General features: G+C 42.5%; 1 protein-coding gene across 1 annotated transcript; it reads left to right on the forward strand.

Moving 5' to 3' along the window:
* The first annotated feature begins 54,221 nt into the window (after positions 1 to 54,221).
* On the forward strand, positions 54,222 to 58,039 carry LOC124799051 (trypsin alpha-3-like). Its single transcript, XM_047262588.1, has 2 exons — positions 54,222 to 54,391; positions 57,439 to 58,039. The coding sequence occupies exons 1-2, from the start codon at positions 54,222 to 54,224 to the stop codon at positions 58,037 to 58,039; spliced, it is 771 nt and encodes a 256-aa protein (XP_047118544.1).
* The last annotated feature ends 14,050 nt before the right edge of the window (positions 58,040 to 72,089 follow it).

Consider the following 72,089-nt stretch of genomic DNA (forward strand, 5'->3'; position numbering starts at 1 on the left):
TCCTGTGCAACATTGTTTTAATATTTGCACCACACTATTTCCACCTTTAATCGTGCCTATTAGCAGCACAGTCCCATCCAGTACAACGGCCTTTCCCCAGTTATGTGCGACACTTCCTTTCGTTCGTGCATGGCGATGACTGGTAGCTTTTACGAAGTACTGCACATGCAATATGTCACGATTCGATTGTCCTGCAACTCGTAACCCAAAGGCGATGAAAGTTGCTTCCCACATATGCACTATTACCGCTCGCATCTATTGTTCCTAATTCTGTTTTTGGTACACTGTCTCTATTTAATGTCTACGATTACCTCTGTACCGAATAGTATTGTCATTTGATGCACAAATGAAAATTCCTTATTTGCAAATCGTTATCACAGTTCAATCTGGCACAGTCCAACCCGCTGAAGTTCTCTTTCGTAACACGTGACACTACCTTTACTTAACGTAGGTGCAGTTAATGTCCACAAGTTTCTATTTTTGTCCTGAAGAGCAGAGTTCTGTCACACAGCAACACAGGCACAGTTTCTTCATCAAAAACAATTTCTTCGCTTTTCCATTACTTTATCCGGAGATTGCATTAATTGAGTCATGAATGTGTCAATATATGCGACCGCCCCCTATTGTTCATTTAATATTTCTCTTGACTGCCGGCGAAATGAGGAAAAGGGGTGGCAGTTACTGAATTACATCCAAAAACAGAGACGCGGACTTAATTCTACAGTGTGCTTGAATAGACATACGCACTAATTCCTATGCTTCCATTTTATGATATATCTGAAATGGCAAAAAGTCACTTAATCGAAATACGATTTATGAATGCTTGAGACAAGTAAAGTATCCCTAGCCTGTTTCACACAGTCTCACATCACTCATTCCGATACTATCGACGGTCACCTTGATAATATTAAACTTCCACGTGGCATTAATAATGGCCAAATCTGTGCAACCACTTCTTCCATTCGCTGCACTCGTCAAAATCTTAATATACGAATACTTCTTGAACAACTTACACTTCCTCCAATACTCAGACGCAGCCATTCCGTTGTCGCCTGCCGACAGTCCATCCCTGAACTGCTTCTGCTTCATCTGCCCTAGCGACAGAAACTAGCAGGGACTCCTCGCCTGCTGTCGCGATCTATTTCTTCTGGAACCTTCCACAAGGCCAGAGATATGCTATTCACCGGAAGTAGTCGGTGGTTATCGACTGTTCTTAAGGGTATCGATAACAGCTCTATTGCGATACATTTCCACATGCGCTCCGTTTATTGCCCGTAGAACGTCTAGGGGATAGTCAGCTTCTATCTGTGTCTCCGCCAACATGTCTCCTGTCACTGCCTCTACAGCACTTCGTGTTCGATATATACATCGGGAACTGGTGCACTGAACACTTTTGTCCTTAATGTAGCCCCCCCCCCCCCAAAAAAAAGATGAATTGTGGGCGTGGTGACCGTGATGTTGGACCATACCGATCCATCTGTCCAGAAAGATTTAATACAAGACACAGCAGTGACAGCATCATTCCAAAATTATGCCACAACAGAGAGTGAAAATAAATCAGACGCTGTCACCTGTATGCATTGATTTATAAGATTACCGGTGAGAGAGCGGTTAAATTTTTCTACATGTGGTCTGACAGCGTCTGATTTGCAAGAAGCTGTATATGCATGTGGTAAACTATCCATAAAATACCTTACGAATCAAGCTACCATTTGCAACAAAATGGCTTGCAGCATCTAGCGTGGATCCTTTAAAATAAATGTTTGTAATCAGGAATAGGCCCGACCGATTGGTCATGCGGTCTAACACACTGCTTTCCGGGCGGGAAGGAGCGCATGGTCCCCGGCACGAATCCGCCCAGAGGATTTGTGTTGAGGTCCGGTGACCCGGCCGGTCTGAGGATAGTTTTTAGGCGGTTTTCCATCTGCCTCGGCGAATGCGGGCTGGTTTCCCTTATTCCGCCTCAGTTACACTATATCGGCGATTGCTGCACAAACAAGTTCTCCACGTACGCGTACACCACCATTACTCTACCACGCAAACATAGTGGTTACACTCGTCTGGTGTGAAACGTTCCCTGGCGGGTCCACCGGGGGCCGAACCGTACAATAACCCTGGGTTCGGTGTGGGGCGGCGGAGGGGTGAAGTGGACTGCGGTGGTCGTCCTGGGGTTGCGGACCGCTACGGCTGCGGCGGGGACGGAGCCTCTCCGTCGTATCTAGGTCCCCGGTTAACATACAATACAATACAGTCAGGAATAGATTTTGTATTCACTGTATATAAGACGTGGTCAGGAAGTATCTGACAGCTTGTGAGAAAGCTGCAGGATAAGTCATGGTAGAAATAATTGTTAAGAAAAAAATTCCTTCCGTTGCTCCTTTTCAGAGTTAATTAACAATGGAGTTAACCAGTCAGGCCGTTGCGTGTGCAAATTTAAGCAGCCTGCCAGATACAATTAGTGTCAGATTTTCTGAAAGCCCTGGTGCTAGCACATGAGACTGCTCATCGTCTGGCTCGGATCCGATCCTTACTGCCGGCCCATGTCCGATTTTTGAATCACTCTAGTGTTCGGTTTTAGGAAACCAAAACAAGAACACGTTTGGAGACACTGTCTCTGGAGGGCCGCTTGAATTTACGCTCACAGCGGCCTCAGGCTAACTTCAATGCTAATTAACTTGGAAACGTCGCACAGTATTGAATTTTATCTTGCCATTTATTTCTCAGTAGAACCTACATACAACACACTTACAAGCATTTCTGCAGACTGTTGCTGACCGCGCTGCATACCAAACTCCTGCTGCTCCGTGCCTGAGTAGTCCGGCCTCTCAGTAATTTGGCCTACATTCGGCTTCCAGTCGCTCAAGCAGGAATGACGCACACAACAGTCAATTATCGTGAGCCACAATGTTGTTAGTTGATTAGAATGTTAGACAATGCTACAAATGTTTGAAACTGGGGCTCTGTGTACAGTTCAGTATCGTTGCTACTGAGGGGAGACATGTTACGCTAACCTCAAGTAGACATTCAATATGTTACATAAAAAGAACTGAGACTGTTCACGTAATGCCATTGCTGCTGAGCACATTGCTCGACGAGCAATGTCTATGGCATCAGACAGAAAGAAGATGTTATTCGACACTAAGCAACCCATAAAGGAAATCAAGTTGTGAAAAGGAAGGTTTTGCGAAAGAATGAGAATGAGGAACTGTTCATAGGAGGTTGATAAACAATTCAGTAAAGCAGTTCCATTTATTGTCTCGATAATAAAGTGTAAAGCAGTAGTATTTAACAAACGGCGGTAATAACTTGTTTGTAGCAAGGCAGGGAGGAATAAGAGACACTACGTGCGGCAGCTGACAATCACAGTGGAAAATCGCTCAGATTACGAAAAAGTTGCAGAAGAGATCGTGAAGAGGAAGTTCACAGACGAAGAAGATTTAACTGCTGATGTCTTGAACAGTGTTGATGAAAGAGACCTCTTTTATAGGATGCTGACTTACTGAACATTAGCTGCCAAGAACGAGAATGAAGTCCATGGGTGACAACAACAGAAAAAGCGTGGAACGAAAGTGGGAGTCATAAGCTACTGCTCGTGGGGATTGTGAAATGCCATTATCCACGTTATTTTCAACACAATGACGAAATACGCTACCAGTGCAATACTGGGCTCAGAAGAAATCTTGAACGGGGAGCGAAATTTTCACTCGATGGTTTCACGAAGTATTTGTACCAGCTGTGAGAAAAGAGTGGAAGAAGCAAAACTTCCACTGAAAGGTAACCTCGTAATTGACGACTCTCCCATTCATTCTTCTGATGTGACTCTCAAGTTGGTTGGTATACAAGCACCCTTCCTTCCATCCAATGTAATAGCGCTGATCCAATCTATGAACCAGGGAATTTTGGAATCAATTAAACGTCCCTATCGAAATGCACTTCCTGTCTCCTTGGTGAACGAACATGAAAACGACTCTAGTGGGGCTATGTTGAAAGTGTGGCAAAAATTCACTTTACGAGATGCTGTTTTCCAAACAGCAAAGGCATAGGATAAAACGAAGATCGCTACCATAATGCAGGACTGGAGAAAAGTGCAGAATTGGAGCCAGTACAGAACGACAGTGGTGAGTTAGTCAATTCACAAACATTGGATACTGACACTTTGTAGATTGACAAGTCCCACAAGCTTCCAGAGAAGCAGAGACTGGTGGTGAAGATGTCGCTAAGCGGTTGAATAAGGAAAACTGTGAGACAAACCAAACTTTAAGAGATGAATAAATAATCTAAAGCAGGGAGGAAAGTGATTATGAAAGTGACGAAGAAGAGGACATGTTTGGAGAAACATGAAGACTTTTCATACTACTGGTCCTGAAACTTCAGACATCTTCCGGGAATGACTTATGCAACAACCAGATAAATGCTGTGCCGATGGAGTGCTTATAAAGTGAAATTAGAATTATATATTAATAGGTTCAGCTGCTGACAGGCGTTGATATATATCAACGGGGACAGGTGAAAATGTGTGCCCCGACTGGGACTCGAACCAGGGATCTCTTGCTTACACGGCAGACCCTATATATATATTGCATTTTGTTCGTTGTTGATCGTTTGTGTTTGGTCGTTGCACACGTCACATGACATCCGTTAAAGTTCGTTTGTTGATCCTTCCACTCAGTTCTTTATTACAGAGGTCAACCAGCACTCTGACCCAACACTCTGAGCTACCTTGCCGGCGCCCATCTGAGCCACCGAGGGCACAGAGGATAATACAACTGCAGGGACTATCTCGGCCACTCCTCCCGCGAGACCCACACTCTCACCTACCCAGCACACTCATTACTCGTGGAAGACATTCTTACCAAGTCCCTTAAGAGTTCGGGTAATATGTGTGCATCCGCACAGAAGAAGAAGGTCATAGCCAGTATTGCCAGAACTATATACACTGCTGGCCATTAAATTTGCTACACCAAGAAGAAATGCAGATGATAAATGGGTATTCATTGGACAAATATATTATACTAGAACTGACATGTGATTACATTTTCACGCAATTAGGGTGCAGAAATCCTGAGAAATCAGTACCCAGAACAACCACCTCTGGCCGTAATAACGGCCTTGATACGCCTAGGCATTGAGTCAAACAGAGCTTGGATGGCGTGTAAAGGTACAGCTGCCCATGAAGCTTGAACACGATACCACAGTATCAAGAGTAGTGACTGGCGTATTGTGACGAGCCAGTTGCTCGGCCACCATTGACCAGACGTTTTCAATTGGTGAGAGATCTGGAAATGCACTGGCCATTGCAGCAGTTGAATATTTTGTATATCCAGAAAGGCCCGTACAGGACCTGCAACATTCGGTTGTGCATTATCCTGCTGAAATGTTGGGTTTCGCAGGGATCGAATGAAGGGTAGAGCCACCGATCGTAACACATCTGAAATGTAACGTCCACTGAACCCACCGATTCAATATTCTGCTACAGTGATTGGGCCTCGACCAACGTGAGCAGCAATGTCGCGATACGATAAACCGCAATCGCGATAGGCTACAATCCAACCTTTATCAAAGTCGGAAACATGATCGTATGCATTTCTCCTCCTTACACGAGGCATCACAACAACGTTACACCAGGCAACGCCGGTCAACTGCTGTTTGTGTATGAGAAATCGGTTGGAAACTTTCCTCATGTCAGCACGTTGTAGGTGTCGCCACCGGCGCCAACCTTGTGTGAATGCTCTGAAAAGCTAATCACTTGCATATCACAGCATCTTCTTCCTGTCGGTTAAATTTCGCGTCTGTGGCACGTCATCTTCGTGGTGTAGCAATTTTAATGGCCAGTAGTGTACTTATATGGATATGCTTATAAAGTGGTTTCATGATGAAGCACGCGCCGTCACGTGTTATCATTGCGATAACTGAAAATTCAGGACATGTTTAACAGTGTGTGAAACTACTGTCTATTTGCACATTCAAGGGCTAAGTTTTCTATGAACGTGAATGTACATTTGGGCTTAAGAATGAGTAGTCCCTATGCGTTAAGCTAAATTTCTAACACTATCAATAATGCGGAACTTCAGCTAATCTGCCAATATATGTGCAAGGAATGGCCGGATTAGCGAGAGTCTAATATATACACCGTCCAGTCACATTAATGCGACCGCTTGTGAAGCGCCCGGACTGCTGCGAGACGTGCACTAAGGATACTGGAAGGTACTGACGGGGATGTTGAGCCATGACGTCTCCAGTGCCATGACCAGCTGCTCCAGGAGCCTCGGATGAGGATCCATGGCGACTACAGCCCGATCGAGGTGGACCTACACATTCTCGATTGGGTTTCACTCTGTGGAATTAGATGGCCAGGGGAGTGCGGTAAACTCATCCTGGTGCTCTGCGACCCACGTACATGCTAGGTGCGAAAATAAAGTAATGAGAATGATTTTATTTGCAAGATGTGGCAATCCTGCAGGCTTGCGAAGGCACAATATATTTGACCTTGGTCTATAAGCTGCTTCTAGTCCCAGTGGCACATCGATGCAACTGCTCAGTAGTGAGTTGTGCTGTAATATGTTAACATGTGTTTGTGTCTCTCGTCACGGAAATGGAAACTTATAATATTGCGCAACGGTATGCAATTTCTTTTTGCGTTAAATTGCGTGAAAACGCTACGACAACTTACGGTAAGCTTCAGAAAGCTTTTGGAGAGGAGGTTATATCAAGACGTCAACTTTTTCGTTGGCATAAAATGTTTAATGAAGGCAGAACGAATGTTGAAGACGAAGACCACAATGGACGACTATGCATGCTTGTGTGCTTCTTTGATTCCAAGTGAGTTGTTCATAAAGAGTGGGCTCCTCCTGGACAAACAGTTAACCAATATTACTACATAGAAATTTTAAAAAGACTTCCTAAAAGAGTTCTTCGTGTCTGTGCCAACATTTCTGATAATTGGATTCTGCATCACGATAATTCGCCATCACATACTGCTCTGTCAGTACAGCAATTTTTGACCTCAACACAAATTTCCGTACTACCACAGCCACTTTATTCACCAGATATCGCACAGTGCGACTTTTTTCTATTTCCGAGAGTCAAAACAGCGGTCGAGGGACACCGCTTTCAAACAACACAAGATGTCCAAAAAGGTATGACGAGGGTCTTGGAGAAAATTACAGAAGATGAGTTCAAAAAATGCTACCATCAATGGCAGAAGTGCTGAAAAAAGTGTGTGCAGTCAGAAGGGAACTACTTCGAAGGAAACAACACTAAACTTGACTAAAACGTTAAGCAACATTTTTTTTCACATCAGTCTCATTACTTTATTGTCGCACCTCGTATGCTGCGAGCAGTGTGACACGTTCATTGTCCTAATGGTAAATGCCAAAGTTCCTAGAAAAAACAAACTGCATGTAAGGATGGACATGGTCTCCAAGCATAATACATACTTGTGCTGATCATTGTGCCCTTCTGAATGACGAGATAACTCAGGGACTTACAAGAAAAGATCCCCCAGGCCATAAAGCTCCCTCTTTCTGCGTGGACCCTTTTGTCGATTGTTGCAGGGTGGTTGTTTTTGGGTGTTCTACGCCGTACACGCGATGGGGCATAAAACGCTATTCACATGAAAAGGCTAGCTGTCGTCACTCAGTGGTCATCCAGTAGCTGCAAATTCCAGAGCTCGTCACCGATGAGCAACAGTCAGCACGCGTTCATGAGCCGGGACCCTGTTGCGGAGGTCTATTCGCAGCGACGTCTGCTGGACGGTTGTCGACACGGTACTGTTGGTAACCCCTTGGTTGATCTAGGCAGTCAGTTGCTCAACAGCTGGACGTCTGTTCGCCTGAACAAGACCCCGCAACCGTCGTTCACACCTGTTATGTACGGCCTGTTGCTTTCGCGCTGATTTTGGGTAGCACCATTTTGTCACGCACACGCCGGCCGAAGTAGCCGTGCGGTTAAAGGCGCTGCAGTCTGGAACCGCAAGACCGCTACGGTCGCAGGTTCGAATCCTGCCTTGGGCATGGATGTTTGTGATGTCGTTAGGTTAGTTAGGTTTAACTAGTTCTACGTTCTAGGGGACTAATGACCTCAGCAGTTGAGTCCCATAGTGCTCAGAGCGATTTGAGCCATTTTGTCACGCACACTATGCTCTAGCCAAGGCGACACACGAAGGGTTTATAAAATGACAAGGGAACATTCCCAATGAGGAAACTTGGCCGGTGTATAGAGGGGGCAAGATAATGCAGTACGTGTTTTCTTTGTTTGTGCCCAGTTTCACTTTTAAGGAGTAAAAATACACCTAGAAAGGAACTCGACCTACAAAAGGGTAAAAATACACTTACAAAGCAATATTAAGTTGAAAAGGAACATCTTCCAAACGACGATTCATTAAAAAAATTTTCATATCAAAGCTGTTATGCAGTTGATGTTCTTAAAAACTGTATAATGATCTTTTGTAATAACTGTAAATTTTGCAAAATATCCCACCACCACTAATTAATTTTGAAAAATGAAAACTTTTGTTACAAAGGAAGTTAAAAAAGATTTGATGCTGCATACAGTCATGTATAATAAAGCGGTTTTCTGAAATACTGTGTTTGGAAAATGGGCTGCTCGTAGTATTTTCAGTATAAAATGTCAAAATATCAAAATATATTACTATTCTACTTATTCATCAACTCATATTTCTTTTACGTTTTAAATTGTTAATTTACGTTTTACATACATTTTTTAGACTACTATTTCTAATACCTGTATGTTCTTAATTGAAAATAATAAGCAACTCATTATTATGAAATCATCACAATAATGATGATCTGTAGAGAAATGCTTAAAACATAAAATTTTTTTACACGTTGCACGTAAAATGAAGTAATTCCTTCACATAATATACACGACTGAGAACTTAGTACGACACAAAGTTCAGCAGGATTTCAAGTTGTTGCAGGTGCTTGTCTGAATATCCTACTTTGTACAAGGCAAATTTTAGCCTAGATGGAGAGACCTGATTATGTAAAACTGGTTGCACCTTGATTTTCAAGTGATGATCAACTTCGTAAGCATTCAATAGAATTATATCTGAAAATCTTCTCACAAAATTCTTCCAACACAGAAAGCAATATACATCCTACGGCTGCACCAGTGCCATCTAGCGGTTTGGGATCAACAGATGAATAAGTTCCTTGTCCTAAGGTACAATGACCTAAACGGTTCTTTCACATGGACCACCCCTAAAGAATCTAACAATAATACGATTTTTCCCTCACTGGGAAAGAAAACATGTTTCAAAAATTTTTTTGACTTGGTCAGATGTTTGTTTACCAGATTAAGCTGCTGTCACAAGTACATTTGGGGTTTCAGAGAGACATCCTCGAATTCTCGGTTCAAACTCACAATTAGTTTCTCTCAAAAGTTTGGAGAGGCGTGCGGTCATTGTGAAAAAACCATTTTGAGTGTCGTACTCGAGGACAAGGAGCGTCTTCATCCTGTGATCCCACAAGTCTCGGCGGCGCAGATAGAGTCGTGGGACGCGTAACGACTTCCGATCTTAGAAGAACTGTGTATGATGATCTGCAGATCTAGCTCAGCACTAATGCAATCTCCAATCGAGAAACAACATAATCAGCTACAGTCTGAAATTCATTATCAAGTCTCTTGGCAAACGGTTGCCAACGAACAGAAATATGCATGATAAAGATCAGGATGTTTAGAGAATCACCTGCGACGTTCTGGAATCCCACTGAATCTCTCATATATCTTGTTCCCGTCGTGTAAATTATGTGAAGAAATATCGTTCATTTTGTAAGAAAACCTTATGTTTGAATTTTTATTGCAGTGATTTTGTGTCATAGTAATTAGTGATTTGTTATTTTCAATTAACAAGATACACCATGAATGAAAAGAGTAAAATAGCACTTTAAACTCATAACAATAATGTAAGTAAAAAGTTAATTAGAATAATAATGAATCTTTGGATATTGTATAGCTCATTTTTCGAGCATGGGATTCCACAAACCATCTTCATTAGACACGGATGTACGTGACCTGGAAGCTTCCTTAACTTATGCTCAGACAAAAGTTTTCGTCTTTTATAATTAACTAATGTTCGTAGGATATTTTGCAAAATTACAGATTATTACAAAAGTTGATGACACAGTTTTCATGAACGTAAATTATATATCAATGTTCATAGGAAAAACATTTTTTCTGCGTCATCTTTTCGAGGATATTTCCTCTAAACCTAATACAGCAAATCACCTTCGGGGCGTCTTTTACCTCTTAAAAGTGAAAATGGGCGCAAACAAAAAAAAATCCGTATTGCGTTATTTTGCCACTTCTACGCATCCGTCAAGTTTCATCGAGATCGTTCACTGACACTTGAGAATGTTCCTTTGTCAGCCGTTTCGGAAATGCTTACACCCTTGGCCTGAAACCCAATGACCATGCCATTTTGGATGTCAGATATATCGCTCTGTTTCCCATTTACGACAGTGACTGCACAGTTTTTTGCATCCCCATCAACCTCTTTAAATACCCTCCACTGCTAATTCTGTCACGTGCTGTCTGTCAGTGGTTATTGCACGTTAACGTCGAAATTATGGTCACACTGATGTTCCTGGAGAGTGTGCATACTGTACATATATTCGCTGGTATACTGAATCTCATCAGTATCTAGCTTTGCGGAAAAGGATAGGATGCGTAAAGTACTCCATGATTAGGGCTAGTGTGTCCACTGGAAATTTCATTCAGAACCAATTGTTAACTCTTGCCAATGGTTCACTGAATCTGGTCCCAATATTCAAACTTTACAGGCAATGGAGCTACACAGAACATTAACTCAATTGTCAGCCATTATCAAGCTGTTTTGTGGACATCAAGCAGCCTATTTATTAGCACCCTAAATAAAATGTTGCTCTCTAAACACAGAATGCTAAACCATTGAAAAACTAAGATTCTCGAGGTATCTTTCTAGTTCACACTAACATGCTATACCACGGTGAACTGAAAACTTTATACAGACACCTTCTATGTATTTCTTTTGTAAATGTTCTTTTTTTAAAAATTCAATTGAAGTAATACATTTTTTTTTGAGTAGATAATACTTCAGTAGGAAAACAAATTCCATGTCTATATTCCGAAAGTCAGCGGAAAGTACTCTTCGTCCCAATGTCATGTGGGTCTTTCCCAGTCGTGAATGGTGTGCGAGAACAACGACTGTTGTTAACCTCTGTGCAGAGTCTAATCTCCCCATTTTTGTTGACAGTGCCCTTCAGAGAGTTATATCTAGGAGGAAACAATGTAATGGTTAAATTTTACGCACCATACATTCTTATATTATTAACAGTAAACCAAATCCCAAGGCACAACATCTCACTTGTAACTTGCGAGCTACTCCTCTCTGTTTTGATTTACAACACTTCACTGGGAGGCAACCATCGAATTTTACCTGAATTTTGGCTCTCGAGATACTGTATAGTATCAAAGACACACCGTTGTAAAATAGATCCCTTTTATGATACAACAAGATTATAATGTTCTAGAAGACTTGCTAGCTGCGTTTGATCAAAATTAATGTAGCAGGAAATGTATTTTACAAATAAACTAGGCGATCCAGAAAATATGTGTGTATACTGGTCTATTCCTAACATCATTTTGTTATTGGCACTAATTATTTCAGTCTCTTCAGCAGCAACTAATTTGCAAGTCAAACTCAAAGTATCCGTTACAATTTGCAACAAACTGTTCCAGCTGATCCTGTGTTGACCACTCTTTCCAGTAAACCTGTAAACCGAAACGTGTGGACTGTCTAGAGTCCCTGAACGAAGTCCTTTCGTGTCTCACATCAGTTCCCAGCTAAACGTTCCATGTCACTCGGTTTGCTATTGACTCTTGCTTCCATGCTTTCCCCACCATTTCATGTCATCGTAGCGCCAAGCAATGAGATATAAATCTGTAGAACAGAGAACCAATTTCCCAAACTTCATAAATATAACAAAATAAAAGTAATCCCCTCAACCGCTTTAAACCAAGATTCTAGTGACACCAAACATTGTATATTTACTATGTCTAATCTCCCATAAAACTTACGTTTTCTGCAATTATTCCATCAACATGCAATAATTGTGTCATTGAGTTAAATACGTTAGGGTCATGCACATTTTACTGATAGGCACTGCAATTCATGTTTCTATTTAATAACACAGCTTACTAAAGCAGAAAAAAGAAACAGCCAGATTAGTGCTATTCGTACTGATATTACTTAGTCTTAAGCGGGCGATTTCCCTCAAGCAGAGACAACATCATAGCTCTGGGAAGCGTCACAAGACAGGCCGCTTTCCTGGTGTTTCTCCTGCTGCATTTAACAAATATGCCACTGTCAGCCTCGCCCTTATAGGTGGCGAAAGTGGGCGACCATCTTGCGTGGTCGAACACAGACAATATTTCTTTGTGGATCCTTTTGACACGCATCTTGGGGGCATTTGGGCAGTCTATGGAATCTAGAAAACGAGCCTGTTTCATAACCCCTTGATTTGGAAAGCGTGTGACCAGCAGCTGTCTATGTAAAGATATAGTTCCTTTGGTAGCGCGCCTTAAGACAGGCGTCCCTTTAGCGACGTGTAGCCTTTATGACACGTGAAGTAAGTAACAGGACAAGGAGTTTAGCTCGGTGTACTCCCAAAGAGTGATCTGCTGTGCCGTAAGAAACGAAAAATGTGTATTTTGTGGTGCGCTTTAAAACTTGGGTATCTTTGGCGCCGGCGACGCCTATAGACTTTCATGAAACAGATAGGTGATTGACAAAACGATTTTCTAATCTGTTGCTGAAACTCATGGGTGACCCGTCCCGAGTGTCGCTCGTAAAAGACACGTCCCTCCGAGGTTCGAGACATCCCTGGGACCGAGCGAGGTGGCGCAGTGGTTAGCACACTGGACTCGCATTCGGGAGGACGACGGTTCAATCCCGTCTCCAGCCATCCTGATTTAGGTTTTCCGTGATTTCCCTAAATCGTTTCAGTCAAATGCCGGGATGGTTCCTTTGAAAGGGCACGGCCGATTTCCTTCCCAATCCTTCCCTAACCCGAGCTTGCGCTCCGTTTCTCATGACCTCGTTGTCGACGGGACGTTAAACACTAACCACCACCACCACCACCACAGCCCTGGGAGAACCACAGAGCTACTGCAAAACAGACAGTACGCCACGTTGAGCACTCAGCCCTGTGGGCCTTTCGTTCTGCCCAAGTGCGTGTCAAACCACCACTGGGCATTCCTTTATTATCTCTCAAATCTCTGCTGCTGGAGTCATCTGAATGTGTCCGTCTCCGCTTAAAAAGCGCATAAGGAAGTATTTTTCAGTTATAAAAAAAAAAACAATTAATGCGTGACTTGAACGTATTAAAAGTTGCAATGAAAGTAGTTGGCGGCTGTTTACCGTGTTGTTTCATACAAACCTTCCGTGGTGCTAATGGCTGTCTTTTATCAATCTTGGATTTGAAGATAATGTGTTCAAATGTGTGAAGTCTTGTGGGACTTAACTGCTAAGGGCATTAGTCCCTAAGCTTACACACTACTTAACCTAAATTATCCTAAGGACAAACACACACACCCATGCCCGAGGGAGGACTCGAACCTCCGCCGGGACCAGCCGCACAGTCCATGACTGCAGCGCCTCAGACCGATTGGCTAACCCCATGCGACTGAAGATAATGACTTTATATTGTTTATCCAACCGCTACGGCTATTGTTCTTATGTTCTTATCGTCAAAAGTTAAAAATGCAACCTTTTACTATCAGGACGTGTATAACGTAAATGTAAAACACCCACATAATTGCTCAGCATAGACCATAATTTCCGGAAGAAATATCTGAGAATGTACGTTTAGAGCACAGCATTGTTGAGTAGTGAAACATGGAGTGTGGGGACATCAGAATGGAAGAGAATCGAAGCGTATGAGATGTGGTGCTATAGAAGAATGTAGACTATTAGGTGGGCTGATAAGACAAGGAATGAGGAGGTTTTCTGCAGAATTGTCAAGGAAATGGATATATAGAATATACTGACAGTAAGACCTACTAGAGGGAGTTTTCAACCTCTGTCTTCGTCTACAGTTTTTGCCCACTACAGCTTCCTCTAGCACCTTGGAAGTCATTCTCTCATGTCTTAAAAGATATGCTATCATCCTGTCCCTTCTTCTTATCAGTGTTTTTCACACATTCCTTTCCTCTCCGATTATGCGCAGAACCTCCACGGCCGGCGGCTGTGGCCGAGCGGTTCTAGGCCCTTCAGTTCAGGTTCGAATCCTGCCTCGGGTATGGATGTTGTGATATCCTTAGGTAAGTTAGGTTTAAGTAGTTCTCAGTTCGAAGGGACTGATGACCTCAGATGTTTAAGTCCCATAGTGCTCAGAGCCATTAGAACCATCAGAACCTCCACGTTCTTTACCTTATCAGTCCACCTAATTTTCGACATTCGACTGTAGCGCCACATCTCAGATGCTTCGATTCTCTCCTGTTTTGTTTCTTTCACATACCATGTTACACTACCATACAATGCTGTTCACTCTTATTATTCCGTCTTGGCCCTTATACGTATTGTATATTACCCGTCTCTCTGTATAGCTTATTCCTATTTTTCTTAGAATTTCGAACATCTTGCACCATTTAACGTTGTCGTACGCTTTTTCCAGGTCAATAAATCTTATGAATGTTTCGTAATTTTTCTTTAGCCCATTATCAACGGCAACTTCAGAATTGCCTCTCTGGTGCCTTCACCTTTATGAAAACCAAACTGTTAGTCATCTAGCACATCCTCAGTTTTCTTTTCCTTTCTTCTGTACATTATTCCTGTCAGCAACTTGGATGTATGAGCTTTTAAGCTGATTGTGCCACAATTCTCGCACTAGTTAGCTCTTGAAATCTTCGGAATTCTGTGGTTGATTTTTTCCCAAGGTCAGATGATATGTCTTCGTCTACAGTTTTTGCCCACTACAGCACCAAAGTGGTCACTTTGTTTCCATTGCCCCCAATGATTTAACAAATTCTGATGGAATTTTATCTATCTATCCCTTCTGCTTTATTTGCTCTCAAGTCCTCCAAAGCTCTCTTAAATTCGGATTCTGATCTGTATCTCTTGTCTCATATAAATCGACTCCTGTTTCCTCTTCAGTCACATCAGATAGATCTTCCCCCCTCAGAGATCCCCTGCTTTACAGATCATTGTCTAGCCTGTACCTAATCATTACCGACTTTTACTCTGAATACCAATTCATTCCACTTCTTGTACATTAGGTAGCTGTATCGTTACTGTTTTACATTTATTGACCATAGATGAAATTAAGAAGTGTGTGGTGTCGAACCATACTTGCTTTCAGTTCTGCTAATATTCTCTTTGCCGATGAACCTAGTAATTGCCCTTACCATCATGGCGTGTTTAACAACTGTATGTCACGTCACAACCATTGAAATGAAAGTGACACTTAGACCCCAAGAACGACTAAAGCTGAACCTGTATAGTGAGTGCAAGAAAGAATCAATTTGTTATAGGCTGTATTAAATTCTGGGGTATCATAATGAAAACAAACAAAAAAAATGGTACAAATGGCTTTGAGCACTATGGGAGTTAACTTCTGAGGTCATCGGTCCCCTAAAACTTAGAACTACTTAAACCTAACTAACCTAAGGACATCACACACATCCATGCCCGAGGCAGGATTCGAACCTGCGATCGTAGCAGTCGCGCGGTTCCAGACTGTACCGCCCAGAACCGCTCGGCCACCCCGGCCGGCACTAAAAACATAGCTATCGCATATTTCAGTCTTCAGTGATGTATATTCTATAATGAGAGAATTTTTACTTGAGAAAGTGTTTAGGGTAGTGTACCTCAGTAAATAATACAACTATATTAATTCAGTTACACCCCTTAGGCAATGGTCAAGCCAAATATCCCGCTACACCCTCTCTAACAGAGATACCCGTCCCATAGGAGAGTTTACATTACGAATTGAAGTTTTGCAATAAGTGCACTATTAGCATAAATGGTAGCGTGCTATCTAAAAAAGGAGAGACAGGTATTGCACTACCACTTCAACTCAGAGCTAAAATGTGTCACAAAAATTTGACATTCTTATTATTTCTGCTCATCTAATGAACATTCAGGTATGCCCTTCTATAATTTTGGGTAACTATTGGACAGTATGGAATCTCAAACATGTATTTAAACGTCCTCAAAATTAATTCTGGTCAATTGCTTGTGAGGTAAGTGGCAATAAATTTTCATCCTACTAAAGGCTTGAAATTAGTGCACACCCACCTCTACTCAATCCGTGCTATCGCTAAGAGTTCATAAAATAATTACTTTTATTATCGCTCAAGAACTTAATTACTTATTTTCTTTGTATTTTTCCAAGCCATATCAGAACAAATCATCTTCCATCCTCGAAGCGATTGACGTAATGTCACAAGGTTTTATCAAGGCCAAACATTTTGCAATATCATCTCCTGTACGAAACAATAATTTCAACAAGAAGACAGATCGACCTGCCAGCAACAGCCGTGTCCAATACGCAGTCAACGTACAACGATTCCAGTTGTTATAGCTATCGTTTTGCCGGTTCAATCACTATCATACGTCAAGGAACTAAAAATATTCACAAGAAATACTTAATTCTCATGAACAGGTTTTTCACTTATCAAATCTGCTGTCCATCTTTCTGTTAAGTGCAAATGAGCTCATTGACACTTAAAAAATTCACTTGAGTGTGGTGTTTACATAGTATTTTGTTGTTTATAATTTTGGCTAACATCGAGAAATTAAATTGCTGTTACCATTCTGTGACCATGCCACTGTCCTTGCTATGGGGAGTATTTCACTTCCATATAAGAAGAGATCACGACTTCTTGTTGGCTCTAAAATTTGTACTGCTATGTACGGTTTAAGGCCCCCTGAACCCAAGGCTTCACCCTTTACTATCTGATGAACTCAGAAAGAAACAGACAGGCTCGACACTTCCACGAAGCCATGGGCTTAGTTTGAGATAAACAGAAAAAGCATTGACGTTTCACTGTTAAGTAAAATCTGTACTAGTTATTACTGTTTTCTGCTACCGCGTAGATGGCTGGCTGTAGTAACTGTTTACCCACTGGTGTTTTTATTTGTAGTAAAAACACGGACTGACAATTATTAAGTACCAGTGTTAGTACAAAACGCTTCTTTTCAATTGTTCTAATGAATACAACGCTGCCGTATGATGTAGATCCTATTAAAGCAGCAAAATGCAGTGCCAGGAAAGATACTATGTACATTCTTTGTCGTGCTAATCTTCAGTGCGGATGGCCACCAGGCTCGAACTCTGAAGGGAATCGGCGAAATGCCGCGAGTAAAGAGCATAATTGGCAACGGGAACTACATGTAGTGTGTGTGTAAGTTGAGAATTTGTGTCTGATTGGAGGCGTGCTATGGTAGTCCTTGCAGCTGTGATGGGCACTGTGTCCGGATGCCTTAGTGCTCAGAGTTGCTGCATAGAGAGCAGGAGGTCCATGTTGTAACCCTAGTCCAGATTTTCAACTTTCGCCATTAACTTGAATCAAAACCCGCTCACAGTGAATGTCTGTATCTTCGAATCTTTGAACATTAGTAGCCTGCATCGTCTCAAAGTCAGAGGAAACACAAACTGTTCGATAAATGGCTTTGTAGTAGGGGTTTATTGCCTGAGACTATGCTCATACCCCAGAATGAAATTTTCACTCTACAGCGGAGTGTGCGCTGATATGCCCATACCCGTTAGAATGAGATCCTTTCACTTCCTATTGAAAGCTGAAGGATCAAAATTGCTCTCGATTCATAACACACATAAATGAAGCTGATCAAGGTTATCGACATCATATCTCATACCGGGCTAATTAATTCCGTCCATCTGACAACGACTTTGTTGTAGTGCGACTCAAAGTCAGGAGATCCGACGATGTGTACGTCACAGAAAACGTAATGTCTGGTAATGCAGTCTTGTAAGATCTTCGACAACTGCTGATATTTCGACAGGTGCACACACAGTCACTTTTACGGAATAACTGCAACAACTAAGCGCTGTGAAAGGGAACTTGTAACCTTCGAACAGAAAAAATAATTATAATATTCACATTTAGTGTAACCTTCCAACAGAAAAATCTCGTTTAAGTTACTAATAGAAAAATTTCTTTCCAATAACAAAATTTCAAGTTCTAATGTGACCTTCCATTAAAGACTGACTGCATATCGAGATCAATAAGTTTTGACGTCAGCAGCGCTGCGTCATGGTCCTGTGAAATCACCCTGAATAAATTGAAAAATTCTTAAAAAATGGTTCAAATGGCTCTGAGCACTATGGGACTTAACTGCTGTGGTCATCAGTTCCCCAGAACTTAGAACTACTTAAACCTAACTAACCTAAGGAGTTCACATACATCCATGCCAGAGGCAGGATTCGAACCTGCGACCGTGGCGGTCGCGCGGTTCCAGAGAGTAGGCCTAGAACAGCGTGACCAGAAAAATTCTTACCTCACAATGATGTCGCCGGATAACTCTATCTATATAACTGCTCCTATAACAATTTTTTGGCACAGCCCAGTGCAGTGCGGGCCACTAGATTTTAATTTGTAGGAAAACAACTGATTTTCTTTTTCTTAATCAACATGAGTATGCACTGGAAAAATTCGTAAAATTTTTAAACTCAGATAAATGACTGACAAAAGTTTTCTTCAGAACAAAAGTTATTATTGAAACATTTCTGCAAGGAATTATATGGAACTTTAACGTTACAATTGTGGTTAAATCAGTTGTGGCAATTAACATCTGCACGGCAACAAAGAGCAATAATATATATATTTTTTACCTTATATTACATCGCTCAGGCACTGCCATCGGTCTGCACGAACGGCCCAACACAAGTCAACCGCTGAACTACCATGTCCGAACTCCAGAACTCAAGTGCTCTGTGGGAGCTACAAAACACGACTGCTGTCTGCGAGCTACTAAACTCGACTTACTACTAACATTGCTCTGACCTGCGATTTTATTGTAGCATAGATATTCCATATCGCAGGCAGCGAGTGAGCAATTCATCGAAATTACATCTGCTCAAGTGCACTAGCGAATAGTAATGAATCCCTAATGAACCCCTTACAAAGTGAAACCCTCGGTTTGCAGATAATATTCGGAAATATAACACACACACAGATGTACATTCCAGCGCCTCTACACAACGAAAGATGAACGACATCAGAAGTTACCAATAGAATTTTAAAACCACCAGGTGAGGCAGCAATAATTGTGTCCTTCTGTTTCTTGACAATGAAAGGAGTAGGATTCCACGCAGAATTTAAGCAAAATCTATTTATAAGGCCATTTATATGATCATTTATATGATAGTGCCATGCAAAAGAAAAGGGGTGCAAAACTCCTGCATGAAAAACAAGATCACACCATAACACCACAGCCTCCGGATTTTACTGTTGGCAATACACACGCTGGCAGATGACAATCACGGGACATTCGCCTTACCTACATCCTGTCATCGGGTCGCCACATTGTATACCGCTATTCGCCACTCAGCACAACATTTTTCCACTGTTCAATCTACAATGTTTAAGCTCCTTGCACCAAGCGAGGCGTCGTTTGGCATTTACCGGCGTGATATGTGGCTTATGAGCAGCTGCTCGACCATGATATCCAAGTTTTCTCACCTCCCGCCAAACTGTCATAGTACTTGCAGTGGATCCAGATGCCGTTTGGAATTCCTTTGTGATGGTCTTGATAGATGTCTGCCTATTACACATTACGATCCTCTTCAACTGCCTGCGGTCTCTGGCAGTCAGCTGACGAGGTCGACGTGTAAGTTTTGTGCTGTACGTGTCTTACACGTTTCCAATTGACGTTCACATCGGAAACAGTGGACTCTGTGTATAAATCTCACGTACAGATATATGACACAAGTGACAACTGATCACCTGACCATGTTCGAAACCCGTGAGCTCCGCAGATCACCCAATTCTGCTGTCTCACGATGTCTAATGACTACTGAGGTCGCTGATATGGAATACCTGGCAGTAGGTGGCAGCACAATGAACCTAAAATGAAAAACGTATGTGTTTTGGGGTGTCCAGATACCTTTGATCACGTAGTGTATTTCCGCAAAACCCTACCACTCCTGTTGGAAATGCTTCTTGTGTAACACGAAATGCCGTTGACCTTCGTGCCACCTCAGTATTATTATCCTTCACCAGGTGAACCGTTAGCTGTTAGTACAACGAACGTCTGATATGTCTTTCAGTGTAACCGTTCTAACTAAAGGTGACTTCAAAATGGGCTGACACAGCCGAAAGACTTTCAGCGTCTGAGACGATGTAGATATTATGAACCAAGGTACCCTTTACACCTTTACTCTATGTCGAGTCTGACAACTGTCAGCCTATAAATAAAAAAAAAAGACACAATGCGATGTGAGATCGCTTTCTATAAACGGCACCTTCCCATCTGCGATCTACCCCCCTTCTCCTCAACACATCAAGGAATGGAAGGCAGCCACCCTTTCCCACCTCCGTCGTGAAATATAGCGATAGAGATTAAATTCACATGTTCTGAAAAGCGGTTTTTAATTCTCAATATCATGAGGCCGCATATCAACGATATCGTCTTCATATCTAAAAACGCCACACAGGCGTCAGTGTCACCAATTCCAAGAAACGTTCCTCGAAGTCATCCACAAACAGATTAGCAAAAATAGATGACAACGGACATCTCATCACTACTCGGTCTTTTTTCTTATGTTACTGGTCATTGAATAAGAAGAAAGCGGAAGTCATACATGTCTAAACAGGTTCGTTAATACGTACCAAGGCTAATCTCAGTTAACCATGACGAATCAGACAGAGGAACGCGAGTGAGGAGAGACACCACATCAAAATTTACCAAAACATCAGACATCGAGATGCAATATTTCTAATCGACTTAAGATGCGAGCCGACTTCTTACTGTCACACTTACAACGTCCGGCTACTGGGCTTAAGGGAGTAGGAAGCTGCTTTGCTACACGATATGTCAGACCACCAGCGTTACTCACAATATTGGCCTAAGAGGAACACTTTCCTTGTGTTTCTTCGGAAGGCCATATGATTTAGGGGAGACTCCATAATTATAAACAAAGTCTTAATAATCTTCTGCAGCAATGTAGAGAGCAGTGACGTTTGTAATCTTTTTTCAGAACATGTCACGGTTAACAAGGTTGTGGTCAGCAAGGACCAATGAGCATAGTTCAAGTAGTACTGTGGCAGATGACTGTGTACTAAGGGATACAGAAAATAATGTAATGGTTCAAATATCTCCAACCACTATGGGACTTAACATCTGAGGTCATCACTTCCCTAGACTTAGAACTACTTAAACCTCACTAACCTAAGGACATCACACACAGCCATGACGAAGACAGGATTCGAACCTGTGACTGTAGCAGCAGCGCGGTTCCGGAGTGAAGTGCCTAGAACCGCTCGGCCACACCGGCCGGCGAAAGTAATACATATCTGAAATTAGGTACGTCTATTACGTCATGAAAGAATGAAGGAAACAAAGGAGCAAAGCAATAAGCATTGTACTCTGACCACATTATTTACCGCATATTGTCTAAAGTTATTAGCAGTGGAAGTCTCCTTGGTGAAGTGGGATTATACAGGCTGAGTAAAGACAGCTTATGGTAGTAGTTGGTTGAACAACAGACTGCCGAAAAGTCGCGATCCGTTTACCTTCTTGGCGATTTAGGATTCATTCCTTTGCTGGCACCAAGGGAAAGTGCATAAAGGTCGTCACATTGTCAACACGCAGTGCACATTCAAGCAGATTGCGCGAATTGGTAACTGGTCAGGTATTTTATGTATGACAGCCAGAAAAATCTACGACTTTTGCGCCAAGTGGATCTCCACGTGTTATCAAAAGGGGGAGAGACTTTCCTAATATTTCGGTCTCTCGAAGGGTGCGGTGTCTGACGGTCTTGTTCTCTCGTGAAGTGTGTATCGAGCAGGTGATTAAAACAGTTTACGACAGTTAAGAGGATTAGGACTCGTGGATATAGTCTAGGCGAGTTTTGGGGGACGGATACGTAGTACAGGCCACAAAATCGTCGACAAGGTTTTTTTGGTGGTATTCAGCAAGGGTCGAAAGAAGTCTATCTTGAACCCGTTGAAGAATGGTCTACGATGTCCTGGTAAGAATAACCAAAGAAAAGATCCTCCGTTGGACAATGATCATTACAGGTACACTACATAGGCAGTACGTGCAGAGAGTGCAGCCTGACGTCAGAGATGCCACCCCGTGACGTATCAGATGGATTGAACACTTTGTGGGTTATCTGGCTGAGTACGTGATCTGTAGAGAATATCACTTGAAGGAAATGTTATTTTACTTTTTTGTTGAGGCGACTAAACTGTCTCCAACCAACTCAACTCTAACTCAAAAATTCCATTGAAGAATGCTGCAAATATCTCTCGGGAAACCGGCGCCTTCACATTCCCCCGCCATTAATAGGTATATGAAATCACGGTATCCGTTGGTACCCGACAGTTTGTATATTACTTTGAGACATTAACAATGCCAGTTTTATTAGTGCTGACTGCTTAATGCTTTTCCGAGTGTTCGTTAAGCGATAGTGTAATGTGATGGGCTGACTACATAATGTACCTTGTGCTCTGATTCTGCACTGTGATTGGCTGAACAAAACAAATCGCGGAGAGGAATCTAGATTTCAGTGTTTCGAAGGTAATGTGCCATACTTGATGGACTTCGTATTGATATACCCCTATTAGGAAAATTTGCAGTTTAAATGATGCACTGCATTAAAGATCTCTCCAAAACGCACCGTTTTTGGTACGGTTTCACTTTATAAAACGGTGGGTATTGCTAAAACGTCACGAAGATCGTTACTAAAAGACGTAACAAAGTTGAATAGCAAATGTGTCAAAACTGCTAACGTGGAGTTCTCCATTATGTGATCGTTGTTGGGAAAACGTATGTGAACAGAAACAAAGTAGAATAAGGGCAATGTACTTAACACAGCAGTAAAATCGAGCAGTCCATGGAGATTCGCAAAGCAGGAACAAATTCACGTGAGTCAAGAAAACATCATCTGGTGATACCTGCTTGTATTTTATACGAACCAAACACAAATACTGGCGTATTTTACACCACTCCAAATTAGAGATTCAGCAAAAATCTAAGAGAATACGAGTTAAAACCTTAGAATTGAATTGAAATAGTGCAATACTCACTGTAAGCAGTAATAAGGAACATTTTTGCGTAAATCTGTAGAATATCAGCTCCTGTTTTGAACATAACGAAACAAATATGCTGGAATTTACATTAACCAATATCAAAACGCTGTGAAAGAACTTTCAGTCACCCAGTGGCTTGGCGGCAAACTAAGATCGGTTACCGGAAGTCCCTATACCGTTTTCACGGCCTTGGGTTGCAGTGACAGATTTAGTGGCCTAAGGCGTGTTCTTGAACAAACATATGATACTGGCGGCCTTAACAACACCGTGTACAGATATCTGGCCATTACTGTGTCTGCCTCCGTCCATAGGTTGAACACATTTTTCTCTGTACTTCACTTTGCGTCAAAACGAAAATGGTGGTGGTAGTATTCTCCTTCGTTTTAACATCTCATCTGCATCTGCTCCCATTCCGAGAACGTTGTCGTCTTTAATTCTGGCATACGAGGCGAAAAAAAAAGTGGAAGAACTTGCCATGGGCAGAGATCGCGTAATACGTAATTCTGCCGCTAGTCGTGTATAGCGCAACTCATTACCAATTCGGTAGCGCCTGTGTCGACCTGGCTTGTTCTGTTCAGCTGCAGTGATTGTTTTTCATAGCGCTGTTTTGTCTCGGTTCATTTTTTATGGTGGAAAGTGTAAGTGATCAACGTGCACCTCTGAAATATTGTTTTCTACTCAGTAAAAACGCTGCTGAAACTGTATAAATGTTGAAAGCGCTTGTCCAGATGACGCTATATGAAAAATTCCGGTGTACTAATGGTTTTATCGATTTTAAAATAGCGACATGTCGACTGATGACAGATATTGTTTTGGACCTCCATCAACTTCTCGAATCGATAAAAATGTTGAAAAAATTCAAGAGCTTGAGCACATTGGCCGTCGACAGATAATTGATTAACTGTCAGAGATTAGTGTGTTATCTTTGAGCTCGGATCAGTGAATTTTAACGGAAGACAGGACACTTCCACCACGACAACGCACCTGCGCACACAGCCATCTCTGTTAGACACTTTTTGGCTAAAGATGGCATGGTTTCGCTGCACCACGCACCTTAGCCAACGTCCTACGTAAGCGGCAGAAGCGACCGACAACACACGACAACTTCAGACGACGAAACACCACCACTGATACGGTTGCGTATGTGTCCTGTGTGGGCGACGTTCGTGGCGCTGCCTGTTCTCTGTTACAACTGGCGACCTTCGGATTCAAACGTGATAGTATCTTGTCGCTGCAGCTTGCGCGACATTGAGAGCGACAGCAACTTGTCTTCTCGGCTAAGCACTGGTGCAGACACGACGACAGCTATGAAATACTTGTCATCTGATTCTAAGAAAACTATTCAGTGAAAAGATTTGGTTCTTCCGCATCCTATAGATTGATATCTTTGCTCGATAAAGGTCTGAATTTACTTCCGTTATTCGTCATAGTTACTGTGTTGCACGAAATGGAGTACATCGCTGCTCGAAATATTTAAAAATTTGCGGACGTAAAATCAAATTGCATTGACTTTCCGTACAGTTCATTTAAGGCCATAAATTATTGCGTGTGAAATGTTGCTAATACATCTAAATTGTATTTAAAGTTGAGACCGGAATGATATCTCGTTTCATTCTTGAGATATTGGTTGTTGTATCCGCGGACATGTTGCTCGCGGCGCGTCCGAATCCTTTCCGGCGTTTCGGGAATCAATTGGTCATAAAAATCGTAGCATCTCATAAACGATTCAAGGTATCGAAACAACGTTTTTTGAAAATGGAAGCACGCAGAAAGGACTAGTTTGTCGTATGATTAACGCTCGATACGTTTTAGTAAACGCGTGACCAGAGCGAAAACAAGACTCCCCTTCAAATTACACCATGAGCTTCTCTCAGAATTTTCATAGCCAAACAAAGAGAAACAAATAGGTAAACGGGTATAAAAGTGATGCCTAGTTTTGCATGAAAATATTAACTGCATGAAAGTAACCAGAGTAATTAAGTAAAACTTAATTACTGAGATTAAGCAAAATTGAAATATTTCACGAAAAGCTGCTGCCAAGCTATGTAGATGGAGTGCTATAAAGTTCATCTGCTCAAAGTCTAGCTATTTTTAGACTTCCTTCTAATGAAGTACCAAAGTTAGGATTTTTGAGAACAGAAGACGTTAGGAAGGCAAACGAGGAGTAAGTAAGAACAACCTTTCCGAATAAAACATGAAAATAAAAAATGAAAGTAATCGGTCAAATATTTATGAAATGATTTGTGTAAAAGAAATAAATAGATCAGGAACATGTTCTACCGTCCTCTGAATGATGCTCGAAATCATGAACAGAAGATATGGTGCATAAAACGTTTAACTGATTTTTTAAATTCATTTTTTTAGGCAAATCATTTCACAAGACGTATGACTTTCTTTTCAAGAATTTTGTATACTTCAATTTTACAGTCTATTTAGATTAACTGAAACGCTTGGCCTTAACACCGACTGCTGATGAATTACTGTCGCAACATCAAATATCTGTAAAATGTCATGTTTGTTCATTGCAATTTATTAGGAATTTAATGTGTGTGATATACTGGGATAGGCTTGTATACATTTAAAGATCAAGCACTTTGGCAAGACCTTAAAAATATACTTAGCGATGAAGTGTAAACAGTATACATAAAACTTAGTAGACAGAACTGTAGCTGAGTCAGTTGCTTCTTTTTGTAATCATATATATTTGTAAAAAATTTCTAACAACGATACATTCTTACCATTTTTGTCTATTAAGCTATTATATTCCTACAGTTGGTAAACATTACCATCGTTTTTATAGTTTTTCGTTTCTATATTCTTTTCCGTCTTTGATTTTCTCTAATTGTTCTTCCTCAAGTCGATTTCCATGGCCATTTGTTTTTTGGTAGATAAAACATTTCAGGACAGGCGTAATACACGTATACCTAGCTCAACACTTCAGTGATTATTGAGTTAAGAATTTGTGTGTGTGGTGCACTTTATGATGCTACAGGCACATTGTGGATACTTGTCGGGTTTTCTTTCTTTTGTCAGCAATGTCAATTGGGATGGTATGAGTGAGACCAGCATGACAGATGTTACACAAGTGGAAAAAAAAATTATACCGCAAAAACTAAAGGGAAAATTGAAAAGCAATGTCACGTTATAAAAGAAGGAGAGAGGGGAATGTGAGTATACAATATATACATTTTGTAAAGCACATAATAAAGGAAAGCATTCAAATTTTATGGTTAAAAGACATTTTTCACTAAGTAAAGCATGTATCCTAACGCAATATAGTACACATAATGAAGTATACCTAGATGCTACGGAACACTGCATGACAAGAAGGAAACGTTGCCTTTTTAACAAACACGCATGTTTGGAAATCAGTGGTTGTACTGTTGGAAATACTTTCGACTATTTGGATTTGTGAGTATGTCAGATGGTGTAGTGCAAAAGCATTATGTACACTGACATTATTGAGAAGAAACAGCTTTAGATCACTATACTTGATTGTTTGAGGCGGGAGGACAGATCGAACCCAGGCCCTTAGCCGCAGTCACATACCGGGAACGCTACCGTTACACCACAGCTGCTTAGTGTGCTGCGCTCGATCTTTATATTTAGGCTAGTCAGTCTTTCTTCCACATTTATCGGCTGTTACAAGTTCTTGATCATGAAAAAGAAACATTCGTCTTTAACTGATTGATGAGATAGTCGAAGGCTCCTCTGCTCATTAACGTGTATTCGAAGAATTTATCTGGCGATCTTCGTAGTTGATGACGTAAATTATGAAATTCTCCATGAAGATTCCTCCCTTTGTAAATTTCATGCACAGCACGCCTTTTCGCTTTATTTTCCTAAGTAAAGCTAATTTTGTAGCCATACTCTCCAGCTACAATATTCTGCAGTTTAGGGGCGTCGTCTTATACAAGGTGTTACAAAAAGGTACGGCCAAACTTTCAGGAAACATTCCTCACACACAAAGAAAGAAAATATGTTATGTGGACATGCGTCCGGAAACGCTTACTTTACGTGTTCGAGCTCATTTTATTACTTCTCTTCAAATCACATTAATCATGGAATGGAAACACACAGCAACAGAACGTACCAGCGTGACTTCAAACACTTTGTTACAGGAAATGTTCAAAATGTCCTCCGTTAGCGAGGATACATGCACCCCACTCTCCGTCGCATGGAATCCCTGATGCCCTGATGCAGCCCTGGAGAATGGCGTATTGTATCACAGCCGTCCACAATACGAGCACGAAGAGTCTCTACATTTGGTACCGGGGTTGCGTAGACAAGAGCTTTCAAATGCCCCCATAAATGAAAGTCAAGAGGGTTGAAGTCAGGAGAGCGTGGATGCCATGGAATTGGTCCTCCTCTACCAATCCATCGGTCACCGAATCTGTTGTTGAGAAGCGTACGAACACTTCGACTGAAATGTGCAGGAGCTCCATCGAGCATGAACCACCTGTTGTGTCGTACTTGTAAAGACACATGTTCTAGCAGCACAGGTAGAGTATCCCGTATGAAATCATGATAACGTGCTCCATTGAGCGCAGGTGGAAGAACATGGGGCCCAATCAAGACATCACCAACAATGCCTGCCCAAACGTTCACAGAAAATCTGTGTTGATGACGTGATTGCACAATTGCGTGCGGATTCTCGTCAGCCCACACATGTTGATTGTGAAAATTTACAATTTGATCACTTTGGAATGAAGCCCCATCCGTAAAGAGAACATTTGCACCGAAATGAGTATTGACACGTTGTTGGACGAACCATTCGCAGAAGTGTACCCGTGGAGGTCAATCAGCTGCTGATAGTGCCTGCACACGCTGTACTTGGTACGGAAACAACTAGTTCTCCCGTAGCACTCTCTATACAGTGACGTGGTCAACGTTACCTTGTACAGCAGCAACTTCTCTGACGCTGACATTAGAGAAGAATTGCCTCGTCCATTGCAGGTGTCCTCGTCGTTCTAGGCCTTCCCCAGTCGCGAGTCATAGGCTGGAATGTTCCGTTCTCCCTAAGACGCCGATCAATTGCTTCGAACGTCTTCCTGTCGGGAGACCTTCGTCCTGGAAATCTGTCTCGATACAAACGTACCTCGCCATGGCTGTTGCCCCGTGCTAATCCATGCATCAAATGGGCATCTGCCAACTCCGCATTTGTAAACATTGCACTGGCTGCAAAACCACGTTCGTTATGAACACTAACCTGTTGATGCTACATACTGATGTGCTTGATACTAGTACTGTAGAGCAATGAGTCGCATGTCAACACAAGCACCGAAGTCAACATTACCTTCCTTCAACTGGGCCAACTGGCGGTGAATCGCGGAAGTACAGTACATACTGACGAAACCAAAATGAGCTCAACATGGAAATTAAGCGTTTCCGGACACGTGTCCACATAACATCTTTTCTTTATTTGTGTGTGAGGAATGTTTCCTGAAAGTTTGGCCGTACCTTTTTGTAACACCCTGTAGAAACAGCTGGTCGGCTCTCAGCAGCCATCTAATAGCGCGAGTTGGTCGCTCGCACGCAGGACATCCGAGCTTTTCGCCTGATCCTGATGCTTGTTGCTGGAGTGTCCCACATCCAGACGTCGCTGGCTGTCGGTCGCTTCTGACGCTTGCTTAGAACACGGCCTTTCTCGTCTGACCTGTCTCCGTGCGACTTGTTCTTATTTCCACACATGAAAAGCAGTGTGACAAGACACCGATATGACAATATTGTAGAGTTGTCAGCCATTTCAAAATATGACTACAAAAACTGCTTCGAACAGAGAAAGTACGGGTGGAACAAATGTATTAGTTGTAATGGAGAGTATTTTTAAGTCACTAAGATTATTTTGGAAACAATTTGAAAATATACAGCTTTTAAAAAGTAATTCCCATTATTTTACGTACCCCTAGTACTTCCAGCTGACTTTCTAATTCCTCCCATTCACCGGCGCAATTCATGTAGTTGTAATGTACAATCTACAGCTGATTACAGCTCAGTTGGTTAGTGGCATACAGGTGTGACGTAGTTTTTCTCCTTTTGAGAAATTAAAAAATTTGTGAAACACTATACAGAAAAAATCTTGAAAACCTAACAGAAGTAAATATAGGGGTATCAAGTCTAGCAAGGGACACTAGCAATAAAGGAGCATAAATTAGGTATAAAATATTCATATTATCTCCATAATTATTACAAAGTCCGTGAATTCCACTCTGGAGTAACAATGCTGAGGACAATTACGTGCTGTAATATGAATATTGTCATAATAATTGAGAACAGATGGCAGGAACTTCAAGTTGAGTAAACACAGAAATACGTCTCGGTTACCCTTGTCTTCAAAAACTTTTTTTTTTTTTTTTTTTTTTTTTTTTTTTTTTTTTTTTTTTTTTTTTTTTTTTTTTTTTTACAGTCATCAGTCTGCTGGACGGTTTGATGCGGAACGTCAGATAACGAATTCCTCTCCGGAGCCACCCTCTTCGCCTCAGAGCAGCACTTGCAACATCTTCAGTTACACTAGTGTCCAAAATTACAGCAAGAAATCGGTATTTCCCCTTCAGGATATAATCATCAACGATCAACAAATGTCCGTACGATCGTGTTCTGAATGGAAGATGGCATTCCAGTCTAGTGACAATTACGCCAGCGATGACGTCAGGGCACCCATCATGATATCCTATTATCCTGTCCCTTCTCCTTATCAGTGTTTTTCACATATTCCTGTCCTCTCCAATTCAGCGCAGGCCCTCCACATTCCTTACCTTATCAGTCCACCTAATTTTCAACATTCGATTGTAGTGCCACATCTCTAATGCTTCGATTCTTTTCTCTTTTGTTTTTTTCACAGACCATTTTACACTACCATACAATGCTGTGCTCCAGACATACATTCTCAGAAATTTCTTCCTCAAATTAAGGCCTACGTTTGATACTAGTAGACTTCTCTTGCGCAGGAATGCCCTTTTTTGCAATTGCTAGTCTGCTTTTCAAGTCCTCCTTGCTCCGTCTATAATTGGTTATTTCACTACCTAGGTTGCAGAATCCCTTAATTTCATCTACTTCGTGACCATCGATCCTGATCTTAAGCTTCCCGATGTCCTCATTTCTGCTACTTCTCATTACTTTCGTCTTTCTTCGATTTACTCCCAGTCCACATTATGTACTCATGAGATTGCTCATTCCATTTAGCAGATCATGTAAATCTTCTTCACTTTTACTCAGGACAGCAGTATCATCAGTGAATCGTATCACTGATATCCTTCCACATTGAATTTTATTTCCGTCATTGCTTCTTCGATGTACAGATCGAACAGTAGGTGCGAAAGACTACATCCTTGTCTTACACATCTTTTAATGCGAGCACTTCGTTCTTGGTCGTCCAGTCTTATTATTCCGTTTTGGCCCTTATACGTACTGTATATTACCCGTCTCTCTCTATGGCTTACTCCTATTTTTCTCAGAATTTCGGACATCTTGCACCATTTAACATTGCCGAACGCTTTTTCCTGGTCGATAAACCTTATGAACATTTCTTAATTTTTCTTTAGTCCATTACCAACAGCAACTTCAGAATTGCCTCTGTCGTGCCTTCATCTTTACGAAAACCAAACTGATCATCTAGCACATCCTCAGGTTTCTTTTCCATTCTTGTGTACATTATTCTTGTCAGCAACTTGGATGCACGAACTGTTAAACTGATTGTGCTACAATTGTCGCACTTGTTAGCTCTTGAAGTCTTCGGAATTCTGAGGTTCATAGTTTTCCTAAAGTCAGATGATATGTCGCCAAACATATACATTCTATAGGGTGGCGCACGAAATGTGTTACCAGTGGTTTCTTTCACAATTTGCGACGCACATTAGATAACCCGCTGGGATCTCTACAGCAGTACCAGCAGAGCTTGGATAAACAAATGAGTTACGAAATTACGTGTAATTCACGATACTGCCGCTTGGAGACTAGTTAGCAGCAATGGCTGACAATGGAAGACTGACGACACAGCAACGATCGGCAATTGTTGTGTCTCAGAGGCGTTTTCGACAACAGTTTAACACACGATGGGTACCTTGCAAGAAGACCATCCACAGGTTGTACGATAAATTTGTCCAGCAAGGAACAGTATTGGAAGCGAAGCGACCTCGGCCTAAGCCTGATTGTTCACTGGAGAAATTACGTGTAATTCACGATACTGCCGCTAGGAGACTAGTTAGCCGCAATGGCTGACAATGGAAGACTGACGACACAGCAACGATCGGCAATTGTTGTGACTCAGAGGCGTTTTCGACAACAGTTTAACACACAATGGGTATCTTGCAAGAAGACCATCCACAGGTTGTACAATAAATTTGTACAGCAAGGAACAGTATTGGAAGCGATGCGACCTCGGCCTAAGCCTGATTGTTCGCCGGAGAAATTACGTGTAATTCACGATACTGCCGCTAGGAGACTAGTTAGCAGCAATGGCTGACAATGGAAGACTGACGACACAGCAACGATCGGCAATTGTTGTGACTCAGAGGCGTTTTCGACAACAGTTTAACACACGATGGGTACCTTGCAAGAAGACCATCCACAGGTTGTACGATAAATTTGTACAGCAAGGAACAGTATTGGAAGCGAAGCGACCTCGGCATAAGCCTGATTGTTCGCTGGAGAATACTGAAGCGGTACGAATTGCTGTACAGAGAAGTCCTAGGAAATCGTGTAGAAAGGCAGCAGTGCAACTGGGAATATACAGACGCTCCGTTCAACGCATTCTTAAAACTTACCTCTGTATGTACCCAATCAAGATGACCTGTGCACAATAGTTCAATGCAGAACACAAGCAGCAGAGACTACTGTTTGCTCAGTGGGTGGAGGATAGGGAAGAAACTCTCAACAACATTTGGTTTTCAGACGAGGCGCATTTTCATTTAGACGGTGTGGTTAACAGACAAAATGTACGCTTTTGGGCCACTGAAAGCCCACAAGTACTTCACGAACGACAACATTATGCTCCGAGGATTACAGCTTGGGCAGCAATTTCCAGTTGCGGACTTATTGGACCCTTTTTCTTTGAAGGAACTGTGAACAGCTAGCGTTATTTGAACATGCTTCGCAATAGCTTCATTCCACAGCTTCTTGCTACTGCCTTGCCCTTCAACATGCAGTGGTTCGTGCAAGATGGAGCAAGGCCACATACTGCAAACACTGTGTTGGAGTTTTTACATGAGCATTTCGACATGCGGATCATTTCACTCGGGTTTCCAGGTCGCTTCAATGACAGACAAAATTGGCCCCCCAATAGTCCAGACCTCAATCCATGTGACTTTTTTCTTTGGGGGTTCCTAAAGGAAAAAAATTTCCCGAAAAGTCCACGTGATTTAATGGAGGTCAGAAGACTTATTCTTCAAGCTTGCAGTGAAATCACGGAAGACATGTGCCGCAGGGTAATCACTAACTTCAGTGTTCGTTTGAAGGAAGTTAAGAAACGAAATGGTGGACATGTTGAGCATGTGCTGAGTTAGAACAAATCTCCATGGACGACTCTTCATTGTAGTATATGTTCCTTTCAGATTGTATTGACAATAAAGTTTATATTCAAAAAGAAAATGGTAACACATTTCGTGTGCCACCCTGTACATACAAAAGTGAAAAGTCTTTTTGTTGTTCACTGCCCCCAGTGATTTTAGAGATTCTGATGGAATTTTATCTATCTATCCCTTCTGCCTTATTTTCTCTTAAGTCCTCTAAAGCTCTCTTCAATTCGGATTCTAATCTGTATCTCCTGTCTCATCTAAATCGACTCCTGTTTCCTCTTCAGTCACATCAGACAAGTCTTCCCCTTCAGAGATCCCTTGCTTTACCGATCATTGTCTATCCTGTACCTAATCATTAGCGACTTTTACTCTGAATACCAATTCGTTCCACTCCTTGTACATTAGGTAACTGTATCGTTACTGTTTTACATTCATCGACCACAGCTGAAATTAAGAAGAGTGTGGTGTCGAACCATACTTGCTTTCAGTTCTGCTAATATAGTGTGTTTGCCGATGAACCTAGTAATTGTGCTTACCATCATGGTGTGATTAACAACTGTATGTCTCGTCACAACCATTTAAATGAAAGTGACACTTAGACCCCAAGAACGACTAAAACTGAACCTGTATAGTGTGTGCAAGAAAGAATTAATTTGTTGTAGTCTACATTGAAGCCTGGGGTAGCATACTGAAGACATAGCTATCGCATATTTCAGTCTTTCGTGCAGTATATTCTGTAATGAGAGAATTTTTACGTGAGAAAGTGTTTAAGGTAGCGTTACTCCATTAAATACTACAACTATATTAATTCAGTTATACCCTTTAGGCAATGGTCAAGCCTAATTTCCCGCTACACTATCTCTAACCGAGATTCTAGTCCCATAGGAGAGTATATATAACTAATTGAAGTTTAGCGATATGTGCACTATTAGGACAAATGCTATTAGCTACCTGAAAAATGTGAGATAGTTACTGCACTACCACTTCAGCTCAGAGCTAATATGTGTCAGAAACATTTGAGATTCTAATTATTGCTGCCCATCTAGCGAAAATTTAGATATGCCCTTCTATAATTTTGGGTAACTATTGGACACTAAGGAATCTCAAACATGTATTTAAACATCTGAAAGATTAATTCTGGTCAATTGCTTGTAAGGTATGTGGCAATAAATTTTTATTCTAATAACTTCTTGAAAATGGTGTAGTAACCTCTACTCAATCCGTGGTATCGCTAAGATCTCATAAAATAATTACTTTTCTTATCGCTCAAAAACTTAATTGCTTACTTCATCTGTATATCCCAAGCCATATCAGAACAAAACATCTTCCATCCTCGAAAAGAGACACGATATGTCACAACCTTATATCCAGGCCAAACATTTTGCCATCTCATCTCCTGTACGAAACAATAATTTCAACAAGAAGACAAATCGACCTGCAAGCAACAGCTTCACCCCGTGTCCTATACGCGGTCAACGTACAACGATTTGGCGTTTCAAACACTATCATACCTCAAGGAACTAAAAATATTCACAAGAATTATTCTCATTAACAGGTTTTTCGCTCATTAAATCTGCTGTTCATCTCTCTGTTAAGGGCAAATGAGCTCATTGCCACTTAAGAAATTCACGTGAGTGTGTTGTTTACATAGTATTTTGTTGTTTTTAATTTTGGCTCCCTATGAGAAATTTAAATGCTGTTACCATTCCCATGTTTCCGTCTGTGACCACGCTACTGTTCTTGCTATGCGGACTACAAGTTCCATATAAGAAGAGATCACGACTACTCATTGGCTCTATAATTTGTACTGCAATGTACGGTTTAAGGCCCCTTAACCCAAGGCTTCAGCCTTTACTATCTGATGAACTCAGAAAGGAACAGACAGGTTCGACACTTCCACGAAGCCATGGGCTTAGGTTGCGATAAACAGAAACAACAATGACGTTTCACTATCAAGTAAAATCTATACTTGTTATTACAGTTTTCTGCTACCGCGTAGATGGCTGGCTGTAGTAACTGTTTACCCACTGGCGTTTTTATTTGTAGTAAAAACATGGACTGAAAGTTACTAAGTACCAGCGTTAGTACAAAACCTTTTTTTTCAGCTGTTCTCATGAATACAACGCTGTGTTACGATGTAGATCCCATTACTCCAGCAAAATTCAGTGCCAGGAAAGATACTGTGTGCATTCTTTGTCGTGCTAATCTAACTTCGTAAATAGCAGACGCGATTCTGACCAATATTATGCCTCGTAATTAGCTTCAACACAGTTTGTACACTGCAAGCCACCCATAATATGCGTACAGCAATGAATGTCTGGTGTTGCTGCCATGTGTTCTGCATAATAATTGCTTTTTCGCATTGCTTCGTTTTTCTTCACTCTACGACCTCACAGCTGCGCCACAGAGTTATCGTACACCTTTCAATAAAGAAAGAGCCTGGATGTGGTGTCGGTGAAAACGTGTTCGTAGCGACGGAGTAGTTCAAATCGGTCGCAGAGGCAACTCGAGTTGTTGCCATCTCCACACTGGGCCTTTCCACACAAGTAAGACTTCTTCTTCAGCGAATTTGTTTGGTTGTGCTGTCGGTTTGTCTGCACTCACCAGTTTTGAAGAAAGCCTCCTGTTTCATAGTAAGACAACAGTCGATAAAGGTATTCACTCTTTTGGTTAAGAAGCTCAAAATGTCAATCGCCTATTTAATTTTTTCATCTTTCCAGTTTTTACACATATCGCAGGGAGGAACAGTTAGTGTGGTCAAGTAGGTTATCATCAAATTTGTCCACTTTTCGACTAGACGTGACTATACTTTTAGTGTACTTATGCCTCTAGAATCTTTACTTTATTGAATATAATTAACATATTTTCATCAAAGATGTGTTTGCCTGAAATGTTCAAGAGCATGCAGTCGTGCCAATACAGGAAACAATAACCGATAAGTGGAATGGAATTTTTCTTTCGTCAAATAAAGTCAAGGGTTTTGTTAGGTGGGTGGTTATGAGGTTGCGACTAATACGTGTACACTGGGTTACACTTCCACAGAAAGTTTCTAAAGCAAATAGATCCTAGGTTAGATTCGTTAGATTTCTAAAATGTAGATCCGTATGCAATATTTCAAGTGGTACTAAGAAATACGGATGAAACTTCGTTACAATAGTTGACGAAATTGTGTCAGAGTTTGAGGGTTAATTTTATAAGTGTTGAAGAGAAAGTCCTGGAAGGCAATACTAACTCAGTAGAGCGATAGCTGACGTACGGTATCCCTTCGGAGGTAGTTGAGCAGTCGTGATATGAATCAACCTATTATTTTTTCATAAATCTGAGTATGTAGCGGCTGAAGACAGAATGAAACACATCAACAAAATAATATAAAATGTAAGTAGTTCACGAAGATAACCTAAAGGGAAAGCATGAAATATATTTCCGAAGAAACGTGAGATTCGAATGAGCTGTGACGTGACTATAAAGTACGTGATCACCACTGTTTTCTCAGGTCTTACAGGACTTTATATAATGTCACGGCCATTCATTGTGCAGTGCTAATATCTGTGTAATATATCTGAAATTGCAACTGTTGAGTTATATTTCCTGAACATCTTTATATCCGACTTCCACGATACAGAACGTCTTTTGTAGAATGTGTAATATTATTCTAATGTCTGTGTTTTCGGACCTCATATAAGTAAATGAGGCGAGAATGGTCAATGATCTCTTCAGTGCGGATGGGCACCAGGCTCAAACTCTCAAGGGAATCGGCGAAATGCTGCGAGTAAAGAGCATAATGAGCAACGGGAACTACGTTCGTATTGTGTGGATAAGTTGAGAATTGGGGTCTGATAGGTGGTGTGCTAGGGTAGTCCTTGCAGCTTTGATGGCCACTGTGTCCGGATGGCTTAGTGGTCGGAGTGTCTGCCTAGAGAGCAGGAGACCCGTGTTCTAATCCGGGTACATATATTCAACTTTCCCCACTGATTTGAATCACAGTCCGCTCACAGCGAATGTCTGTATCTTCGATTCTTTGAACAGTAGTAGTAGCCTGCATCGTTTCAAAATCAGAGGAAAACCAAACTGTTCGATAAATCGCTTTGTAGTAGGGGATTATTGTCTGAGACTATGCTCATACCCCAGAATGAAATTTTCACACTATAGCGGAGTATGCGCTGATATGCCCATACCCGTTAGAGTGAGATAATTTCACTGATAGGGCAAAATTGCTCTCGACCTACACATTTAAGTAAAACATACATTCATGACACACATAGATGAAGCTGATCAAGGTGATTCACATCACATCTCACAACCACGTAATTTCTTACATCTGACAACGACTTTGTTGTAGTGAGACTCAAAGTCAGGAGATCCTACGGAGTGTACGCCCCAGAAAACATAATGTCTGATAGTACAGCCAGGTAACATCTTCGACAACTGCTGATATTTCGACAGGTGCACACACAGTCACTTTTAAGGCACAATCGCAACAAGTAAGCGCTGTGAGGGAACTGAAACCCTCGGTTTGCAGATAAGATTTGGAAATATAACACACACACAGATGTACATCCCACAGCCAGTACACAACCAAAGATGAACGACATCAGAAGTTGTCAATAGGATTTGAAAAACCACCCAGGTGAGGCAGCAATAATTGTGTCCCTCTGTTTCTTGACAATGAAAGGAGCAGGATTCCACGCAGAATTTAAGCGAAGTCTATTTATAAGACCATTTATATGATCATTTATATGATAGTGCCATGCAAAATAAAAGTGGTGCAAGCCTCCTCCACGAAAAACAAGACCACACCAAAACACCATCGCCTCCGAATTTTACTGTTGGCAGATGACGTTCACCGGGCATTCGCCTTATCCACATCCTGCCATCGGATCGCCACATTGTGTACCGTGATTCGTCACTCAGCACAACGTTTTTCCACTGTTCAATCGTCCTATGTTTACGCTCGTTACACCAAGCGAGGCGTCGTTTGGCATTTACCGGCGTGATATGTGAGTTATGAGCAGCCGCTCGACCTTCAAATCCAAGTTTTCTCACCTCCCCCCTTACTGTCATAGCTCTAGCAGTGGATCCTGATGCAGTTCGGAATTCCTGTGAGATGATCTTTATAGATGTCTGCCTATTACACATTACGACCTTCTTCAACTGCCGGTGATCTCTGTCAGTCAACAAACGAGGTCGGCATGGACGTTTTGTGCAGTTTGTGTCCTATACGTTTCCACTTCACTTTCAAATGGGAAACAGTGGGCTAGGGATGTTTAGGAGTGTGGAAATTTCACGTATAGACAAATGACACAAGTGACAACCAGTTACCTCACAATGTTTGAAATCCGTGAATTCCGCGGAGATCCCCCGTTCTGCTCTCTCACGATGTCTAATAACTGCTGAGGTCGCTGACATGGAACACCTGGCAGTAGTTGGAAGCACAATGAACCTAATATGAAAAACGTATGTGTTTGGGGGTGTCCGGATACCTTTGATCACGTAGTGTATTTCCGCAAAACGCTACCACTCCTGTTGGAAATGCTTCTTGTGTAACACAAAATGTCGTTGGCCTTCGTGCAACCTCAGTAGTATTATCCTTCACCAGGTGAACCGTTACCTATGTATAACGAACGTCAGTCTTTCAGTATAGCCGTTCTGACTAAAGGTGACTTCAAAATTGGTTGACACAGCTAACAGACATTCAGCGTCTGAGACGATGTCGGTCTTATGAACAAAAATATGCTGTACCTCTTCACTCTCTGCCGAGTCGTGACAACTGTGAGCCTAAAGATACAACGAAAAAAAAAGTATAGATACGATTCGGTGTGAGTTCGCCCTCTATAACGGCACCTTCCCATTTGCTATCTACCCTCCTTCTCCTCAACACATCAAGGAATGGAAGGCAGCCACCCTTTCCCACCTCCGTCGTGAAATGTAGCGATATAGATTCAATTCAGAAATTCTGAAAAACGGTTTAAATTCTCAGTACCATGAGGCCGCATATCAACGATATCGTCTTCATATCTAAAAACGCTACACAGGTTTTAATGTCACCGACTCCAAGCAACGTTCCTCGAAGTCTTCCACAAACAGATTAGCAAAAATAGATGACAACGGACTTCTCATCGCAACGCCGTCTTTTTGCTTATGGTACTGGTCATTCAATAAAAAGTAAGCGGGAGTCATACATGTCTAAACAGGTTCGTTAAATCAGCACCAAGCCTAATCTCAGTTAACCGTAACGAACCAGAGGAACGCGAGTGAGGAGAGACACCACATCCGTCATATAGATGCAATATTTCTGATCGACGAAATACATCAGCCGACTTCTAACAGTGATGCTTACAACGACCTGCCACTGGGCTTCAGGGAGTAGGAAGTTGCTTTGCTACACTATATGTCAGAGCACCAACGTTACTCACAATATTGGCCTAAGAGGAACACCTTCCTTGTGTTTCTTCGGAAGGCCATATGATTTAGGGGAGACTCCACAATAAGAAACAAAATCTTTATAATCTTCTGCAACAATGTACGAGCAGTGACATTTGTAATCTTTTTTCCGAACATGTCGCGATTATCAAGGTTGTGGTTGGCGAGGACAAAACAGCATAGTTCAAGAATTACTGTGGCTAATACTGTGTACTAAGCGATACAGAAAATAATATATATATATGAGAATTATGTACGGCTATTACGTCATGAATGAATAAAGGAAACAAAGGCACAAAGCAATAAGCATTGTGCTCTGACCACAGTATTTACCGCATATTGTCCAGAATGGTTTGCAGTGAAGTCTCCTTGGTGAAGTGGGATAATACAGACTGAGTAAAGTCAACTTATGGTAGTAGTTGGTTGATCAACAGACTGCCCTAAATATCGCGATCCATTCAAGCAGATTGTGCGAATTGGTAATTGGTCAGGTATTTCATGTTGGCAGCCAGAAAAAATGTACAACTTCTTAGCCAAGTTCATCTCCACGCGTTATCCAAAGAGGGAGATACTTATCTCAAATTTCGGCCTTTCGAAGAGTGCGGTGTCTGACAGGTCTTCTTCTCTCGTGAAGTGTGTATGGATTAGGTGATTAAAACACTTTACGACAGTTAAGAGGATCAGGACTGGTGGATATAGACGAGAAGAATTTTGGGGGACGGATACGTAGCACAGGCCACAAAATCGTCGGACAAGGGTTTTTTGGTGGTATTCAGTAAGGTTCGAAAGAAGTCTACCTTGAACCCGTTGAAGAATGGTTTACGATGTCCTGATAAGAACAACCAAAGAAAAGATCCTCCTTGGGACAATGATCATTAGCGACTATTGGAAGTAACACGAAACTCTCGGTGCTGAAGGTTTTCAGCACCTTAGAGTGAACCGTATTGTGGACTTGGTAGATCCGAAAGAAAATTCTCTACATAGGCAGTACGTGCAGAGAGTGTAGCGAGGCGTCAGAGATGCCACCCCGCGAAGTGGCAGAAGGATCGAACATTTTGTGGCTTGCCTGGCTGAGTACGTGTTCCGTAGAGTATATCACTCGACGGAAATATTATTTTACTTTTTCGCTGAAGCGTATAAACTTTCTCCAACCAACTCAACTCTAACTCAAAAATTCCATTGAAGAAATTTGCAAACATTACTAGTCTTTCGGGGAAACCAGCGCCTTCACTTCCCCCGCCATTATAGGTATATGAATGCACAGTATCACTTGTAACCTACAGTTTGTATATTACTTTGAGACGTTAACAATGCCCATTTTATTCGTGCTGTCTGCTTAATGCTTTTCCGAATGTTCATTCAACGACAGTGTAATGTGATGGGCTGTCTAGATTATGTATCTTGTGCTCGGGTTCTGCGCTGTGATTGGCTGAAAAAACAAAATTGCACAGAGGAATCTAGATTTTAGTGTTTCCGAAGGCAATGTGCCGAACTTGGTGGACTTCGTATTTATATTTCCGTATTAGGAAAATTTGCACTTTAAATGATGCACCTCATTAAATATCTCTCCAAAACGCATCGTTTTTGGTACGGTTTCATTTTATAAAACGGCGGGTATTGTGATAACGTCACGAAAATCGTTACTACAAGACGTAACAAAGTTGAATAGCAAATGTGCCAAAACTGCTAACGTGGAGTTCTCCATTATGTGGTCGTTGCTGGAAAAACGTATGTGAACAAAAACGAAGTAGAATAAGAGCAATGAACTCAACAATTCAGTTAAATCGAGCAGTCCATGAAGATTCGTAAGCAGGAACAAATTCACGTGAGTCCACAAAACACCATCTGGTGATACCTGCTTGTATTTTATACGAACCAAACACAAATAGTGGCGTTTTTTACACCACTCAAAATTATAGATTTAGCAAAAATCTAAGAGAATACGAGTTAAACTCTTAGAATTCAATTTAAATTGTGCAATACTCATTCTAAGCAGTAATGAGGAACAGATATGCGTAAATCTGTAGAATATCAGCTCCTGTTTTGGACGTAACAAAAACAAATATTCAGGAATTTACTTTACCCAATAATAAAAAGGCTCTGAAAGAACTTTCAGTCACCCAGTGGCTTGGCGGCAAAGTAAGATCGGTTACCGGAAGTCCCTATACAGTTTTCACGGCTTTGGGTTGCAGTGAGCTATTTGGTCGCGTTAAGGCGTGTTCTTCAACAAACATATGATACTGGCGGCCTTAACAACACCCTGTACTGATATCTGGCCATTACTGTGTCTGCCTCCGTCCATAGGCTGAACACATTTTTCTCTGTACTTCACTTTACCTCAAAACGAAAATGGTGGTAGTAGTAGTATCCTTTGTTTTAACATTTTGTCTGCATCTGCTCCCATTCCGAGAACGTTGTCGTCTTTAAATCCGGCATATGAGGCAAAAAAAAAAAAAAAAAAAAAAAAACTGAAGAACTTGCCATGCCCGGAGCTCGCGTAATACGTATTTCTGCCGCTAGGCATTACAAAGACTCCTTTCTTACTAGGCTAATTACTGTTTAGCTCTACAGGGTCTTTATACTGAAATGTTTCCCCACACCACCTAGTATTGTCTTTCTATGTGTGCGTAATTGTATGTTCACTGTTGTGGGTAAATACATACAGCGTACACAGGGCGGTGTATGAAACTGATAGCGATTACGCGCTTCCGCTGTTGTAGAAATCTGCTCCAGATGCTGCAGATACGGTGTTGAGCTGAAAGTGGTAACCAAAGTACGGAGAAATATTCTTCGGGGCTCTGTTGCATAGCAATCAGATTGCTTTCAGTTCTGAGAAATGTCCAGTTACTATTGTGGATTTGAATGATCCATGAAGTGACTTCTTTTCCGAAGAAAACATCGAACTATTTCACTAGAACTGAACGCTCCCGTCGGAACTGTTCTCAAGCTGGTGTTTATTAGTAAATCACAATAGCAGTATATCGCTGGGTGTATAATAAGACGTACCTTCTTGAAATGAACAATATTTTATTGTTCTATTAACCGATTTCCTTCCATATACACTTATATTTTACAATGTGAATCAAAAACTCGCAATGGCGTCGATTTTTTACATCACAAGAATGGCTCTCCTCTCCTAAAATTACTCTTAACAAGAACAACAAACTCTATATCCTAAGAATAATTATGTGAACGCTGACCGCCACAGAGTAATAAATAATATCTTTATCTCTCTCTCGCACTGTCACAGCAAGTTACGCTGCATGATACATCATAGCATGTATAGCGCAACTCATTGCCAATTCAGTGTCGCCTGTGTTGTCAACCTGGCTTGTTCTGTTCAGCTGCAGTAATTGTTTTTCATAGCGCTGTCTTGCCCTCGCTTAATTTTTTATGATGTCAAGTGTAAGTGATCGACGTGCACCTCTGAAATATTGTTTTCTACTCGGTAAAAACGCTGCTGAATGTGTTTAACTCTTGAAAGCGCTTATCCAGATGACGCCATATGAAGAACTCAAGTGTACTAATGATTTTCTCGATTTAAAAATGGCGACATGTCGATTGATGACAGATATTGTTTTTGACGTCCATCAACTGTTCGAATCGATGAAAATGTTGAAAAAATTCAAGAGCTCGAGTTCACAGACCGTCGGCACATAATTGATTAACTGTCAGAGATTAGTGTGTTATCTTTGAGCTCGGATCAGCGAATTTTAACGGAAGACAGGAGACTCGTTCTCCCGAACTTCCACCACGACAACGCACCTGCGCACACAGCCATCTCTGTTAGACACTTTTTGGCTAAAGATGGCATGGTTTCGCTGTCCCACGCACCTTATTCCACGTCCTACGTGAGCGACAGAAGCGACCGACAACACGCGACAGCTTTAGACGACGAAACACCACCATAAATATGATTGCGGATGTGTCCTGTGTGGGCGACGTTCGTGGCGCTGCCTGTTCTCTGTTACAACTGGCGACCTTTGGATTCAAACGTGATAATATCTTGTCGCTGCAGCTTGCGCGTCAGTAAGAGCGACACCAACTTGTCTTCTCGGCTAAGCACTGGAGCGGACACGACGGCAGCTATAAAATACTTGTCATCTGATTTTACGAAAACTATTCGGTGAAAAGATTTGGTTCTTCCGCATCCTATAGATTGCTATATCTGCTCGAAAAAACTCTGAATTTATTTTCGTTATTCGCCATAGTTACTGCGTTGCACGAAATTGAATACATGGCTGCTCGAAATATTTAAGAATTTGAAGTGGTAAAATAAAATTGCGTAGATTTCTGTATAGTTCTTTCAAGGCATAAGTTATTGCATATGAAATTTAACGAATACATCTAAACTGTATTTAAAGTTGAGACCAGAATGATATCTCTTTTCATTCTTGAGATATTGGTTGTTATATCCGCGGACGGGTTGCTCGCGGCGCATCCGAATCCTTTCCTGCGCTTCGGGAATCAAGTGGTCATAAAACTCGTCGTATCTCATAAACGATTCAAGGTATCGAAACAACGTTTTTGAAAACGAAAGCACGCAGAAAGGACTAGATTGTCGTATGATTAACGCTCGATACTTTTTAGTAAACGCGTGACCAGAGATAAAACAAGATTCCCCTACAAATTACACCATGAGGTTTTGTCCGAATTTTCATAGCTAAAGAAAGAGAGACAGACAGGTAAACGGGTATAAAAGTGACCAGCGTGAGGTCTACTTTTGCATGAAAATATTAAATACATGAAAGAAAACACGGTAATTAAGTAAAACTTATTTACTGAGTTAAAAGTTCTTGATCATGTAAAAAAAACATTCGTCTCTAATTGATTGATGAGATACTCCAATGCTCCTCTGCTCATTCAAGTGTATTCGAAGAAATTTTCTGGTGATCTTCGTAGGTGATGACGTAAATTACGAAATGCTCCATGAAGATTCCTCCCTTTGTAAATTTCATGCACAGTACGCCTTTTCGCTTTATTTTCCTAAGTAAAGCTAATTTTGTAGCCATACAGTGGAATGCACCTTGCAGGTACCTGGGCAAATAAACCATGTCTGTTCAGTCGTCTGTAGACTTTGTGTCTGGAGACAATTGTTTTAGTGGCTGCGGTAAGGTACTGAGCAAGGCTACCTGCAGTACTCTGTCTGCTCATAAATTAAGAATAACTGCAGAATGTGGTGCCACACAACGTGGCGCTATACAAAACTGGCGCTAATAGCATAGGCACATAGGGAACACAAACGACACAGATCTGTAAGTCCACAGTATTGGTGATAAGTTGAGAAAACCGTCCCGAAACACTTGTGCTACAAAACGTCACTGTTTTCTGCGCATGTACCCTGACATCAATATGGGATATGATACCATGCACACATACACAGGCCGCACAACGGGTTGGCCTACTCTGGATCAGGTGGTCGAGCAGCTGCTGGGGTACAGCCTCCCATTCTTACACCATTGCCTGCCGGAGCTCCTGAAGTGTCCTAGGAGTTTGAAGAGGTGCAGCGATACGTTGACCGAGAGCATCCCAGATGTGCTTGATGGGGTTTAGGTCTGAAGAACAGGCAGGCCACTCCATTCGCCTGATATCTTCTGTTTCAAGATACTCCTCCACGATGGCAACTCGGTGGGGCTGTGCGGCATCATCCATCAGGAGGAAGGTGGGACCCAGGGCATCGCTGAAAAGGTGGACATACTGGTGCAAAATGACATCCCGATACCCCTGACCTGTTACAGTTCCTCTGTCAAAGATATGCAGGGCTTTACGTGTACCAATCGTAATACCTCCCGACACCATCAAACCACGACCTCCATACAGGTCCCTTTAAGGGACATTAAGAGGTTGGTATCTGGTTCCCGGTTCACGCCAGATGAAAACCCGGCGCGAATCACCATGTACTGAGAATGACCATGTACTGTGTTCTTGACAACAGGCTTTATGGGCTCTCCTGCGACCAGGGGTCAGTGGAATGCACCTTGCAGGTACCTGGGCGAATAAACCATGTCTGTTCAGTCGTCTGTAGACTTTGTGTCTGGAGACAATTGTTTTAGTGGCAGCGGTAAGGTACTGAGCAAGGCTACCTGCAGTACTCCGTGGCCGTCTGTGGGAACTGATGGTGGGATATCGGTCTTCTTGTGGTATTGCACACTGTGGACGTCCCGTACTGTAGCGCCTGTACATGTTTCCCGTCTGGTGGAATCGTTGCCATAATCTTGAGTCGCACTTTGTGGCACACGGAGGGCACGTGCTACGACCTGCTGTGCTTGACCAGCCTCCAGTCGCCCTCGTATTCTACCCTTCATAACGTCATCAATATGTGTTCTTTGACCCGTTTTCAACACTCTGTCACCATTAGCACGTCTGAAATCGCCTGCACAGTTACTCGATGCACCGTACTCTGACATGCACCAACACACCTCTACGTATGTGGATTGCTGCCAGCGCCACCGTGCGACGACCGCAGGTCAATAGCACCGCATGGTCATACCCCGAGGTGATTTAAACCCGCAAACCGCCCACCAGAGCGTTTTTTCACCATGTATCAGCATTATCCTTCATTTATGAGAATGAGTGAAGAAGCGCGAGTTGCTCGCTCGCACGCAGGACATGCGAGCTTTTCGCCTGATGCTGATGCTTGTTGCTGGAGTGTCCCGTATCCAGCCGTCACTCGCTGTCGGTCGCTTCTGACGCTTACTTAGAACACGGCCTATCTCGCCTGACATGTCTCCGTGCGACCTTTGCTTATTTCTACAAGTGAAAGAGGGCGTGACAGGATACTGATCTGACAACTTTGTAGAGCTGTCAGCCATTTCTAAATATGACTACAAAAACTGCGTCTAACAGTGAAAGCACTGGTGGAACAAATGTATTAGTTGTAATGGGGAGTATTTTCAAGTCGCTAAGATTATTTAAAAAATAATTCCGGTTATTTTAGGTATCCCCTCGTAATACCAGCTGACTTTCTAATTAATGTATTAGTTGAAATGGAGAGTAGTTTGAAGTGGATAAGATTGTTTTGAAAACAATTTCAAAATATACAGCTTTTAAAAAATAATTCCCGGTATTTTACGTACCCGCTCGTACTTCCAGCTGACTTTCTAGTTCCTCCCTTTCACTTGCGCAATTCATGTAGTTGGAGTGTACAATCTGTATCTGATTACAGCTCAAGGGGTTTGTGGAATACAGGTGTAACGTAGTTTTTCTCCTTTTGAGAAATCCAACGTTTTGTGAAAGACTGTATGGAAAAATCAGGAAAACCTAATAGAAGTACATATAGTGATATTAAGCCTAACAGGGGACACTAGTAATAGTGGAGCATAAATTAATTATAAAATATTAATTTTATCTCCATAATTATTACAAAGTCCATGAATTCCTCTCTGGATCAACAATACTGAGGACAGTTAAGTGCTGTAATATGAATATTGTCAAAATAATTGAGTATAAATGGCAGGAACTTCAAGTTGAGTAAACACAGAAATACGTCTCGGTTACCTTTGTCCTCAAAAACTCCTTTTTTTACAGTCACCAGTCTTCTGAACGGTTTGATGCGGAACGTCAGATAACGAATTCCTCTCCTGAGCCACCGTTTTCGTCTCAGAGCAGCACTTGCAACGTCCTCAGTTACACTGGTGTCCAAAATTGCAGCAAGAAATCGTTATTTCCCCTTCACGATATAATCATCAAAGATCAGCAAATGTCCGCACGATCGTGTTTTGCACGGAAGTTGGCATTCTGGTCCAAGGACAATTACCCCGGCATGACGTCAGGGTACCCATCAAACGAGATAGTGTTTGTCGGGTAGTCCTACATCGACAGTCGCTGTGTACACAATCAAAGAAGGTGCAGTATGGCACAGAGAAGACCCCTGCCAGACTCTCTTCACTGGAGAGGCGTAGAAAGAATGGAAGCAAGATTGTCGCAAACTGATGTGGCCTGAATCCTTCTGTTGTTTGTCGGATGTGGCTACAGTTTATGGAGACTGAAACTGCATCCCAAAGACCAGGAAAGGCCGAACACATGTGACATCAGAAAGAGAGGAATGTTATTTGGCTATAAGGGCACGCTTTTAACAGTGGAATTCCCGTTTACCACCTTTGATTTCGTCTTTCCTATATTATGAGTCACTCCTTTTGACAGACATTTCTTTTTTAATCTCTTCACATTCTTCATGGAGCCATTTTGTCTTAGCTTTCTTGCACTTCCTATTTATTTCATTACTCAGCGACTTGTATTTCTGTATTCCTGAATTTCCTTTCACATTTTTCAACTTCCTTCTTTCAACGATCAACTGAAGTATTTCTTCTGTTACCCATGGTTTCTTCACATCTCCCTGCTTTGTATCTATGTTTTTCTTTCCAACTTCTCTGATTGCTCTTTTTAGGGATGTCCATTCCTCTTGGACTGTGCTGCCTACTAAGAAATTTCTTATTGCTGTATCTATATATAACCTTATAGAACTTTAGGCGTATCTCGTCATTCCTTAGTACTTCTATATCCCACTTCTTTGTGTATTGATTCATCCTGATTAATCTCTTAAACTTCAGCCTACTCTTCATCACTACTACATTGTGATATTTGGCCTTACAATCCAGTGTCTAATTTCGGGGTCTCTGTCTGGCCATGATGTAATCTAACTGAAATCTTCCTGTATCACCCGGCCTTCCAAGTGTATCTCCTTCTCTTGTGATTCTTGAACAGAGTATTCACCATCACTAGCTGATATTTATTACATAACTCAATTAGCCTGTCTCTCATTCCTTGTCCCAAGCCCATATTCTCCTATAACCAATTCTTCTATCCTTCCCTTTCAACTGCATTCCAGTCCCCCATTACTACTACATTTTCATCTCCCTTAACCTACTGTATTATCCTTTCAATATCCTCATATACTTTATCGATCCCTTTATTTCAGCTTGGTTTTCAGCATGTATACGTTAACTATCGTTGTCGGTGTTGGTTTGCTATCGATTCTGATAATAACTGTCACTGAACTCTTGACAATAACACACGCTCTTCCCTACCTTCGTGTTCATAACGCATCCTATTCCTTTTATACCATTTTCTGCTGCTATTGATATTACCCTATACTCATCTGACCAGAAATCCTTGTCTTGTTTTCATTTCGCTCCACTGACCTCTACTATATTTAGCCTGAGTGTTTACATTTTCCTTTTCAGATTTTCTAGTTCCCTTTCCACGTTCACGATTTTGACATCCTACTTCCCGACTCGTAGGGCGTTATCCTTTCATTGGTTATTCAGACTTTTTCTCATGGCCACCTGTCCTTTGGCAGTCCCCTCCCGACGATTCGAGTGACGGACTGTTACGGAATCTTACGCCTATGGAGAGATCATCATGATACTTTTTTAATTGCCGGCCACATGCTAAATGTCTTTAATGCAGTGGTTTCCTTTGCGTTCTACATCCTCATACCGTTAATCATTGCTGATTCTTCCGCGCTTAGGGGCAGTTTCTCACCCCAAAGGTAAGAGAATGCACTGAACGTCTGTCCGCTCCTCCGTCCCCTTTGACAAGGCCATTGCCAGAATTAGGGTGACTTTTTATTCCGGAAGTCTTTGGTCACCAATCCTAATTATCAATCAGAATTCAAGGGGTGTCGGTTCGTTCCTTTCAGAGAATAAAAAAAAACACATATTGAACCTGAGAGAGGCATGGTAACAAGTGTATAACATGTCCTTTTTCTTCGAATTACCGACTAATCTTATTTCACCGTACAGTGGCTTCTGTTTTATACTGTTGAGCTGGACTTTACATCCGTTCTTTCCATTTTGTAGGTTCAAGATGAAAAACTTCATATCAGCATTCAAAGTAATAACGTATCTTCATAGGTTCAAATCTTATATACTGCAACCTTTGAATTTGTAGCCAAGACACTGGACACTTTAATTCATTAGTTTTGCGGTTAACCGATGCCTTTTCGAAAGATACTGTCAGTATAGATTCTTTTTTCATCTGTACTACAATAAACGACTTCTTTTGTCATGATTGAGCAATGACTTCATACTAGGCTGCTGGTATGTAGATAGTTTTTCGTTTAGCCTAGAGTACCGCAGAACCAATGCCAATATCGTTCAGCAGACACAAATGCCCACTTGTCATAAAAATGTGTTCAAGAAAGTCCACTTGAAATAGTTGATTTGTGACAAGCGCCATTTTAAAATTCCTATTTTGTCTAGTACAGGGATCACTATACATTATTATGTGTTTTCTTGTGCTAACCAGATCTTTCATGTACTTCACTATGCATGATACAATTTCCTGCGACCTCCTTTAAGCTACAGTTTCGCCCCATACATACTTGAAAGCAGAGTTAATTCTGAACTCGTGACAGCCAAGATTATATCAATATAACTTTCGTTTATAATATACTGTGAACATGTTAACTTTGGAATTGCCAGGTTTTGTTCCAAGTCAAATGTAAAAACGTGAACATCATTGGAGTTAGATTTTGATCATTCTTTATATGAATTGTAAATAACTCAGAGGTCCGATTCAGGATTTAGGTAATGTCTATTATGTTTTTCTGATTGAGGATACTGTGGTTGATGACATGGTATTCTTTTAATGTGGGAATGAATACGATCAACAGTACCTTCTGGAGCTTTACTAGACAGTTTATGTTGACCTCTTCGATTAGTATCTGGCTCCTTCCCTTTCTTTACTTTTTTTTTATACATCGAGTCATCCTGTTATCGGAAATTTGAGTAGTTCTCAGCAAATAGTTTTTACAGGCTTCAACTGAATAATTCAGAGCTCATAAATAATATTTGGTAATACAAGACTTTGGAGATCAAGATACTGTTCGTGGTCTCGTTGCTGCAGGAGATGATGAACTAATTTGTCAACATAGGTAGGCATTTTGTTATTTAAAAGATACAATTTTCAAAAAACTATCAAAAAGTTCCTCCCTTTCTTCTTAAGTGATTTTTGTAGTACACTGTAGTCTACAATGGAAATCATCGTTACAATATATTTTAGCAGGAACTGTTTTACCTTTCCTGATACTGTATCTTTCACTAAGATTCATTTTCAGTTTCTCCTCCTGTCTTCTACTTTCTCTCTGTCGGTTTCTTCCATGTGATTATTGTTGACCTTCTTCATTAGACTCACTTTCGAATGGATGATATTCCGATGCAGAATCCGAAATTTCTGCCTCTTCGATAATAGTAGCTCTAAGCCTTTCTGAGTAATACGTATTACCGTAAACAAAACCTCATACAAGTACCGGTAACAAATGTTAAATAATCAAGATAACGGTTTAGCCAACAATATAATAATATAAAACTTGTCTGTAAACAGCCCAGACAACGTCATCATACAAAACTTACCTGAAAACGGTATTGTTAATGTTAAAATAAAATGAATCTTTCTGCAAAATAATAATAATAATAATAATATTAATAATAATAGTAAAAATAGTAACGAAAGGAAAACTTTCCCGTGGTGGAACTGAAAATCCAATTTTGTTTCATGGCACTGTGGCGCAAGACCCACATACTTCACTGAGCCATAATATGTAAACAGAAAATCTAATTTTGTTTCATGGAATTGTGGTGTAAGTTAGACTTACTTCACTTTTCCATAAAATGTATCATATTTCACAGTAGAGCTCGTGGTGCCATCTGTGATGCTAGTGTGCATACAAAGACATACATCACTAAGCTGTCCAAAGGAATGCAGTTTCTGCTACATAACATAGCACTTAATACATTTTATTCTGCACTTCCTGATCAATTATTTTACTTGGCGCTCTACACCGTCCTGCAACACTGTTAAGATTCTGTCTTTAGCTAAACATTATTTAACTAGCTACCATATCTCACATGTTTTCAACAGATCGTTGCTCCAGCTGCACTATTAAAAAATTAAATTTCGTAATTTCAGTTGTTATACTGGCACCCTGTTAGAAGTATTCGGTCTTTCCGCCCAGAATGCTGATAACTTAATACTTACCTTGTTCACTTTCTGGGACTGCAGCATTCTCATTGGCGGTGATTGTGGTCGTTTACTTTTCTGTCCTGCCTTCTTGATCACGTTGGGATCGTGATTTGATGCTGGTAACTTAATACTTACCTTGTTCACTTTCTGGGACTGCAGCATTCTCATTGGCGGTGATTGTGGTCGTTTACTTTTCTGTCCTGCCTTCTTGATCACGTTGGGATCGTGATTTGATGGAGTTATTTCCTTACGTTTAGTACTATATCAAATAAACCAAACAACGTTTCAGATTGCAACACTTTTTGTTAAATTACTTCCCAATGCCGGCCGCGGTGGTCTAGCGGTTCTAGGCGCTCAGTCCGGAACCGTGCGACTGCTACGGTCGCAGGTTCGAATCCTGCCTCGGGCATGGATGTGTGTGATGTCCTTAGGTTAGTTAGGTTTAAGTAGTTCTAAGTTCTAGGGGACTGATGACCACAGATTTAAGTCCCATAGTGCTCATAGCCATTTGAACCATTTTTTTTAATTACTTCCCAATGTTTTTACCAAATTAGCTTTCAAATAATAAAATGTAGACCTGGTTACCGCTGGAGCTTCGCACAGTATTTGAAAAGTGCATTCGTAATATAAGGAAACATACAATATGGGACTGCTTTTCCGTCAGTGTTTACTTCTTTTATATATTCCCACAACGTTCTTTTGTGCAATGCCGACTCCCATTATTGCCGCGATAGTTGGGTTAACCACATTCTGCGTACTTTGCATTGCTAAATCATACTGTGGGCGCGGTGTAGGCCCTAGATACTGCACGATTTCCTAAAATAAGGTGTTTGGCGTACCCTAATATACGTGCTCTGTCGATAGCAATTGGGACTACTTGAATCGATAGGGAAGTAATGACTGATGTCTGACTGCTGCTAATGTGAACTAGTGGGCGATAATTCGTGGTGCATACAGAGTGGGCAGGATAAGAATTGCCTGGAAAATACATATGCACCTTAAGAAAGACAACCAAAGTTACATTATTCGCCCCAGGTGTGAGTGATGCCAGTTAGCTTACCTGACTCAGGGTGTGTGAAATAGTTTCTGAGCCAAATTTATTTTGCCCTCCAGATCACTGAAATAATGTGTATAATTAATTTGAGAGTCATCTTATTTACTGATATTTTGGACGCATTAAACACAGTGTTGTCTGCCGTCTAAAGTTGATAGCGATGAGGAAGGAGTCAGTAGCAGTAACTAGCGTTAGATTTCAACTGACCCAGCTACTCCATCAGTCACATCTTCGAGAGACTTCTCAGAGTGCACTTATATTATACTTGTGCTTAAATTATATGTTATGTTATTAAACATAGGTTCCTTTGTCTAAATCATTGTTTCGTGTCCAGTTACAGCCCTAGAAAACGATTAACGAAGATGTGGTGCGCTTTTTGTACTCACATCAGAGTTCACGGAGAGACGTACGACAGGATCCCTGGTGGCTCTCACCTGCCTGTATAAACGGCTACATGAAGTATATAATGCTCTTGAAACAAGTGAAGAAACTAGAAAATTGTAAGAAACAACTAACAGCTAATTTCAAAAAACAAATTTTATTCTAAAACCTCAAGAAATGTCAAGCTTATTATGGACTGTGGGCTAGTTGTAAACGTATGTGATACTGTTTCAGAAAATAAGCTTTTCCTGAGAGACTGACCAATTTGCAGAAAGTTTTGCTGCGATTTAAACAAGCAGACTTAGTGTGCCACACGATCGCAGTCTTCCTGCGTCAGTAAAACGATCTGCCGGTTACAGCCATTACTTTTCAGGCTCCTACACAGTATCCAGTGGCAGCACGTACGGGGAATCGACAGAAAAATAGATTCAAGGCCGTGTTGCAGGACTGTCCTGCAGAGATTAGCATTTATGACTTCGATTGAAATCAGTGCAAAAACGTAATTGCGCCGCTGGAAACGATGTAAATTTACGTGAACAGTGTGACAAACAAAGAAAAAAAATTGCAGTGATTGCTAAAGCCATAACTCATTGTGGCCCACCAAGTTACGCTTGAATTTATAAGAACTTTCAGTATTGCAGCGCGTCAGCAATCGTAAGTATCGAAATAATTACGGAAAACCCGCCCCGATTGTACAAACTACCTGGTATTTACCTAGGTTTCAGTGTGGGTAACCACGCCTTCTTCAGAAGAAATATAAAACAGCTTGCCTTAATAGGCATAGTCAAAGGCTAAAATCAACACCTACAACGGCAAAATCCCATAAGAAGTTTTTACAAATACACGGTACATATGTACCAAGTCAATAATATTACTTACCTCAACCCTGTGTGTGCTGCCTCGCCCCAGCCAACGTACGATGGTCACAGAGTTCGGTGGAGAGATAAGTAATGTTATTGACTTGGTACATATGTACCGTGTATTTGTAAAAACTTTTTATGGGGTCTTGCCGCTGTAGGTGTTGATTTTAGCCTTTGGCTATGCCTATTTAGGCAAGCTGTTTTATATTTGTTCTGAAGAAGGCGTGGTTACCCACGCTGAAACCTAGGTAAACATCAGGTAGTTTGTGCAATCGAGGCGGATTTTTCATAATTATTTCGCTTGAATTTATGTTTAGCAATGTATGAAAAATATTTGTTGGGTAAAAATTCTGTACTTCAGATTACGATGGGCAATGGGACGGGGGAAGGGGGGGGGGGGGGGTGGGGAGAGACATCTAGTGCCAGCTCCCACTTGAGGACACTCATCTGACACGTTAAGTGCATATTCATTGTGAGAGCTTACACGTATCATTCAAGGACAGATAACTGATTTTCTGCAAGCACTCAAGAAGAAACAGCAATATTAAGTACTCTTATCAGATTCTCTTAAATCTAAGAAATGACCTTTTCCGATAGTGAAAAACAAGAAACGGTGAATTAATAATAATAATAAAAAAACAGCTCAACTTGACCTTTAGTGGGTTTTTCCAGTCTCGATATGACGTGAGACTGAGATTCGTAGCCATAAATATGCGTGCATGTTGGACGTTAACGCAAGGCGCTCCTGCAGAGATGTTGCGGACTTGTGTAGTTGTGCTCCTGGTGGTGGCCCTCTGTGGCGCCACTCCCCTGCTGAGACCCATCCCAGGGATCAGGCAATGGAGGCCTCGTGTGGATGGCCGCATCGTCGGTGGTTCCGCTGTCAGCATCTCCCAGTACCCGTGGCAACTCTACTTCACCATGTGAGTTCTCAGTCAAGTGAATTTTTAGGTTTCTCTCTCACTAGAGATGAAGAAGTCCAAAGCAGTGTATTCCGCTTGCAAATTCTATATTGTTCGAAAATATTGAATGCTACTTAGCTTGAAGCTTAGGCTGTGCATAGCCACTGAGGTATCTTTGAACCTTGGAGGGAAAAACCAAAGATGTCCAGCAGAAATAAGTGCTACCTAACGCATTATTGGCGACACTGGCTCAAAGACAAAATCGTTCGAAAAATATTGCTCCATAGGATACATGAGGTACTGGAATGAACATTCTCTTTCAATACGTATTAAAGGTCACTAATGTATTGCAGTTCCGAAATCTGACTTGCTACAGCACATGTATACGAGTAAAATCAGCTGATGCGTTACATCAACTGTACACTGTTCCTGGTGACAGTATTCGTCAGACGAAAGGATTTAATATTATCTTAAGCAGTTCATTGTCTCCTGTCTCTGCCGATAGGTATGTGTGCATAAAGGGGAGCTGAGGACGTTAAAGACAGGCACATGACCACGTTGAAGTAACTGAAGCAATGTAGCGTTGTGGTGTTGATTGCCTTTCCTGCCTTTAACCTGCTGGTCTGCATAGAATCTCAGTTCATTTTGAAGATAGTGTCCTTAGAATATAAGATGGATGCTGGGCACATATTTCGAAATACTACGAAGAGAAAAAAATCGAACGCGAAGAAGGAGTTGTGCAACATGAACATAAGTTGGTTGGCGTTTTTATACATCTGAAAGATGGTAGCTATTCAAATTTCGTGCCAGTCCCTTAAAAGTGGTGCTAGTAGCGCCACAGTGAGGATGCAAAAATGCGTAACGGATTTGGTTTAAATACATGCCGTAACTTCCGTGAGCATTAGTTACTTCTCAGGTTCGACATGTTGAATTAACGCTCGTCAAGAAGGCCTTTAGGCGACAAAGACGCCATCGTAAAGACCTCACTGAGTTTGAACGAGGTCGTGTAACAGACCTACGAGAAGCGCGATGTTCCTTCTGCGATAATGCAGACAAACCTGGCAGAATGTAGCCACTGTTTGTGATTGATGCAGCGGTGGTCTCTAGAATGAACGGTGGGAAGATGACAGGTCTCCGGTCGGCCACGTGGCATTACCGAGACACAAGTGTTCGGCGCATGGTTTTGGCGCTTCACAGTGCATCTGCAGCGGCAATGTCAGCAGCAGTTGGCACCACAGTCACACAACGAACTGCTACAAATCGGTTACTTCAAGGACACCTCCGAGCCAAACACCCTGTTGAGAGCATTCCATTCACCCCAAACCACAGCCATTTGCGACTTTAGTGGTGTCAAGCCATAGCTCATTGGAGGGCAGGGTGGATGTGTTGTCTTTTCTGAGAGAAGCTGGTTCGTTCTTGTTGCCAGTGATGGTCGTATGTTGATTAGAAGTAGGTCAGTTGAGAGCCTGCAAACAACCTGCGGCGTTCTAGATGCACTTCACCTACACCTGGGGTTACGGTCTGACATACCATTAGTTAGATATCAGGAGCTCTCTTGTGGTTAACCCACGCACACTGACTACGAATGTGTACATCAAACTGGTGATTCGATCTGTTGTGCTGCCATTCGTGCACAACATTCCAGGAGTGTTTTCCAACACGATAACGCTTGTCCACATACAGCTGTTGCATTCCAGCATGCTCTACAGTATGTAGACATGTTGGCATGGCTTGCTCGATCACCAGATCTGTCTCCAGTCGAGCACATGGGTTCGTCATTGGACTAAAACTGTAACATTATTCGCAAACAGTGTTAACTGTCTTTGTATTGACCGGCCAAGTGCAACAGGCATGGAACTTCATTCAACAAACTGACATCAGGCACCTATACAATGCAATCAATGCATGCTTGCATTCAGAATCCTGGCGGTTACATTGGTTTTTAATGTACCAGCATTTCACATTTACAATGGCTTATCTCGCTCTTACTTTAACCTATGATCTTGCGAAACTTATCACATACATACAGAGATCAGTCAGAATATTATGACCGCCTACTAATAGCCGGTATATCCACCTTTGGCGCAGACAGCGGAGGCTACGCGCCGTGGCAACGAGGGACTGGTATGTTCCTGAAGGAGTTGGCACCACACCAGAACACAGAAGTCACCTAATTTTGGGGAAGTGGGCGGTGATCTCTGACGTCACGTTCAACCACATCCCAGAAGTGTTTGACTGGGTTCAGATATGGTGAGATGGGGGCCCAGTACATCAGTAGGAGTTCGCCACGTGCTCTTTGAACCGCTCCATCACACTCCTGGCCCTGTGACATAGCGCATTACCTTGTTGAAAAATGTCACGGCCGGCAGGAAACATGATCTTCCCAAAAATTCATTAATGCACAATAATTGTTTTTGGTGTTGGGATTCTTTTTCCGTCACCACGCATTATTTTTGTTGAGCTTATTAGGGATAATAGTCATTACAAGCTGGATGATTGTTTCCAAAATCCAAATAAACTCATACTGACAGAATGATTTAGGTGTATTATAACATCGAGACAAGCATTCGCAAGAGAAACAATCTAGACCGTTCAGGAAGTTAATTTCATAAGATTATTCCAACACTAGCATGAGCCTTCGGGTGATGCTCCGAACTGCTAGAACAACCTTCCGTATTGTTACACAAAGGGAGCCTGACGTAAATGAATAACGCAATAGTTCTCGAAAAAGGTTTGAACAAATTTGCGAATTACTGCCGTGTTATGGTAGTTCTCATTTAAAGTGTCAATATTTCCTACTCCAGCGGTCCAGACATTAACCTAAATGATCATGATTTTGAAAATATCTTTTTGTAATAATTTTGTGTTGCCGTGTAAGTAATAAACAATCTGTAAGCGATCATGTCAATGTTCAAGGAGTATTCGTCTCGGAGCTTACGAATATTTAACAACTTGGCTCGGATTGAAACACGAGAAAATCGTACTTGTTTACATCCCAGTGAGACTACATATGCAAACGTAGCAGACAAAGTGAATGTTACTGACGTCTTTTGTCTTTCCTTCGTCAGGGGCAACTACATGTGTGGCGCCTCGATCATCAGCAACACCTGGGCTCTGTCTGCGGCCCACTGTGTAGACGGCTACTCCACCAGCCAGATGCTGCTGCGCGCAGGCACCTCCACCAGGGGTAGCGGTGGCACCACCCACAACATCGCCACCGGCTACATACACGGGAGCTACTCTGATCCCGACTACGACATCGCCGTCGTGCAGGTATCCAACGCCTTCAGCTTCAACAGCAACGTGCAGGCCGTGGGTCTGACCTCGTCAGAGCCCTCTGCTGGAACGTCGGTAACAGTTACCGGCTGGGGTGCGACCTCATCTGGCGGCAGCGCCTCCAACACGCTGCTGGCGGTGAACGTCCAGATCATAGACCGCAACACGTGCAACCGCTCGTACGGTTATATCACCAGCCGCATGATCTGCGCAGGAGTGACCGGAGGCGGCAAGGACTCCTGCCAGGGAGACAGCGGCGGTCCTCTGGTGACCGGTTCCACGCAGGTCGGCATCGTCTCCTTTGGAGAGGGCTGTGGCTTGGCCAACTATCCGGGAGTCTATGCCAATGTAGCCAACCTGAGGTCCTGGATCCAACAAGCTACTGGAGTCTAAGCCATGGATTATCGCAGCCAATATTTTGTCTAATACTCGAAGATGGCACCACAAATAAATAAATAAAGTATTGTTTTCCGTCAATCAAGTTGTTATGCGTCAAGTTTTTAAATTTTGTTGTGTTTCAGGGCAATGCCATATCCAATTAAAATTTTCAAATGTTGCAAATCTGGCACTCAAACTGCTATCTAAGAACTCATAACTTAGAGTGACTGTGATACATGTCATGTTTATTTGGATGTGTAAGTTCCAATGCTGAAATAGTTAAAGTTTACAACATACATATTAAAAAACTACATATTTTTCACTATTGACTATAAGAGCAAAGGTACACAAAACTGAAAGTATACCTCAAGCACAAAACAAAGATTTTTTCCAATTCTAATCACGTCAACTCCCGCATTTTTTACCGCCGGCATCAATGACCCGGAATATATCTAAATATCAAGATACGCTAACTACTACCCACAGCTATAAAAAATTTGGTAGATATTTACAGAGAACCAAACAACGCCTGTGTGCTGAAACGAACATTTACTAGAGATGGTGAAAGAATGGAGCCTCATTACATTTGCTAGGGGGGGGGGGGGGGGCTTGAAATGGTAAACATGCTGGACATCATTAAGGGTAGATGGATTACCTGATAAGGAGATGCTGAATAAAATAGTAATGGTACAGCTTGGCTAAAACGCGAGATCAGTTTATATGTCCCAGCCTGAGGCAGCAAAGCAGTTGTCAGTTTGGCAGTAGAAGGACGTACGGTAGGGAGAGTGCTGTGAACGTAACCAGCGGTACACAGCAGTACCATGAGTTGATGCCGCCACCTAGGCACACTACACGCTAGGCGCCTCCCAGTTCCGAACAGGCAGCTTTAGATGGAGCTTACATTACAGAACTGAATTTTGCTTTCCGTCGAACCTGTCGACACGTCATATCCATATGCACGTGGTGTTGTGCACTGCTACAGAGATAACTGACAATCGAGACTACTTCGCTTATGCAAAATAGAGGGCACACCGAGATATTTCCGCCAGTGGCGGATATGACAAGACGCGCCACCGACACTCGTCCATCTCCGCCGTTCAGACAATACCGACTCAGCAACAGTTCCACAGTGCCAGCAATTCCGCCGACGAAAATAATCATTGATCACAATAACAGCCAGTGCTGGTTTTCTGGGGGAACGCTGGGGGATGCGTACCCCTAAACGTTTTCGTTGACAAAGTAATTTTCTTACGATGTTGAGAACTTGGAAGAGTGCTAAAAATCTATTTCACGGACGTGAATATTTTATTTCATTTTTTCTTGTTGGTAATTGCAATACGAACGATACCAGTGATGTTTTTGGTGGTAAAAGCGATGTCATTGACTGTTTCAAGCATTTCGAAGCTGCAGCAACCGTTCTCGACAACTGAATCGCTGGCAGCCAGTTCGACAAGCATGAAATGGCCTCGACCGCTAATAGTGGGGGATGGTAGTGCTAAACGGATATGGGTACGCTCAAACGCCGAGCTACTGATAGATGTCTCTACGGTTCCGCTACCATGATCCTTTGCGATTCATTGCAGAAAAACTTTAAAGCCTTGGTTGCTCACTTCACAGCTGCAAAAGATGATCAAAGCAGGAAATAAACTGACAGAGGTATGTGCGGTGGTTTATTAAAGTAAATTACCAAAGTTGACTTCATTCTCGACTTGGCTCTAATGTGTGATGCCCTTCAAGAATTGTCACACTGTATTCTGCCCAACAGAATATCAGAAATCAGCTGTTGGTGTTTGAAGAAAAAAAACTGAGCTGTGGTCCTCATTACTGTGAAGCCCTCAAAGCAGTCCAAGAGCTGAACTTCAGAGAATTTCACTGGAAAAGGGGGCAAGTATCAGATATCTTGAGCCCAGCATATTTTACAGTTGTCTGGAACAGCGGATGGAGAATCGTCATCTGCAGACAGAGGATATTGCTATCTCTGAATGTGCGAAAGTTTTGGACTCGTCAAATTGGCCTGAGACTCCTGGAATGACATATGGTGAAACAAATATCAAAACTTCATGTCGTCGTTTTGCTCTTCCAGAGAGAGAAATATGTAGAGGATGTCGGGATTATTTGATAGAGAAAGTCAACTGAAGAGTCCGATACCTTTTTTTTTTTTTTTTTTTTTTTTTGTAGTTTGAAATGTTGATGACGTCACGGCTAAAAGCAGACGGGTGGTATCCCATGCTTCAGTTATAAGTAATTTTCGCTGCATTATATCCAATGTCGGAGTACCCTCAAACATTTTTTTTGAAAAAAAAAAGCACTGGTAACAGCTGTTTATGGACTGGTAGTCGAACTGTAGAAGCTGAGTGTCTGCCAGAGGTATATTCTGCTCAGTCACAGTTACTGTGAATCAACAGTAAACTACCAGAGACAGCAAAGATACCAAGAAAGTGAACTACTACTAAAGCATGTGTGAGGGGCTGAGAGCACAAGTGGTACAAGAGCTTGCTAGAGTATATTGAGTAAATGGCTTTTCATAAATTACTTGGAAACATCAGACGTTCTTTTCTAATTCTCAGTTAGTAGGTATGGTTCGAAATTTTATTGCTTCTAGAGTATTTTTTTAGTATATTAAAAAGACTTACACTTTTTTTAGAGTGAAACAGATGCAAGTTGAAAAACATTATCTTTATTGTGCGTAATTTTTAAGATTATTTTGGTGCTACACACATGGTACTCGTACTTCAGTACATGTTCACTATAATACAAGAAAACGCGTAATTAATGTTTGATTAATGTAACAAACAGAAAAACAAATGGTAAATAACAAATAGAATAAAAATACGGAAACGAAAATATAGTGCAGTAGTTGCAAAACGTATGAGAGATTATTCGGTGTCATTTTGTAGAACACTCGGACAGTTAGTGCCTTACTGAAGATCAGGAATCGTGTTCTTGTGTGGCATCTCTTGAAGAATGTGTTTCCCGGGGCAATACTTGTCCTGCTTTAACATTGTGTTGTGCATTTTTCATCTGTCTTTGTCCCCTTCTACCACCACATGCTCTTGTTTCCCAACTACCTCTTCGTTCACCCATGGCAACTACCTTCTGGGAATGGGACATATTATTATAGAACGCTTGATAAATTGGAGGGATGTAGTTATTTCTTGAAAATTTTTCCACTTCTGAAATTCTATTTCATACGCATCTTGATGCAACGGTTGAAGAAGTGCGACTAATATTGCGCCTCATATAACCCGCTTCAATAAAGTGAAGTTCACGTTTAAGTGAATACTTGAACAGCATTGTTAGAGGATTTTCTTTGTTGATTCTGATCTTACTAACATTCTTCCATTGTATTTTTTATCCCTCAGTGTCTTTAGCAACTTTATCCTTTGCTACGGCATCGGTGGCTTTAATTGGAAGGAAGTTTTCATTTCCACTACGGAAAACTTTAGGCTGACCTTCTTCACTGCTTCCACCTTTGTGGTCGAATAAATATGTATTTGAAGCATTTCTTTGCATTATCTCATTCTATGTAAGTATGACCATATTCATAGAATTTGTGACCTATTATGTCAATATGCTGATTTGGTCTCAAAATGCACATCCACCATTTCAGTAAGGGGGCCTGTTTAACATGTATCGAATATTACTATCAGTAATCTTAAAGGCATACACACTGGGCTACTGTGATATTTAAAAAAATGCATTTGTTAAAGTTAGCAGAAATTCTCCTTTCATCCACCAGTTTACCTGCACTATTACATACCAAATGCAGTCCAGACATTTCTTAGAGCCGAAACTTTATCATGACACAGTCAGAATATCTTGTAATTATTTTTCTCAGAAGAGGTCCACAATTAAGCTTAAAAAATGTTCGCTTGGAGCACTTATCGTGAAATGTCGTTAGGACCACTTGCACTCTCAGCCCATTTTATATGGTGCAAATAAATGATATTTATTGTTTCTACTTTGTGTTGCCACATTTATGATATAGAGCACACCTGTAAACGTACATCTTGTGTTGAACTGTGGTAGGGAGCACGCGTACTGTTACCGTGGATGTTGGACTCGATTAAATGTAACATCGAGTTACGACATACCAACTAGGAACAATGTTGGCTACAGTAAGTACACTAATGGCCATTAAAATTGCTACACCACGAAGATGACGTGCTACAGACGCGAAATTTAACCGACAGGAAGGAGATGCTGCATATGCAAATGATTAGCTTTTCAGAGCATTCACACAAGGTTGGCGCCGCTGGCGACACCTACAACGTGCTGACATGAGGAAAGTTACCAACTGATTTCTCATACACAAACAGCAGTTGACCGGCGTTGCCTGGTGAAACGTGGTTGTGATGCCTCGTGTAAGGAGGAGAAATGCGTACCATCACGTTTCCGACTTTGATAAAGGTTGGATTGTAGCCTATCGCGATTGCGGTTTATCGTATCGCGACATTGCTGCTCGCGTTGGTCGAGATCCAATGACTGTTAGCAGAATATGGAATCGGTGGGTTCAGGAGGGTAATACGGGACGCCGTGCTGGATCCCAAAGGCCTCGTATCACTAGCAGGTGACAGGCATCTTATCCGCATGGCTGTAACGGATCTTGCAGCCACGTCTCCATCCCTGAGACAACGGATGGGGACGTCTGCAAGACAACAACCATCTGCACGGACAGTTCGATGACGTTTGCAGCAGCATGGACTATCAGCTGGGAGACCATGGCTACGTTACCCTTGACGCTGCATCACACACAGGAGCGCCTGCGATGGTGTACTCAACGACGAACCTGGGTGCACGAATGGCAAAACGTCATTATTTCAAATGAATCCAGGTTCTGTTTACAGCATCATGATGGTCGCATTCGTGTTCGGCGACATCGCGGTGAACGCACATTGGAAGCGTGTATTCGTCATCGCCATACTGGCGTATCACGCGGCCTGATGGTATGGGGTGCCATTGGTTACACATCTCGGTCACCTCTTGTTCTCATTGACGGCACTTTGAACAGTGGACGTTACATTTCAGATGTGTTACGACCCGTGGCTCTACCCTTCATTAGATCCCTGCGAAACCCTATATTTCAGAAGGATAATGCACGACCGCATGTTGCGGGTCCTGTACGGGCCTTTCTATATATACAAAATGTTCAACTGCTGCCCTGGCCAGTACACTCTCCAGATCTCTCACCAATTGAAACCGTCTGGTCAATGGTTGCCGAGCAACTGGCTCGTCACAATACGCCAGTCACTACTCTTGATTAACTGTGGTATAGTCTTGAAGCTGCATGGGCAACTGGACCTGTACACGCCATCAAAGCTCTGTTTGATTCAATGCCCAGGCGTATCAAGGCCTTTATTACGGCCAGAGGTGGTTGTTCTGGGTACTGATTTCTCAGGATCTATTCACCCAAATTGCGTGAAGATGTAATCACATGTCAGTTCTAGTATAATATATTTGTCCAATGAATACCCGTTTATCATCTGCATTTTTCTTGATGTAGCAAATTTAATGGCCAGTAGTGTAGCTTCAAATGGATATAGCCAGCAGTAGTTTTGTGGAGAGGAAAATGCTTGTACAAGACAGACTAGCATGGAGAGCTGGATCAAATCAGTCTGCAGCTCAAGACTGTACAGTACACTGACGTGATGAGTGTAGCTTGTAATGGTACAAATTCCTCTACCATTACTTTCTCTCAACAGCAGTTGTTGATACCAATATTATTTTTCGAATTTTGGACAGGTCAGTATTATCAGAATGAAATTTTCACTCTGCAGAAGAGTGTGCGCTGGTATGAAACTGTGGTGTCACCGCCAGACGCCACACTTGCTTGGTGGTAGCTTTAAATCGGCCGCGGTCCATTAGTACATGTCGGACCCGCGTGTCGCCACTGTCAGTAATCGCAGACCGAGCGCCACCACACGGCAGGTCTCGAGAGACGTACTAGCACTCGCCCCAGTTGTACGGACGACTTAGCTAGCGATGCAACACTGACGGAGCCTCGTTTATTTGCAGAGAAGATAGTTAGAATAGCCTTCAGTTAAGTCAATGGCTGCGACCTAGCAAGGCGCCATAGCAATTGATAGTTATCGTATGAAGCATGTCTCATCAAGAACGATGTATACAAATGATAGATTAAAGTTAAGTATTCCCGCAGCTACGTACTTTTCTTTATAGCATTCATTACGTATCCTGTTTCAGACCTCACGCCATCCTGCGTGAGCTTATAGCGTGCATTTCGGCCTTCTCTAGCAATATAACAGAAACTTCCTGGCAGATTAAAACTGTGTGCCGGACCGAGACTCGAACTCGGGACCTCTGCCTTTCGCTGGCGAGTGCTCTACATATTTTCCCTATTTTTTTTACAAGTGCTCTAATGACCGTTCTTTTCTTTTTCTGCGAGCCGTTGCATTACCATATTTTTCTTTTTTTCTTTGCTTTTTTTATTATTTTATTTTGTTTTTAAGGAAGGTACGAGAAACAGAAACATTTATTATTCACAAAACCACAATACGTCCTTATACATTATAACTGTCCTGGAAGGAACCTCGCTGCCGTCCTACCACGTGGCATGAAATGACAACAAAGTCAAAGTGGGGCCACCTCCGCCACTCTTAAAAAAAGTATGTATAGATATTAAAACAAAATTCAAAGAAACTTTCCATTGCCAATTGTGCAAGTGTCAGTTCTTCCTGGGTCGGATACTTGCATAGTTTCCCTTAGCTGATCACTTTACTTGGTCGGCTCCACAATGATAGTACTGCCGCTCATCTTCGCGCACCCGGCACACCCCACGTATACTGCGGGTCCTCAAAAACTGTTCTTAGGAAATTTGCAAACCAGTCCTTGTACTTTCGTAGCCGTAACAGTTTTGTGTGGACATCTTGCAAGTATTGCTAGTAATCCAGTACGTTCAGTTTGTTCTGACATGTGTGTCTATATATGTAATTGACCGTCATACTTGTGATTCACGCCACTGAGTTCGTCTTATGAGGTGGTAAATACATTTCCTCTGGAAAAAATACTATGTCGAAAGATACAGATAGTGCGCCACATGAACGCTTTTATCTCCCTTGCTAGAGTCCAGACAGCCAACCCCTCGCCGCAGACCGGCCGGTGGTCGTCCGTAACCAGCATGCCGCATTGCTGACGCATGGGCGAACCCGCCAAATGTATTGCGTACTTTTTGTCATTCGTTGGGTATTTCCGATTCACTACAATGTACCATGTTGAACTGGCTGTTGTAAGTAGGTGGGGGTGGTGTACCGTGCGCCACACCACGACTGGATGTTTCCGTTCCGCCATGTTTCCCGCGACCTGTTGAAGAAGCAGATGGTATACGTCCTTCGATGTCGACTGTCGGTTCAAAAATGGTTCAAATGGCTCTGAGCACTATGGGACTCAACTGCTGAGGTCATTAGTCCCCTAGAACTTAGAACTAGTTAAACCTAACTAACCTAAGGACATCACAAACATCCATGCCCGAGGCAGGATTCGAACCTGCGACCGTAGCGGTCTTGCGGTTCCAGACTGCAGCGCCTTTAACCGCACGGCCACTTCGGCCGGCTTCGACTGTCGGGATATCGGTAAACGCTCTCCAACGTAACTGTGTTCAACGATGAACGTGGGCACATACGTTACTGGGGGCGATATATGGCCGACACTGACCGGGGGAAGATGCGATGTTGGTACTAGTTCTTCGATGATCGTCCCCGTAAGCGAGAGATTCCTGTTGCACCACCGTTTTACATAGTATTAATATACATGGCACGCGCCATCTCGTGTGCGTTCACTAAACCAACGCCCCCTTCTAGCGGTGGGAGGGTAAGCGTGTTGTACTGTACCTTAAAGAGCTGCCCCAGGCTTACATAGTAGCCAAAAGCCGCCTGAATCCTCATAGCCATCGAGCGCGTCAAGGGGAGAAGCTGTGTCTGCTGACATATCATGGGAGCGAGATAGAGGTTGACGATTGACACTCGCTGCAGCACATCCACGAAAGTAGGACGTCTAGTCGTACTGACGTGCGGACTCTGAGCAAAACAGTTGGTAGCTGTCCGCAGCCGTTCCCGCCGTTTCTTTATGAAAGGTGATAAACATCGGAGGGTTTGCACCACAGGTAAGGGTCCTTCAGTTCCTGTTTCTAGTTCACTCCCCACATGCATGAATTGTTATTTTTGGAAACTGACCTCGCTGCCAGCTGCCAGCTGCCATCCCATCGTCTGTAGCCAGTCCAGGTCTTCCCCTCATTCTGGACGATGAACACAATCAACTGCGTATGCTCTCATTTGAATGATAGATGCCGCAGGGAGATCCCGGTAAGACAGCGGCGAAGGCATGCGAGGCACGGTTCGAAGGTGATCGCATATAGGAGGGCCGATAAGGGACAATCCTGTTTGACTGACCTTAGATGTTAAAATACTCTGCTCTTCCTCCGTTAGTCACTATCGCTGATCTAGCGCCGTGCAACAGCAGCTTCACAGCAGTGGTCAATACTGGCGAGACACCCATCCTATTCATCACCGCCGCGAGGTTCACATGATCTACTCGATCAAAAGCATGATCAAAGACTGCAGCAACTAGTGCCCCCCAGAGACGACATGCAGCCCTGAGGGCGACGACGTCATAATAGTCTCCCAAGGCTGTGTGGATATTACTGATGCCACCAAGACAAGACTGATCGACAGGTATTCCATCCGACCGCGACTGTTTGATACAGCTGCCCTGTATGGGCATAAAGATCTTGTAGTCACTATGAAGGCGGGTCAAGCGGCGATAATCACAAGGCCGTCTGCCACCACGTGGCTTGGGTACCGGGATCATGAGCCCTTCCGTGAATTTTATGGGAACCGATACTTCTTGCCGCAGAAGCTCATTAAACATGTATAACCACATCGGTGTCATAATGGTCACAAAGGCGCCGTAAAATTCCAACGGGAACCCAACTCGACCAGGGGAGTTGTTGGAGGCACCTCGTGTAATCGCTTCCTCCAGCTCCTCACACGTAATTTCAGATAACACGTCCGCTACCCATTCACACGCGTCGCGGCTTGGATCTCTTCCAGGACGTTCCCCAGCTTGCTCTGGCCCTCCCCGTCGCTCTCATAGAATCTGCTAAAATAATCCTTGAACGCTTGTGCTATGCCCCTTTGCGTTGAAAAACGATGAGCATCGCCGAGATTGATCTCACGAATTAACGTCCTTCGTCTTCTTCTGCTTTCCTTTATCACACAATGCATCGAGGGAACTGCGTTGGGCAGGCAATCCTGCGACCTCGTGCGTATCATCATACCCGGTATCCTTAGCGTCGCAAGTTGCACCAGCTTCGCCTTGACTCGGTGGACGGTCGCCTGGCGTTCTGGTGTAGGTGGTTGAGTGAACAGTTACCGGAGGGGCGTAAAGTAAATGTCTGAGGTCGTGCGCTGCTATTGAGAAACCTCCTTCCCATAACCTATTAATGTCCTCCGTAAAGCTGGCTTCGCGCACTCGATCCATCACTATCGGACAGAACCGTAAGAATTTCGTCGATGAAGGCAGCCATGCCATGCGTCCTCCACCATGCGTCGGCATTCAGCATCACGCAGGTGGGAGACGTTCATCTTTCAATTACCCCTCCCGTCTCCATACATGCTGTCTAGCAAGATTAACGGTACAAATATATCCCTCATGGTCTGTAAACGCGCAGCGCGGGATTAACCGAGTGGTCTAGGGCGCTGCGGTCATGGACTGTGTGACTAGTCTCGGCAGAGGTTCGAGTCCTCCCTCGTGCATGGCTGTGCATGTTTGTCCTTAGGATACTTTAGGTTAAGTAGTGTGTAAGCTTAGGGGCTGATGACCTTAGCAGTTAAGTGCCATAAGACTTCACACACGTTTTTTTTCACGTCTGTAAACGCTGTCGGCTAGATTTCTGCGTCCACCGTGGACATCGCTAACTCTCTTGAAACGTAGAGCCGATCCAAACGTCTCGTGGAGTGGCTCGTAAAAAACGTATATCCTAGTTGGTTGCAATACTTCAGAATCCCATGTATCGACTAATTCCATCCCGTTGACCAGCTCCAGAAGTTCTTGGCTAGGAGTATACTAAGGATGTTGGTCCTCTCTGCCGAGCACACAATTAAAACCTCCACCGAGCATGCAACTATCGTGTCGGAGCAACGGTGTAACCTCATGGGCGTAAAACTCTGCTCTGTCCCTTCTCATATCCGAGCATGACGGTCCATATATACTGATCCAACGTATTCCACCTATGTTCACGGTCGTATCACGTGCAGAAGGCAAATAATCTACTTCGTCTGCACGTATTCCTTCCTTCGATAGTATCGCAGTGCCAACGCCTCTCTCGTCACACGGGGAACAGTAAATATCGCAACCGTAGAAATCCGAGGAGAGAAGCACCCGAACTTCCTGTAACAGCACTGTGTCTAAATCTGCAGCCTTTATCATGTTGAAACGGTACAGTAGTTTCCACTCTATAAGCAGCAGGTTTCGCTGCTCGCTCGCACCGGGAAACAGAAACAGAGGCGGCTCCGCAGCCAATTTTATTACACGACGCGGCCGGCCGAGAGTGCAACAGAACCCACGTGGGCGGGTGGAAAGAAATGTATCAGGCTTCATAATACGTATTTATATGTGTCGTGTATTATGCATTTCTTGTACGTGGATGTGAATTTCCACATGAACTTTCCTAATCCTCCTCACACCTTTCCGTAAAGTGTGGCCAAATCTCTGTTGGGAAGTAGTTCTGTAGTATAGTAGTGCCAACCTTACTCCTGGCTAGGGGATCAGAGAGACAGCACAGGCAGGTAAAAGTCAAAGACTTTCCAGTGTCACAAGATTTGGTGTGGAGAGGTTGGTCATGGGAAAGTGGTTCGACAACCCCCTCCACCGGGGCCCAGGAAGACCTCCGGGTGCCCGCCGTATTCTAGGGGTGTTACAGAAGACGGGTAAGTGAGCAGACGTGCCCTCAGTGCGTCTGTCTCAATGTTCACGCATGGAAGAGAGGTATTTGAATATTTGTGCTAATTCTTATATTTCCAGTTTCGGATTGTGTAAGGTAATGAATGTGCTCGTTTAATTCCGGAAATTTGACCGCCTGTGTTAAAGTATCTGGTCCCCAGTTTGCCCGTTATCCTCTTCACATAGTGAATGTCCTATGTAAAATATTGGGAGACTTTGGTGGTATACATTTGGCCAACGCAATTCCGTCTTATCCGTAGAAATGTGCGTGCAGATCAGTATATAATATACCCGAGCAATAAGTTGTAAAATTGTAATATCTGTAAACTGAAACAATTACTGCTATCGCTGTAAAGTCGAGTGATAATGTTTAAAAGAAATAGGAAATCAACTGTCATCAATCTTTAACATACCTTAAAACTCACAAAGAAGTCAAGTTAAAGGAATTTATTCAAAATAAAAGCTACAGAATGCAGGGACCCACACATCAGCGTGTGAGCCCTCCAGCCCCTTGCCTAGTATCGTACAGAAAGGACACGCTCTCTAGGTAGCGCTCTCAAGCTCCTCTCCCCAGTTATCCGTTGCGCAATTTTGATTCAGGGCTTGACATCAACTTTCATCTGGCGTCCCTAGGCAAGGAGGTAAGACGGTAAACTTTCAATGTCACTGAGCATCTTGATTTTTACCGGCGTCCCAATGCTATTGATTTTAACAGGCCCTATCCAATAAGCTTGTTGCATGGCTGTCAAAGTAGATAGGGCACCTTACGGTAGCAAACTCTCCTTTCAAACGTCCCCCGGCGTCCCCTCATATGTTCTGCCGTTATTCCGTGCACTCTTCCAGTCTTAAACACCGGGAGAGTGTGTGGGAGCACTTCCTCCAGCATCATTTGTTCTCAGCTGGGGTGGGTTTTTCTGACCGGCCCTCTAGCGTCCCATCGTTGTCGTGGGCTGTAGACGCCGTAGCCTCATCAGTAGCCTGTTGCCGTCCATCGGCATCGGCACCGGAGGGTCGTGTCGCCGTCCCGCTGGCCACCCTTGCATCCATGCTAGGCAGTTCTTCTGTATCCGTGGTCATCTGTTCTGTAGTCGTAAACGCCTCAGCATTGCCTGCTGGATCTGGTCGGTCGTTCTCCACCGTGAGGCGGCGCTCCTTCCGGCGTTTTGGTGATCGCTGTTTTCATTGCCAAGCCTCAAAATCAGTCAGCATGGCCTCTGGTTGTTCGTGGGGGACGTCCAAACCTTGCGCCGTCGAATTCTCGACGTCTGTAAGTGCCTAGCTGAAGGGGGGGGGGGGGGGCGGCGGCAAGAGGCACCGAAGAGAGAGGGTGTCCTCTGACTGTTGCAGGCGGTCCAGTGCAACGTCGTTCTTCCGTGGCTCGCCACGATCTGCCTCTGTCTGTACGTTCCGGTACGTTTCTGCCTCGGGGTCTACGTCATCGCGTAATGCGGCGAAGAGGTCATGGAGAGCATTGTCGGATGCGGTGTGAGTGGTGAATCATCCCGTGGCAGCTGTAACAACTTTCGTTTAGTACACTCAGAACGTACGTATCCCTCCTTGCCACACTCGGAGCACGTCCTTGGTTGTCATTCGTAGATGACAATCGCCATACAACCAGCGGTGTACACGGATGACGGAACATGTTTTCGGGGTTAGATCCATATTTGTCTGACGCCATTGAGGACAGAATACGTTTTGAAACTCACCCGTTTTTCAGCCACGTGGAATAGGACGGTTGCGTAAGGACGCAGGGCGTTTGTCACCAATCCTTCAGCCCGCATCTCGTGGTCGTGCGGTAGCGTTCTCGCTTCCCACGCCCGGGTTCCCGGGTTCGATTCCCGGCGGGGTCAGGGATTTTCTCTGCCTCGTGATGGCTGGGTGTTGTGTGATGTCCTTAGGTCACTTAGGTTTAAGTAGTTCTAAGTTCTAGGGACTGATGACCATAGATGTTAAGTCCCATAGTGCTCAGAGCCATTTGAACCATTTTGAACCAATCCTTCTGGCACTTCGAATGGAAGCTCAAAGACGAGGCGTGTTCAACTGTATCTGCTCCAACATCCCTGACCAAATGACGGAAACGAAGTCCTTGTCGGTGTCAGAGTAGTAGTTAGTCACATGTCGCTTCATTGATGAGCTTGACATAGACTATGCTGCTGACTATAGATATGTGTATTCCATCTAGAAAGTGAGGTTCGATTTTTACCTCGTCCGTAAATAACGTTCTATCTCGCAAGCCTTCGGTTGATCATATTCGTTAACAAAATTACATTTCAGTGTCGATTTGCGGAACGACAGGGCCATGATTTGTTCTATGTATTACCATGGCACACCGCTACACACTTAACGTAAACACCTCTCTCGCACACGTGTGGCAGGGACGTAAACACCGTCCGAAACGCTGTACTGCTGAAGGCGGATTATACTGAGCTACCCAAGCACGACTCACGACCCCTTCCCACAGCTTCAATTCCGCCAGTACCTCGTCTCCTACCTTCCGAACTTCAAACAAGTTCTCCCGCGAAACTTGCAGAACTAGCACTCCTGGAAGAAAGGATATTGTGGAGACATGGTTTTGCCACAGTCTGGGGGATGTTTCCATAATTACATTTTCACTCTGCAGCAGAGTGATGAAGCTTCCTGGCAGATAACAACTGAGTGCCGGACCGAGACTCTAACTCGGGACCTTCGCCTTTCGCGGGCAGGTGCACACAGTTTTAGTCTGCCAGGAAGTTTCACGTCAATGTTATCTCATTTGATTTTCTGAAAACTTTCTTGTAGTTTTGTATACAGTATGTAATATGTAATATACGTATAGTGAACGCATTACTGTGGCCAAGATAGATACGAAGCCCACGCCTACCACAGTAGTACAAGTTTATATGTCAACTAGCTCCGCAGATGACGAAGAGATTGCTGAAATGTACAATGAAATAAAAGAAATTATCCAGATAGTGAAGGGAGTCGAAAATTTTAGTCATGGGTGACTGGAATTCGATAGTAGGAAAAGGAAGAAAAGGAAACATAGTAGGTGAATATAGAATGGGTGTAAGGAATGAAAGAGGAAGCCGCCTAGTAGGATTTTGCACAGAGCATAACTTAATCATAGCTAACA

Source organism: Schistocerca piceifrons, chromosome 5 (assembly GCF_021461385.2).
Source record: "Schistocerca piceifrons isolate TAMUIC-IGC-003096 chromosome 5, iqSchPice1.1, whole genome shotgun sequence".
In the NCBI taxonomy this organism is placed as follows: domain Eukaryota; kingdom Metazoa; phylum Arthropoda; class Insecta; order Orthoptera; family Acrididae; genus Schistocerca; species Schistocerca piceifrons.

Excerpts from the sequence above, each read along its gene's own strand:
- LOC124799051 (XM_047262588.1), top strand. The coding sequence starts at position 54,222 with ATGTTGCGGACTTGTGTAGTTGTGCTCCTGGTGGTGGCCCTCTGTGGC. Across the intron at positions 54,392-57,438 it reads TGGCAACTCTACTTCACCAT|GGGCAACTACATGTGTGGCG; the intron begins GTGAGTTCTCAG and ends TTCCTTCGTCAG.